We start from the raw sequence: 72,089 nt of genomic DNA, 5'->3' as shown, positions 1-72,089 counted from the left end.
TTGGAATGCCTGGATCTTTGAATGACATCAACATTGTCAACCGGTCATCACTGATGAATAAGATTGCAAATGGTGAACTGCCACCGGTGCAGTTTATAGCAAATGGCCGTACATACAACTATGGCTACTATCTTGCGGATGGCATCTACCCAAAGTGGCAAACATTTGTGAAGCCGTTGAAAAAACCGGAAGGTAAGAAAAATCTTGATTTCCACAATGCGCAGGCGGCGGCTAGAAAATATGTGGAGAGAGCTTTTGAGATTTTGCAAGCCCAATTTGATATTGCGAGAGGACCGGCTAGATTTTGGGATCAAAAGATGCTTTGGTACATCATGCAGGCTTGTGTGATCATGCACAACATGATCATCGAGAATGAGCGTGGCCAAGATGTAGACTACTCTCACTATGAGCTCTTGGGACATCCCGTGCGAGTACGGCGGAGGGCTGAAAGGGTATCCAGTTTTGTTGCCTCCTATCATGCCATTCGACGTACCAAAGCGCATGATGATCTTCAGAAGGATCTCATTAAGGAGTGGTGGGCTTGGAATGGCCGACAAAGAGCATCATGATTTGTGCGTTTGATGTTGTATTGTTGAACTATTTGTTGCATTGAAAGATAAACTATTTGTTTGAGTTGTAATAATAAAATTAAACTATTTATTGTTGATTTATTTTGTTTGTGTTTGATCTTTTTGCTTGTGTTTGGAGCGCATATATTATTTGTGCGAGAGCGTGCGCTGCATTTTAACGCGCCTGCTGGAGCTACGTGTGCGCGCTAAATTTACTGCGGCCGCTGGAGCCAGCGCTCCTCGCCGCGCCAAATCAGACAATCGAAATGCTGCAAACTGATTTTTAACGCGTCACGCGTTGGACGGCTGTTGGAGATGCTCTAAGGAACCCGACCAAAATATTTTGGAGTTCCTAGTGAAGGAACTCCAAAAACCACATGGCGCCAGAGTTAATGGGCCATTTCGTCTACTCAATTAGTCTGTCGAGTTCTCCCTTTTCAAAAATCAGCAAAGCTTTTTGTAATTGTTTTCTGAGTTCCCGTGAAAAACTCGGCATAATTGTATTTGTCGACCCTCAACCAGTCGAGTCATTTTTGCCGAGCATAGAGATCGACAAACACTTTGCCGAGTTCTTTAAGGCCTTTACCTGGTTCCGTAGGAACTCGACAAAATTACCGATTTCAGTAGTGTCGTGTTGAGGAGTTCCAGTAAATATGCCGCATATAATAAACATTCACCATCGTTATGATTTTGCAGTTTGCCTCAAATATAGAAGCATTGTCACCCTGTATGTGCGTACATGGTGCAATGACATGGTTTAAATTTTTTTATGTGTGGTCGGCTATGGCATCAACGATTTGTGATAAAGTCTTTATTAGACCATGCGGGGAAAGCCCGAGGGTGGGGGTGGGGGGGGGTGTCTTGGAGCTCCATGATTATGCCTACAAGGTGACGACGGCCAGCGTTAGTCTACGTCTTTTTTTTTCGAATATGCACGAGTATGTGTATCATATATTAAAGAGAGAAGAGTGTATAAGAGACTTATCCACATGAAGTTAGAAGGAACACATACTCCACCGAGCCTTGTTGAACGCATTACCAAAGCAGACGGAGTTAACTCATTGATGAGCACTCCAATAACACGGCACTCTGGGTCAGGCTGCTTCTCTCCCTTCACCGACTCATGTCCCCGAGATGGTGGAAGACGGTGGGGGATGCGTTCCTAGATTTTCACCGGCTGAAGAATGTGTACGACCAAATTCTCCACCGGAGGAGCACTTCTGTTCCTAAGACCAAGTGGCACTAACTACCCGAGGGTTGTACCCGTCGAGCAGGCCAAGACCCGACCACGCTCCTCCCCAACTATTCTCGGCATCGAAAGGCAGCACACATTTGTTATACTTATTTAATAGTATTTGTACCATACAATATATAGTTGTTTTGTAAAAAAAACACCACACAGTAGTTTTAATGGGTATAATCTATTATGTAGCTACCACGGTTAAACACACTATAATCTTTACCTAGTATTAAAGGACGGAGGTGTTCATAGTTCTTCATAAGTCATCCTTTTATATCCGTTAATTTTATGTTAATCATAGAGATTTGACAGCCAAGATTTAAAAGCAGTTTTAAAAAGAAAAAAAAACGAACACGCAAGGAAAGAAAACCTTCACGCAGGCACCTGGCCGGCCCCTTCACGCTCACGGAACGTACATGTCTGTTTCAAATCGTATACTAGGAAACCGACTGTAGTCATAGTTCTAAAAACGAAAACACTAACGCCCACACGTGTGGGCGTCTGGCAACTCACCCACACATATGGATCCTCGTCCAACCAATTCTGCACGAATCTTAGCGCGATCTAGCAGTTTTTATGTGCCACGTAGGACTAAACTGGTGTGTGGACATTCATCCGGTCGCCCACACGTCCTTTTTCACCACACGGGAGGCTGGTGTGTGGGCGTTTAGTAATTCGCCCACACATCAGTTTTCACGCACGCAGAGGGGGCTGGTGTGTGGGCGTTTATCACTTCGCCCACACGCCTGTCTTCTCGCCCACACCCAAAGCTGGCAGTTGTCATGTGTTTCTGCAGGGCACATGGCAACTGCCCTAGTTTTGCTTTGTAAGCAGATGGCAACTCTCTTTTATCCGAGTTGCCATGTGTTTTTGCATGGTACATGGCAACTGCCCTAGCGTACACGTAAGCAGATGGCAACTCTTTCTTTTACGTGGCAACTGCCCTAGCGTGCTTGTGAGAACATGGCAACTCTCTCTTTTACCCGAACATATTTTTTTGCCATGCCTTTTTGTAGTGCTACATGGCAACTGCCTAGTGTTAGTGGGTGGCAACTCCTAAAGTTTTTAAATCATGGCAACTGCAGTAGACCAGACCATACATGGCAACTGCAGTTGAGCAACCATGGCAACTGTAGTTGCCCGACATGGCAACCGAAATTCAGCGACATGGCAACTGCAACTAAACGAACATGGACGAGGGTCTGGACCATGGCAACCGTGGGACACGTGGTGACTGTACGCGGGGCGTGCGGGACCACGAGGTACGAGGCCTGACGTATGGGGCGTGTGGGCGTTATCTATTTCGCCCACACGCACGCGTGTGAGAGGGATCGGGGAAAAAGAAAGGTGTGTGGGCATTACTTGTTTTGCCCACACATAGGTAGGTGGGATGTTCCTCTTACACACCACACAAAATGTGTGGGCAAACCCCCTAACGCCCACACGTGTGGCACTTATCGACGTCCCAAAAAAAGAAATCAATCGTAGTTCTGAAATTGAGAGAACCAATCGGTTCTTCCACTAAAAAGGAAAGGAATCGGTTCTCAATCATTTTCCACGCAAAAAGAAAAGAAGAAATCAATCCTTCCGTACATCTCCCTCACGATCAGGACAGAGTCCAACCTTTCCTGAAACCTCTCATAAATAAGATGCCGGGTGGGAAGGCGACGAAGCAGAAGATGAGCTGCCGGACGAGCAGGCAAAAACCGAGGTCGATCTCGCGGGTGATTCGGGTTAGTGCGGCCTCGCGAGAGCGTCGAAAAAGCACGACGACGGCTGCCATGGCTTCCAAGCAGGAAGAGCCGCGCCGAGGCCCACGAAAATAAAGCCCACACTGTCACGTGCTCTCCTACCTATGTGAGATCTCGCATGGAGGAAGAATTGCGCCGAGGCGAGGAAACACGCCCTTGGTCTTCCTCTCGATCGACCACAGTGTTACTCGAAGCCGGTTGCGTCGATCTCTCCTGATGGGTATGTCCGCTGCCATGCTCACGTCCTCCTCGACTCGATCAACTCCAGTAACAACAAGAGCTGGATCGTCTCCAGTGATAGATCGTACGTTGCTGCCCTTATTATCCCCTCGATGTGTCATTGTAGTCAAGCCTCGATGCTCTCTCCTCCGGATCTCACATGCTAGATGGAAAAGTTCGGTATCCGTTTGATCTACGAGATTTAGTTATCTTGATGTGTCATCATCCGAAAGTGAACAGGTCACCAATCTTTCTCACGTTTGTGGATTCAGCGAAGGAGGTGACACCTGGTGCCATCCGTTTGAAGCAGATCAGGGCTGTTCCCCTTGTCGAGCAGGTTGCCGGGTGGAGAAACTCACAAGAATATTTCAAGTTCAGCTATCGGGCAGGTTGCCGTGTGGAGAAACTCACAGGAATATTTCGAGTTCAGCTGTCGCTGGAGCAGCACTACACCCTGTAGGTCTAAGGTTTGCTGAACAGCTGAAGCACTACTTACGTTGATTAGTTTTTTTATGACGAGTCATCGCTCCTTGACCCTTCCATCTACACTATCGCCAACAGGAACAGCCCCCGTGTCAATGCATCATCGATGTTTGGTCTATGTACGTGCTAATTAAACCAGCCTAAGAGTTTGATTATTAACCTGCATGTGCTTACGTTATGGCCTTATGGGTAGTGCTTCTCTTAAATTTTATGGTGCATGGCTCCTTGGCAGGCGACTCCCTCCTTTTTTATGGCATGAGTTAATGAATATGTATATGACAATTTGATGCTTGTGTGCATATATGTATACATGGACAGTGTGAAGTAATATATTTTCCTTTAAACTTTTTGCATGGGATCAGTATCCAAATGTCCTTATATTTTTTGCCTAATAAGAGAGCAAATTAATTAACTATTAAAAAGGTCATTAAATTTTGTACTCCCTCTGTAAACTAATATAAGAGCATTTAGATCACTATTTTAGTATTCTAAACACTCTTATATTAGTTTACGGAGGGAGTACTAATACAAAATGAAATAAAAGATAAGCAATATCTATGTATACCCACAAGTATATGTATGCCACATACATCTATATGCTTTGTAGATAGAAAGTAGCTATGAATCGCTATCTAATCTTGCCAAAAATATCTATCTAAAAATACCATCATTTATATAAAGGGGGGGGGGTGAGAAAGCTAAACCATCTATCCTGATAAACACTAATGAAAAAAATGAAAAAAAATAGATAATACCAGAAACAAAATCAATAACTTGTGTTCATGTTGCGTGCCTAAATATCATATAATGTGTCCTGGATATCATATTGTGTGCATGCATTTAGTGTTGCAGCCAACCATATGAACCACCTAAATACATTAATCTCCACCCATATGTGTACTTCATGTAGAAAGTGGTAAATTAATTACATTCACGACTAAATATTGTTGCTATCTTGCAATTCTGTTTTACATTGCTTATGGATCCTAAACACCTGCTATGTTTTATTCGAATAGTAGAACTTACCAAGGCACCTCTCAAAACAAAAAATGGACCAAGATAAGTGTCATTAAGGCAATCATATCAACCAGCTAAGATAAAGCTACGACTTGCGCTAACAATATTTATTTTGTGAAGTTTTCTCAACCTAAGATTATAAAAATATCCTTGAGATTATTACTTACCAGCATGTTTGTTGGTTTTTGTGAAAACATACTGGGCTCTTTTTTAATAATGAAGGACCCAGTATAGTTTATCTGTTTTTGCATGTATATTTATATTATACATGTGATGCCATATTATCTTAGTTGTTTCTTTATGTGTGTATTAAATACCAGGAATTGCATTATACTTGGGAGATGGGACGAACCAATTCTATCAATATAAGGTACATATGTATAAAGGTAAAAAAAAACGTGGTTTTATCCTTGACACCTTTATGGATGTCCAATTCCGAAGCAACATTAGCCTCTCCGCCTCTTGGACTCAACTTCTCCACGGTCACTTTATGCATGCAACCAACCCAAATACATCTCCCTCATGTAATCGCGACAAGCAAGTGCATATGATTATCTTTATCTATGTTGTATTTCACCGCTCCGACATGGCTACACAGGGCGCTCCCTAACCTACCCGCTGGTTTTTGGAACTTGCTTGGAACCTGGTACTGTATGAGAGGGTACGAAGTGTAATGAGACATGGGTGGCTTACTCCATCATTACAAATCCACATAACTGCATGTCGGTGCAGGAGAGATCTTATGAAAGTGATGCTAGAGCGTGGTTACTAAGCTCATGGCCTTGGTATTGATCATGTTCATTGTGAAATAGGTGGACAACAAAACTACCATCGAAGCCGTTGGCGAAGAGTGGATGTGGCAACACGGGTGAGTCACTAGGGGCGTGCTAGCTTTTGTTTCTCCCGTTGCAACGCACAGGCATATTTGCTAGTATTGCTAAATAATAGTCATAGGGTTCTTTATGCACAATTGTAATGTGGGTTGCTGAAAATGTTGCTTTTATAGTTGGTTCCCACTACTTCTAGTTATCTCAACATGCACACTCACAACATGCATGAGAAATACTACATACGCACATCCCACTTCATCAACCCCACTACTTTTATTTATCTTAACATGCACGATAAATACTACTTATATTCTATAAATATACTACAGTTATATAATAGACCAATACAATATGTAGTTGTAGTCTTCATTCTCATATGAAATTCCAGACAACCAAATCTCATCAAAATAGTATATTGCAACCAATTTCCACAACAGTCCATTTGGTATCATCTAGTTACATATGCATATATGTATGTTTGTTCACATATATCTTAGTACCATTAAATATCATGGTTGAGATTTCTAAAGCATACACTGTAATAAATATCTTAATAGGTGTTCCTTGATGAGCGCCTTGCACAGCAATGCGAGCATCGGAGGTCAATGTGGAGCGCCTTGAACAGGGATGCGAAGGAGTATTCCTTCCTGATCCTATGCATCGACACCCCAAGCAGGTGGTAGGGATGAGTAATTGCGATGAATCTTGTCCATGCCCATCTAGAACTGTTGCCTGTAGTGAAGGTTTTTACTCCATTCTTCCCTCATTTCCCCCTAGAATTCTCCACATATTTTGCTCCTCTGTGTGCTTCATCTCTTGCACATCGTATTCCCTTCCACTCCTGCTATATATATATATATAGTGATGCTATTCATAACCCAGGGTGCAGAATAAGTTATTCTTCACCCGAGGTAATCTTATGATCACTTCATAATTAAATTACATTTGGAATTCAAATAGTTACATTCCTATTGATTCACTACGTAAAATTTGGTATAAGAAAATAAAAATATAGGTCATAAGACAAGAAAATTTGGAGTTTATGTATATTTTACACTATGTTTTTATGTTTATAATTTTACATAACATAAAATATTTTATACGATGATTATATATTTTCTTACGGTCTCTTTTTAGTCAGAAATAAGACAAAACTTACGGAACATAAAAATTACAGTGCATTGGTGGTAAAATAGAGGGGGGTGAAGAATAATTATTCCTCACCCAGGGTGACTATACAGCCCGTCTATTCTGCTAATATTAGCAGAATAACTATTCTGATAACACTTCCGCACTGCACGCTCAACGCAAGTGCATGTCATTGTTTGAACCAAGTATGCTGCAGTACTCACACGAGTGAACTTCCCGTCGCAAAAAATTGCATGATGTGTTTTTTGGTACCCTTTTTGCTCTAGTTTTTTAACCGTTAGTCGGAACAAGACGTGTAATATACCGTTGAAAACCTATGGATTAGGCGCTACTTCGACATGTTGAACACTTTTCGAGATTCCACACGGTTTAAGAGCAGTTTTGAAAATGGTGCGGCCCATGACGAGTGGCAGCGAGCGTTTTTTGCGATTTCTTCTAAACCGCTTGTCGGAATGAAGCAAATGATACACCGTTGCAAAAATATCATCGAGGCGCTTCTTTTTCATATCTATTATTTTCTCTAATTCGTTACGGTTTAAGAGCAGTTTCAAATTTAGTAAATCGCGGAATTCTGTTTTTCAATTTTTCTGAAATTTTCGGTACTGTTTTCGCTCCAGTTTTCTAACTGTTTGTCAAAATGAGGCGTATGATATGCCGTTGGAAATCTACGAACGAGGCGCAACTTCCATATGTTGAAATGTTTTTACGATTCCTTAGGGTTTTTAGTTAATTTTGAAAATCGTGCAGCTGACAAGAGAGGCAGCGGCCTTTTTCGCGAAATTTTTACAAACCGCTCGTCGAAATGATATACGTCATTGGAAAGATATCGATGAGGCGCAACTTTTTCATGTAGAACACTCTCTCCGATTCATTACGGTTTAGGAGCAATTTTGATTTTAACGAAATGCAGACACTCTGTTTTTTCGCGACACCAAAATCGTCGTATGTACTGCATCAGACAGAAACCGCATTTCTTTTAGACTAAAAACTGCACTTCATCGGACAAACAAGTGCACTGCATGATTTCTTTTTTGTGAGACGTAAATTTTCCTAAACGACGTGGAGTGCACTTCATACCGAGTGTTAGTGAACCGCAATACTATGAAAAGTGAACCTTGAGACTACCGTAAATGGGCCGTACTGCATCAAACAGAAAACCGCACTTATTTAGACTAAAAACCGCACTTCATTGGACAGACAAGTGCACTGCCTGATTTCTTTTTTGTGCGACTTAAATTTTCCCAAACGAGGTGGAGTGCACTGCTTCAGACTAAAACCCGCACTTCATAGGACAGACAGGTGCACTGCATGATTTCTTATTAGCGGGACGTAAATTTTTCCAAACGAGGTCGAGTGCACTTCATGTCGAGCGTTGGTGAACCGCAACACTATCGAAAAGTGAACCTCGAGACTACCGTAAACGGGCCGCGACACTACCGAAAATGAGCCGCATGAGTTTTTTTCAAACTCACTATTTTTTACACGCGTAGACCGGACGAGTGGACCGCATGGACTGAGCAAGTGAACCACATGTAATGAGAAGTGAGCTGCTTTTCGAGGTGTTTTTGTTTCGGATCACCAAGTGAACCACAAAGGAGTTTTATGGCGAACTTCGTGAGAGAACAAAGTGAGCTTCAAAACATATTTTACACAGCTACACAGCCATCCAGTACATAGCAGAATCAACGACGGAGTACCCAACTGTACAACACGGCAAAGACTTGCTTATGCAAAATTACCATCCATTTTTCTTACTACCAAATGAACTTCAAATGCACTAGGCAGTACCCTTTTTCTCTCCGCGTTTCTCATAAACAACAAAATGGAACTTCAAATGAACTTCAAATAAACAGTGGAGCAACAAACTTGGGTACTATACAGAGCAACAAATGTTGTTAGAAATCTATAGAAAAAAGAGCAAAAGAAGCTCTTCTGAACTGTGCATGGGCGGCTACTATTCTAGGGCGTCGTCGCTGGCGAATTGCATGTCCGCACCGCACGAAACGCTCGCATCGTGCACATGGCTGCTTCCACCCACACATTTGGACGATGGTTGTGCTGCTTACACTCACGCAGTGGGCTGCATGACCAAAATCAACCGCAAAAAAACTAAAAAAATACACACAGAAAATTGTGAGCCCCAAGCCCAGGGACTGCACGGTGACGACGGGTGTGCTGCGTACACTCACGCGGTAGACTGCATGACCAAAATCAACAACAAAAATACTGAAAAATACACACAAAAATTGTGAGCTCCAAGCCCAGTGAGCTGCTGCTCGTCTTTGATCTCATGGCGACAGAGGACGCACGTGCTCAAGGGCGGCGGCCTTGCTGGAAGGCAGCAGTCCAAAAAAAACGATGCGATGGGTCTTCACACTGCACCTACGCGGCAACCGAACCACTTGAAGATCCCGAGCGAACTGCTCTCTCTAGTCGGAGGCATGGCGTGGAGGAGGAGGTCAAGCTGGCGCGAGGTGGAGCTCCTCCACGGACGCCAGATCCATGAATACTGCACGCCATACATACTGCTGGACTCCGGTGGCCAGTGGTGAAACTGGAGGCAGTGGATCTGGAGGGCTGGCGGCGGGCAACCAATTTGCAAAGGACAGGGGGGGCTTGTGCGTGTTGGAGCAGAGGAGGAGGGGCCGGGCTGGTGCCAGCGTGGGAGGAGGAAGCAGAGGTGAGGCCGCGCCAGGGGCCGATGGCGGGCGGATCCGGCGGTTGAGGTCGCGCCGGGGGCCGTTGGCAGCCGGAACGAGCGGTTGAAGCCGCGCCTGTTGGGGAACATAGTAATAATTCAAAATTTTCCTACGTGTCACCAAGATCAATCTAGGAGATTCTAGCAACGAGAGAGAGAGTGCATCTTCATATCCTTGAAGATCGCTAAGCGGAAGCGTTACAAGAACGCGATTGATGGAGTCGTACTCGCGGCGATTCAAATCGCGGAGGATCCGATCTAGCGCCGAACGGACGGCGCCTCCGCATTCAACACACGTACAGCCCGGGGACGTCTCCTCCTTCTTGATCCAGCAAGGGGAGAGGAGAAGTTGAGGGAGAACTCCAGCAGCACGACGGCGTGGTGGCAATGGAGCTCGTGGTTCTCCAGCAGAGCTTCGCTAAGCACTACGGAGGAGGAGGAGGAGGAGGAGGAGAGGGCTGCGCCAAGGGAAGGGTGTGGCCGCCCTCCCACCCCCTCACTATATATAGGTAGGGGGAAGGGGAGAGGGGGTCGGCCCCTCTAGATGGATCTAGAGGAGGAGGCGGCGGCCAGGGGAAACCCTAGATGGGTTTGGGCGCCCCCACCCCCTAGGAAACTTGCCCCCCAAGCCGGGAGGGGCGGCTGCCCTAGGGGTGGCGCCCCCACCTCTCCTGGTTATGTGAGAGGGGTTGGGAGGGGCGCACAGCCCCTTAGTGGGCTGGTTTGCCCCTTCCCCTTGGCCCATAAGGCCCCCAAACGCTTGTCAGGGTCTCCGAAACCCCTTTAGGACATGCTGACCATAGCCTGGTACCCCCGGAACAATTCCGGACTCCAATACCGTTCGTCCAATATACCGATCTTCACCTCCGGACCATTCCGGAGCTCCTCGTCATGTCCGGGATCTTATCGGGGACTCTGAACAACCTTCGGTAACCACATACTATTTCCCATAACAACTCTAGCGTCACTGAACCTTAAGTGTGTAGACCCTACGTTCGGGAATCATGCAGACATGACCGAGACACCTCTCTGGCCAATAACCAATAGCGGGATCTGGATACCCATATTGGCTCCCACATGTTCCACGATGATCTAATCGGATGAACCACGATGTCGGGGATTCAATCAATCTCGTATTCAATTCCCTTTGTCTATCGGTATGTTACTTGCCCGAGATTCGATCGTCGGTATCCCCATACCTCGTTCAATCTTGTTACCGGCAAGTCTCTTTACTCGTTCTGTAACGCAAGATCCCGTGGCTAACTCATTAGTCACATTGAGCTCATTATGATGATGCATTACCGAGTGGGCCCAGAGATACCTCTCCGTCATACGGAGTGACAAATCCCAGTGTCGATTCGTGCCAACCCAACAGACACTTTCGGAGATACCTGTAGTGCACCTTTATAGCCACCCAGTTACGTTGTGACGTTTGGTTCACCCAAAGCATTCCTACGGTATCCGGGAGTTGCACAATCTCATGGTCTAAGGAAATGACACTTGACATTAGAAAAGCTCTTAGCAAACGAACGACACGATCTTGTGCTATGCTTAGGATTGGGTCTTGTCCATCACATCATTCTCCTAATGATGTGATCCCGTTATCAGGAAACCATAACCATCTCTTGATCAACGAGCTAGTCAACTAGAGGCTTACTAGGGACATGTTGTGGTCTATGTATTCACAAATGTATTACAGTTTCCAGTTAATACAATTATAGCATGAACAATAGACAATTATCATGAACAAGGAAATATAATAATAACCATTTTATTATTGCCTCTAGGGCATATTTTCAACAGTCTCCCACTTGCACTAGAGTTAATAATCTAGTTCACATCACCATGTGATTAACACTCAAAGTTCACATCGCCATGTGACTAATACCCAAGAGTTTACTAGAGTCAATAATCTAGTTCACATCACCATGTGATTAACACTCAATGAGTTCTAGGGTTTGATCATGTTATGCTTACGAGAGAGGTTTTAGTCAACGGGTCTAAACGTTTCAGATCCGTGTGTGCTTTACAAATCTCTATGTCATCTTGTAGATGCAGCTACCACACGCTACTTGGAGCTATTCCAAATAACTGCTCTACTATACGAATCCGGTTTACTACTCAGAGTCATCCGGATTAGTGTCAAAGTTTGCATCGACGTAACCCTTTACGACGAACTCTTTTACCACCTCCACAATCGAGAAAATTCCTTAGTCCACTAGATACTAAGGACAAGTTCGACCGCTGTCATGTGATCCATTCCCGGATCACTATTGTACCCCTTGACTAACTCATGGCAAGGCACATTTCAGGTGCGGTACACAGCATAGCATATTGTAGAGCCTACGTCTAAAGCATAGGGGACGACCTTCGTCCTTTCTCTCTCTTCTGTCGTGGTCAGGCCTTGAGTCTTACTCAATACTCACACCTTGTAACACAGCCAAGAACTCCTTCTTTGCTGATCTATTTTGAACTCCTTCAAAATCTTGTCACGGTATGTATTCATTTGAAAGTACTATTAAGCGTTTTGATCTATCCTTATAGATCTTGATGCTCAATGTTCAAGTAGCTTAATCCAGGTTTTTCATTGAAAAACACTTTTCAAATAACCCCGGATGCTTTCCAGAAATTCTACATCATTTCTGATCAACAATATGTTAACAACATATACTCATCAAAAATTCTATAGTGCTCCCACTCACTTCTTTGGAAATACAAGTTTCTCATAAACTTTGTAAAAACCCAAAACTTTGATCATCACATCAAAGCGTACATTCCAACTCCGAGATGCTTACTCCAATCCTTAGAAGGATTGCTGGAGCTTTGCATACTTGTCAGCATCTTTCAGGATTGACAAAACCTTCTGGTTGTATCACATACAACCTTTCCTCAAGAAAATCGTCGAGGAAACAATGTTTTGACATCCTATCTGCAAGATTTCATAAATAATGCAGTAACTGCTAATATAATTCCAACAGACTCTTAGCATCGCTACGAGTGAGAAAGTCTCATCGCAGTCAACTCCTTGAACTTGCCGGAAAACATCTTAATGACAAGTCGAGCTTTCTTAATGGTGATTCTTACCATCATTATATGTCTTCCCTTTTAAAATCCATCTGTACCCAACAGCCTTATGACTATCAAGTAGTTCTTTCAAAGTCTATACTTTGTTTTCATACATGGATCCTCTCGGATTTTATGGCCTCGAGCCATTCGTCAGAATCCGGGCCCACCATCGCTTCTCCACAGCTCGTAGGTTCATTGTTGTCTAGCAACATGACTTCCAAGACAGGATTACGTACCACTCTGAAGTAGTACGCATCCTTATCGACCTACGAGGTTTGGTAGTGACTTGATCCGAAGTTTCATGATCACCATCATAAGCTTCCACTTCAATTGGTATAGGTGCCACAGGAACAACTTCCTGTGCCCTGCTACCCACTAGTTGAAGTGACGGTTCAATAACCTCATCAAGTCTCCACCATCCTCCCACTCAATTCTTTCGAGAGAAACTTTTCCTCGAGAAAGGACATGTTTCTAGAAACAATCACTTTGCTTCCGGATGTGAAATAGGAGGTATACCCAACTGTTTTGGGTATTCTATGAAGATGCATTTATCCGCTTTGGGTTCGAGCTTATCAGCCTGAAACTTTTCCACATAAGCGTCACAGCCCCAAACTTTTAAGAAACGACAGCTTAGGTTTCTTTAAACCATAGTTCATACGGTGTCGTCTCAACGGAATTGCGTGGTGCCCTATTTAAAGTGAATGCGGTTGTCTCTATGCCTAACCCATAAACGATAGTGTAATTCGAAAAGAGACATCATGGTATGCACCATATCCAATAGGGTGCAGTTATGATGTTCGGACACACCATCACACTATGGTGTTCCAGGCGGTATTAGTTGTGAAACAATTTCCACAATGTCTTAATTGTGTGCCAAACTCGTAGCTCAGATATTCATCTCTATGATCATATCATAGACATTTTATCCTCTTGTCACGACGATCTTCAACTTCACTCTGAAATTACTTGAACCTTTCAATAATTCAGACTTGTGTTTCATCAAGTAAATATTCTCAGCATCTACTCAAATCATTTGTGAAGTAAGAACATAACGATATCCACTGCGTGCCTCAGCATTCATTGGACTGCACACATCAAATGTATTACTTCCAACAAGTTGCTCTCTTGTTTCATCTTACTGAAAACGAGGCCTTCCAGTCATCTTGCCCATGTGTTATGATTTGCATGTCTCAAGTGATTCAAAATCAAGTGAGTCCAAACGATCCATCTGTATGGAGTTTCTTCATGCATATCTACCAATAGACATGGTTCGCATGTCTCAATCTTTTCAAAAACGAGTGAGTCCAAAAATCCATCAACATGGAGCTTCTTCATGCGCTTTATACCAATATGACTCAAATGGCAGTGCCACAAGTATGTGGTACTATCATCACTATTTTATATCTTTTGGCATGAACATGTGTATCACTACGATCGAGATTCAATGAACCATTCATTTTAGGTGCAAGACCATTGAAGGTATTACTCAAATAAACATAGTATAGTAACCATTATTCTCCTTAAATGAATAACCATATTGCGATAAACATAATCCAATCATGTCTATGCTCAATGCAAACACCAAATAATAATTATTTAGGTTTAACACCAATCTCGATGGTAGAGGGAGCATGCGATGCTTGATCACATCAACCTTGGAAACACTTCCAACACATATCGTCATCTCACCTTTAGCTAGTCTCCGTTCATTCCGCAGCTTTTATTTCGAGTTACTAACATTTAGCAACCGAACTGGTATCTAATACCCTGGTGCTACTAGGAGTACTAGTAAAGTACCCATTAATATAATGTATATCCAATATACTTCTGTCGACCTTGCCAGCCTTCTCATCTACGAAGTATCTATGGTAGTTCTGCTTCAGTGACCGTTCCCCCCATTACAGAAGCACTTAGTCTCGGGTTTTGGTTCAACCTTGGGTTTCTCCACTGGAGCAGCAACTGATTTGCGTTTCATGAAGTATCCCTTCTGTACCTTGCCCCTATTGAAACTAGTGGTTTTACTAACCATCAACAATTGATGCTCCTTCTTGATTTCTACTTTCGCGGTGTCAAACATCGCGAATTGCTCAAGGATCATCATGTCTATCCCTGATATGTTATAGTTCATCACGAAGCTCTAATAGCTTGGTGGCAGTGACTATGGAGAAACATCAATATCTCATCTGGAAGATTAACTCCCACTCGATTCAAGCGATTGTAGTACTCAGACAATCTGAGCACATGCTCAACGATTGAGCTTTTCTCCCTTAGTTTGCAGGTTAAGAAACTTGTCAGAGGTCTCATACCTCTTGACGTGGGCACTAGTCTGAAATCCCAATTTTAGTCTTTGGAACATCTCACATGTTCTGCGATGTTTCAAAACGTCTTCGGTGCCTCAATTCTATACCGTTTTAACATTACGCATTGAACTATCACGTAGTCATCAAAACGTGTATGTCAGATGTTCGCAACATCCACAAACGACGCTCGAGGTTCAGCACACCGAGCGGTGCATTAAGGACATAAGCCTTCTGTGCAGCAATAAGGACAATTCTCAGTTTACGGACCCAGTCCGCATAATTGCTACTATCAACTTTCAACTAAATTTTCTCTAGGAACATATCTTAAACAGTAGAACTAAAGCGTAAGCTATGACATAATTTGCAAAGACCTTTTGACTATGTTCATGACAATTAAGTTCATCTGATTATTTAATGAACTCCCACTTAGATAGACATCCCTCTAGTCATCTAAGTGATACATGATCCGAATCGACTAGACTGTGTCCGATCATCACGTCAGACGGACTAGTCATCAACGGTGAACATCTCTATGTTGATCGTATCTACTATACGACTCATGTTCGACCTTTCGTTCTCTTGTGTTCCGAGGCCATGTCTGTACATGCTAGGCTAGTCAAGTCAACCTAAGTGTTTCGCATGTGTAAATCTGGCTTACACCCATTGTATGCGAACGTTAGAATCTATCACACCCGATCATCACGTGGTGCTTCGAAACAACGAACCTTCGCAACGGTGCACAGTTAGGGGGAACACATCTCTTGAAATTTTAGTGAGGGATCATCTTATTTATGCTACCGTCGTTCTAAGCAAATAAGATGTAAACATGACAAACATCACATGCAAATCATAAAGTGACATGATATGGCCAATATCATCTTGCGCCTTTTGATCTCCATCTTCGAGGCGCGGCATGATCACCTTCGTCACCGGCATGACACCATGATCTCCATCATCGTGTCTTCATGAAGTTGTCTCGCCAACTATTACTTCTACTACTATGGCTAACGGTTAGCAATAAAGTAAAGTAGTTACATGGCGTTTTTCATTGACACGCAGGTCATACAATAAATTAAGACAACTCCTATGGCTCCTGCCGGTTGTCATACTCATCGACATGCAAGTCGTGATTCCTATTACAAGAACATGATCAATCTCATACATCACATATATCATTTATCACATCCTTTTGGCCATATCACATCACATAGCATACCCTGCAAAAACAAGTTAGACGTCCTTTAATTGTTGTTGCATGTTTTACGTGGCTGCTATGGGTTTCTAGCAAGAACGTTTCTTACCTACGCAAAAGCCACAACGGTGATATGCCAATTGCTATTTACCCTTCATAAGGACCCTTTTCATCGAATCTGATCCAACTAAAGTGGGAGAGACAGACACCCGCTAGCCACCTTATGCATCAAGTGCATATCAGTCGGTGGAACCTGTCTCACGTAAGAGTACGTGTAAGGTCGGTCCGGGCCGCTTCATCCCACAATGCCGCCGAATCAAGATAAGACTAGTAACGGTAAGCAAATTGAACAAATCATCGCCCACAACTACTTTGTGTTCTACTCGTGCATAGAATCTATGCATAGACCTGGCTCATGATGCCACTGTTGGGGAACGTAGCAATAATTCAAAATTTTCTACGCGTCACCAAGATCAATCTATGGAGTCATCTAGAAACGAGAGAGAGGAGTGCATCTACATACCCTTGTAGATCGCGAGCGGAAGCGTTCAAGAGAACGGGGTTGATGGAGTCATACTCGTCGTGATCCAAATCACTGATGATCCTAGCGCCGAACGGACGGCACCTCCGCGTTCAACACACGTACGGAGCAGCGACGTCTCCTCCTTGATCCAGCAAGGGGGGAGAAGAGGTTGATGGAGATCCAGCAGCACGACGGCGTGATGGTGGAAGTAGCGGGATACCAGCAGGGCTTCGCCAAGCGCTGCGGGAGGAGGGAGATGTGTCACGGGAGGGAGAGGGAGGCGCCAGGGCTTGGGTGCGGTTGCCCTCCCTCCCCCCCTCTTTATATAGGGCCCTGTAGGGGGGCGCCGGCCCTAGAGATCCAATCTCAAGGGGGGGCGGCGGCCAAGGGGGGAAACTTGCCCCCCAAGTCAGGTGGGGCGCCCCCCACCCCCAGGGTTTCCAACCCTAGGCGCAGGGGGAGGCCCATGGGGGGCGCACCGGCCCACCAGGGGCTGGTTCCCTTCCCACTTCAGCCCATGGGGCCCTCCGGGATAGGTGGCCCCACCCGGTGGACCCCCGGGACCCTTCCGGTGGTCCCGGTACAATACCGGTGACCCCCGAAACTTTCCCGCTGGCCGAAACTGGACTTCCTATATACAAATCTTTACCTCCGGACCATTCCGGAACTCCTCGTGATGTCCGGGATATCATCCGGGACTCCGAACAACTTTCGGGTTACCGCATACTAATATCTCTATAACCCTAGTGTCACCGAACCTTAAGTGTGTAGACCCTACGGGTTCTGGAGACATGCAGACATGACCGAGACGACTCTCCGGTCAATAACCAACAGCGGGATCTGGATACCCATGTTGGCTCCCACATGTTCCACGATGATCTCATCGGATGAACCACGATGTCGAGGATTCAATCAATCCCGTATACAATTCCCTTTGTCTATCGGTATGTTACTTGCCCGAGATTCGATCGTCGGTATCCCAATACCTCGTTCAATCTCGTTACCGGCAAGTCTCTTTACTCGTTCCGTAACGCATGATCCCGTGGCTAACTCCTTAGTCACATTGAGCTCATTATGATGATGCATTACCGAGTGGGCCCAGAGATACCTCTCCGTCATACGGAGTGACAAATCCCAGTGTCGATTCGTGCCAACCCAACAGACACTTTCGGAGATACCTGTAGTGCACCTTTATAGCCACCCAGTTACGTTGTGACGTTTGGTTCACCCAAAGCATTCCTACGGTATCCGGGAGTTGCACAATCTCATGGTCTAAGGAAATGACACTTGACATTAGAAAAGCTCTTAGCAAACGAACGACACGATCTTGTGCTATGCTTAGGATTGGGTCTTGTCCATCACATCATTCTCCTAATGATGTGATCCCGTTATCAATGACATCCAATGTCCATGGTCAGGAAACCATAACCATCTCTTGATCAACGAGCTAGTCAACTAGAGGCTTACTAGGGACATGTTGTGGTCTATGTATTCACACATGTATTACAGTTTCCAGTTAATACAATTATAGCATGAACAATAGACAATTATCACGAACAAGGAAATATAATAATAACCATTTTATTATTGCCTCTAGGGCATATTTCCAACAGGAGATGCACACGGAGAGGCGACGGTGTGTGGGCGCAGAGGTGGTTTTTCTTTCTGAGATTGGTGGGAGGTAGAAGACGAGTCAACGGGGAAGGAGAGAGCCAGATCGGACGATCGATCGAGGTCAGATCGAACGACTGTGGCTGGACCGGCCCAAAATTAGCGCCGGCGCGCCGGCGCCTAGCATCGCCCTTTTTTTATAAGAACAATGCTAACGCCTACACGTGTGGTAGGAGCCAAACCCGCCCACATGCCTTATAACACACAGACTACGTCACGTCACCGCATGCATGCATATGAGAATCTTTTTGGATTTTCAGTTTTTAAAATGTTTTATCTCTTAAATGAAAAATCCGATTGAAAATTTGTTTTCACCATTAAATCACTCACGACGAGATCTTCGAAACTAGATCTCATATCAATATATTTTGACAATTTTTTTGTTAAAATTTGCCATGTCTATTGCACATGAATTGCCATGATGTTTACACTGAAGTTGCCATGATATGTTTTAGTTATTTTCTTATACATTTAAAAGTAAATTTTGACATATTATAAAATGAGGGATTAAGAAACTAGACTTGCCATAAACCATAAACTAAAATTGCCATGATACATACACTTAAAATTGCCATGGTTCATACAAAAAATAACTTTCATGGTCAAAGTATTGAAATTGTCATCATAAAAAAAACTAAAATTGTCATGCTCTACAAACTAAAATTGCCACGTGGCAACTTTAGTTTAAGCACTATAGCAACTACAGTGTAAACATCATGGCAACTTTTGGGGAAAAAAAATCGTCGAAACATATCAATATGGGATCTAGTTTTGAAGATCTCGTCGAGACGGATTTAATGATGAAAACGAATTTTTAATTTAATTTTTTAATTAAGAGATAAAACATTTTTAAGCCGAAAACTAAAAAGATTCCTGCTGATGTTATCTGTTCATACGTGGCAAAATAAGTGATGATGAAGGCGTATAGGCAATGTGCAAGATGCCACACGTGTGAGCATTAATTTTTTCGTTTTATAAAGTCAGGCATAAGCCTTTTATCTATAAAAAAATACTGTATTGGTATATTTAAGTACCAATCCTGAATTTCCATTGACTGCAATTCTCGACATTATATGTTCTATCTCTACAAAATGCAGTCCACCTGGACACGGCCTTATTGTGCTTCGGGGAAAAACAATGTATAGTTCTGTTCTAATTGCATAAATAGAGTCCTCTCACTGGTTTCCATATAAACTCACGGCGTCCAAAACTTCAAAGCTAAACCATGACCAATTGAACATGCCACGCTGTCTTTAGCGGCCTACTCCCATCTACCGACACAATGTGTGTTTCCTTCCACCTGGAGCTTGCTCATCCTCATCGGATTCGACGTCTCCATACTGCCACAGCCGCAGCCTTTCCTTCTTCGCTTTCTCCTGGAACTGTTCCAGATTCTCAAGAGCCTTCTTCCTCTCCTTGGTGTCCCATCTCTTGCTCCTTTCAAGTCGAGCAAGCCCTTCCTACACATATTAGGGATGAAGATGCAACAACAAATTCTTTTGTCAAAAGCAAGTTAGGGTATGCTATTAGGAATGAAGATAGCTTTTTAAATATAGCCGGTCCCAAGCCCGAGCAAGCCAACATAAAAAACCAGTCATTCTTATGGATATGAAATCCTAATTCATACTCCCTCCGATCCAAAATTAGTGTCATGGTAAACTAATTTGAACTAAAACCACGACACTTATTTTGGATTGGAGGGAGTAGCATTTGGAAGTTACACTTCTCAAAGGAAAAAACACATGGAAGGTCTAGAAAAGTGGACATTTCATTACTATTGTATCATTTTCAAGATCAATATTAAAAAAATGTGAGTCATTACTATTGTTGAAACCTACCCAAACTACTTAAGCAATATTCTGCAGCCTATTTTTCACAACAAAATATTTTCATAAGGAAGCTCCTCATGGAAAGATCAAAGCAAACTTGGAAGAAACTCACCAGCATGTAACATAAGCACAACAGCAATTCAAAATATATAACAATTAATAGCACAAACCTCAAGCATGGCAGCACTGATGCTGGATTCTGTCTCTGGGTCAACAAGAGTCACAATGAGAACAGTTCCAGTGCCTTGTCTCGTTACTTTTCCACCGGAAGTGTCGCGCTCTTCGATCATTGCCCGGTATTGTTTTGAACTGCTTAGCAAACATTCGCTAAGATACTCTGCTGCTTCCTGACCATAATCATCTTCCAGACCAGGCACTTTTATTAAGGCAAGGCTGCACAGCTGAGCAAGAGGAGGAGAGGAGGATACTGATGGGTCCGCAGGTCGTATGCGATTGTAAGGAACCACTTCTTGGTTACCAAAGTCAATGTAGAATACTTCAAACTGGTCATCTACAGAATCTACAGCTCGGGGTCCATTAACAATCTGCATGAGTTATAATAGAAATTCTCCTTTAGGATATTGTGTCATTTCATTATCTGTGAAAATCTAAAACTAGTCACAAGAAGAACAAATATAAGCATGTAACATTGCACTAAAACGAGACATCAACCACGTATGTCCAACAATACTGTCAACTTGGCAAGATACTGCTAATAGTATTATGGTCATCTGCACTGTTAGGTACTCAAGTCTGACACTCTAAACATCTATTACTTCAACTAAATGATTTAAACAAGCACACCAATTCCCAATTTAAGCGTCTAATGATAGGTGTCTATTAAAGAAATGGCCGAAACCAGTCTGAAACTTATAACCAATTGTAGAGTTACTACTTACAAGTAACTGAGAGCACAGATTGACTCACAAAGGGGGTGCTGGTAGACATATTAAACTAATGCCACAGAAAATGGTTTGCAAGGAAAACTTTAGATAATTAGATATAATAAATGATCTTCCAGCAAAGTTATAGGAAAAATAGGTCCCTGGTAAGTGCCACACGTCAGGTACGAACACATGGCAACTCTGAACATTTTTTATGGCAAGTTAAGCTATGTGAGGATGGCAACTTTAGTTGGCAAGCATGGCAACTTTCGTGCTTCAGTTTATTTTTCACAGAAACTTGCCGTGCGTCACTGGAATTTGCCATCTTTGCGTGACTGGAATTGCCATCGTAAAACGTCAGGGTCGGAGTGCCACACACCTGACGTGTGGCACTTATCATTTGGGGAAAAAATAAGCTACTGCGGTTAGTGCAATCTATGACCTTGAGACAGGAATAATTAGTTAGTTTTAACATGAGTGAATTAACTGTAGCCATACCATGGCTCTATTCCAGGAGTTGTCGAGGTTAAACTGAGCAAGAACCATCTCTCCCTTCACAGGATTAAAAGCACCAATGACTGGTGCCTCTTTAAATTTCAACGATGCAAGCTGTTGTTGGATGGAAGATACTCTCTGGTCACCTACTGCCTGGGCATAGAACTTTCCACCACCAAGAACTTCAGTAGCAACAACCTGAACTCAGGTAACAAAGCCATATCAGTACTATCTATTCTATTATATTATACTCCCTCCGTTTCTTTTTAGTCTGCATATAAGATTTGATGAAAGTCAAACTTTGTCAACTTTGACTAAGTTTATAGAAAAGAAATATCAAGATTCACACAATATGAAATCAATATTGTTTGATGCATCATGAAATTAATTTTCATACCATATAGCTTTAGTATTGTAGATGCTGATATTTTTTCCAACAAAGTTGGTCAAACTTTACTAAGTTTGACTTTGACCAAATCTTATATGCAGACTAAAAAGAAACGGAGGGAGTATATACGAAAACCACAATACGGATCAAAATTAGGAAAATAGGCTAGAAAAACCCATGTTAATAAAAAATATAATGACCATTCGTCTGGTGGACCTTCATAAATTAAGTAACTATAGCGGCTCGATCTTCGTAATATAAAAGGCTTAGTGAGCCTATCAGCTTAATGTGTCACGTAGATCTAAACTTATCTTCGTAATCGTAACATGGAAACTATTTTCTCTTGCCTAAACTACAAGCTACGTGGGAGATAAGGACTCCAATGGGCCTCTCAACTTAATATGTCCCACGTAGTTCTAAACTTGAGCTTTGTAATTTAAAAACATATATTTTCCTGCCTAAGCTACAAGTTGCGTGGGAGATAAGGACTCCAGTAGCGAAGACGAACACCACCAGGACGCCCATGTCAAGCGCGAGCAGCAGCACCGGCAAAAGATCCATAAGACACTCCAGCACAGGGGGTGCTCCGCGAGGACGAACACCACCAGGGCTTGTCGAGCGCGAGCGACAGCACCGGCTGAGATCCTTCAGACCTTGCAGTATGATGTCAGGAGGTACCGCTCGAGCGCCGTTGGCTGCATGCTTTGCCGCCTGGAAAGCCACTGCAGGGACGGCAGGTGCCACCACGGGACTAGGACAAGACGGATTGGTATTTCCATATCCTTCTAAATATGAACTTGGTCTACAAGGATCGGTAGTGCTGGCTGCAGCCTGCAGAGCTGCTGAGGTATTTTAGGTGCAGTTTCAGCTCCGTGTATGTTATACAGGTATTGGGTACTAAACAAAATATTTTATTTTGATCTTCAGGATTAGTTCGTTGACGGCATACCTTAAATTTGATGGTTTTATTTAAACTACACAGGTATCACGTTGTTGCATGTACATTATCTCCAGTTTATAAGCAATAAAGCCTTTTGACTTTTCATAAGCTTAATACAATGATTGTGTATTTTTTTTATTTTCTTATTATCTTGCGTAACTGCAAATCTGATATGTACTTCTCTGTCATGGTTTTGATTTTCAAGTTTAAATAAGTATTTTTTTTCTATTGATATCAATTCTCAAAGTTGATAGTGCCATATCAGGTGAGAACCTTTAAATGGTACTCCCTCCGTCCGGAAATACTTGTCGGAGGAATGGATGTATCTATATGTATTTTAGTTTTAGATACATCCATTTATATCCATTTCTGTGACAAGTATTTCCGGACGGAGGGAGTATTTAGATTAAAACAGTTATAATTGCTCCAACTCTCTCCAATGGATTGACTACCAGATGCTTGCCCCAGCTCCGGATGCCAGCATCATCGATTGGTGGACCGACCTGCAAACAGGCTGTGCACCCGAAACTGCGCAAGGGGGTGAACTCTCTGATCCTGTGTGCGCTGCGATGCATCTGGCTAGAAAGGAACCAAAGGATCTTCAGGAATGTTTCTTCTCAGCCGTCGGTAGTGTATGAAAAGATTTCTAGTACCGGTCGTGAATGGGCGAAGGTGGGAAATGGTAGTCTTAAGAGAGTAATCTTTGATTAATGTGTTATGGACTCTGTCTAGGGGCTGCCTGCGAGCGCCACCATGACCAAACCCTGTATATGTTTGTTCCTCTCTGTCTTATATATCGGCACGCAGATCTCCTGTGTCTTCCAGAAAAAAGAAAAGACTGAAACAGTTATATTTGTTTACAAAATACACTAAAGATATATTCCTATATTTCCTGGCTTAATGTTTGACAATCTGATTATTTGTTTTTGGGTTTGTCTAGGGCACATCTTGATGTGCCCTAGTTATTGCACATCTAAGTGATACAATCAAGCATAAAAAGGAAAAGAAAAAGGAAAAAAGAAAATACCCACACGAATCTCCGGATAAGATCAATGACATATGACTTAGATGTGCAATACTTATGTCACATCTAGATGTGCTTTAGCAAAATTGTTTGTTTTTCTCTTTGTGGTACGATATGGTTTGGTTTTGCGGATTGAGCCAAACTAGTCCACTGGCCAAACCCCAATTTATCAACGTGTTGCTGCTACCGCAACTGAAATATAATCAAGCAACTATACATTTCGTTAGCTATTGTCTTCCTTTCATGATTTTATCTTTTGAAATAGTTGCCATTGTATCTTACAAAAATTTGAAATCGAATAGGTTAGTGTTATAAGCAGAGCACATATAGCTATTGATGCCTTTCTTAACTAATTTTGATTTAAACATTCTGACATATATGTTATTCGTATTGTAATATTATCCTTGTAATCATTATTAGTAAGGTATGAAATTATTAATATGGTTTCTTAGTATCTATGGATATAACATACCAACCGCTATTTACTAACAGAGCACACATAGCTATTGATGCCTTCCTTAACTAATTTTGATTTAAACATTCTGACATATACGTTATTTGTATTGTAATATTACCCTTGTAATCATTATTAGTAAGGTATGAAATTATTTATATGCTTTCTTAGTATCTATGGATATAACATACCAACCGCTATTTAACAGGAAGTTGGATCCCTTGTATTGTTGTGTAAAACCTTTTTTTCTTTTTGCTAATATGATAGTGGGAAGTTTGTAGCTTGTCTGAAAATATCCTATGGACATGTTCTTCGTCACAATCTATCCAATTATGGCAAATGCCAGTAATTACTAATTTAGCATAACTCACCCAATGGAAACAGCTTGATTTTCATAATTAAGAAACTTTGTTACATTTTACCTTCAGCAACTTCCAGAAAAGCAACTTTTCAAAATAGCGTAATATTAAAAACCTTAAAATTAGCCTGAATTAGCTGTTGCCCGTGCGGGGCTGCCGGCCACTTTGCTAGTTTTAGTAACGACAAAAATGTAAGTTTCATAAACAAACCTTGAGAATTTCCTGTTCATTGGATTCAGAAGCGGACACGTTCGAAACTTTTTCACCCTCGGCGTAGTTCTCCCATATCTTGATAAATAGGTGTTAGTAACAAAAACAATATACTCCCTCCGTCCAAAAATACTTGTCATCAAAATGGATAAAAAGAGATGTATCTAGAACTAAAATACATCTAGATACATCCCCTTTTATCCATTTTGATGACAAGTATTTCTGGACGGAGAGAGTATGTATTTCCCAAGATGTAGAAGGGTATAACAGGTCACCTTAAGTTTCTGCTGCTTTGCTGACTTTTCAGCTCTTGTGAGGACATGAGCATCTGGAATCCTATCCAAGCTAAATGAACTAAGCTTGGCCAAGCCAGACTCTAAAAGAACAGAACCCACGTTGGTCTTAGACTCCCACAAGGAACCTATGAATGTTCCAGTTCTATCAACTGTTTCAACCTCAATCTGCAAAATGATTTGGTATCCTTCAGATATTGAAGATGAAGATATGGACAAAGCAGAGAGGCAGCAAACGCCATACCTCCACATCACGCTGTAGAATCATCCTCCTCATCAAAGCAATAGCTTCGCTTGAGTAGGGCTCATCTTTACCAGGGCACCTAACACCAGACAATGAAAAAGCGATGCTGCAAGTCTCCTTCGGAATTGTTAGTTTGAAACGATGACCACTGAAAACATATTCAACAACAGCAGTATGCCTTCTATTCCGCTGCAGGAAGGGAAGGAAATCTTTGGCCTTCTTAGAATTAACCTGAGGAGATTTGCATTCATAACAATCTATTAATAAAGGCGCATAGCAAATGTCAAAGGAAACTACTGGAACAAGCAAGAATGCCAACCATTGTAAAATCTGTTATATGCATCACAGGAGGAAGTTTGTCAGAGTGAATTCCTTTCTTTGCTTTCTCAGCACGTGAGTGAGCCGCTAATAGAGCATCAAAATAATGTGATCTTTCCTCGTAGTCACGGTGTTTTGATATCTCAGCAAAGCCCCGTGAGAGCAAAAGCTCAGCAACATTAATTTTAGGCTGGGTGCCTGTGCTTGGAACAGAAGATGTGTCATCTCCGTCCGCTGGTGATGGCGAACCTAGAAAAACTGAACCATAATCCAAAACTCTGGTATCAGCCGAGTTCATTACAGGCACAGCATTCTGTCCATCCATGGTGCTGATCCTTCCAGAATATTCCATTTCCACGGTCACCTGAAATTTTGAAAAAAGGGATATATCAGTCACTTCTCAACTAAGAAATCAACTTCTCATCATTGAAACTTCAGTAAGAATATGAGCAGCCCATACATACCTGTTTGCCAATCAACCGTGTGCGCAAGAATTCCTTAGATTCACGAGCAAATTTGTCGGGCTTGTTGTCCTCTCTGCGAGGATTGCCTAGCTTAGGAGCTCTAATACTTGAAAGATTAACCTGCCATTCTGCTGAAGGACTTCCATAAGGAGCAGCATCATCAGCAACAATAATACAATCTCCACTCACAACTTCTACCACCTACAAAGACATCAATATGAACCAAATTAGTTAGTCACAAGAATCAAGATCAAAAGACTGCTACTGAGAACATGAAACCCACTTTTCCAGTGAATTTCTGATCATGGATTGGCTTTGAATTTGTCACTGGTGGCTTAAATCCAGTCCAAATTCGCAGTTGTTCCTTTTTTGCCTGACGTTCAGCATTCTTCAGCTTTATTTTGACTTCAACATCTAGCATGTTCGCACTCCACTCCACATATTTCGCAAGACCCTGTAATGGGAAGGTTACAGAACAGTTTCAAAATGCAAAATGACTGACAATTGGAAGAAACAATTTAGCAATTCTTGCATCTTAGAATGAATAATATGAACCAGAAATGACTATGGATAAATAGTTAATCATAGAAATGACTATGGATAAATAGTTAATCATACATTTTTAACAAGCTCAAGGGACAGGTCCTTAGCAGTGTCACCATCAGGGTAATACACCGAACCAATTATATTATTAAAACTGTCTGTGCCCTCCACCACAACCCGCACCTATAGAAAATATACAAATCAAAACTGATGAAAATATGATAAATGTTGAGTCCAAATATGGGATGAGAAATTTGAAACAAAAGGTGGCTGACATCTCTGTTCAGAACTTGAGTCTCTGTGAAATGCTTAGCTTCTCTTCCAAACCTATCTGGTGGAACTTCAGTAGAGACTGTCGATGCAGCAAGTCTTTGTGCTGTTGTCAGCGGTGCAGGAGCTTCCCCAGAATCGTCAACATTTGTGGTGTCGTCGGCAGTGCCTTCTGATTTGGCAAGGCGTCTCCCCATGGACGGAGCCTGCGTTTCATTGTTCTCAGTATTTAGTCCCTCCGTTCCTAAATATAAGTCTTTTTAGAGATTCCACTATGGACTGCATACGAAGCAAAATGAGTGAATCTACACTCTAAAATATGTCCATATACAACCGTATGTAGTTTGTAGTGGAATCTCTAAAAAGACTTATATTTAGGAACGGAGGGAGTACTTTCTAAAGGAAAAGATACATGGAATCAAATAAAAGCTATTGAGAAGCACACCTGTGCTCCCGCGACATATATCTGGACAAATTGGAAACTTGGATGCAAGTAAACACGAACAGTACTGCCATCACGAACTTGTTCGACAATGGCTTCCAGACTCTTGCCTTTATTTGCAACTGCAAAACCTTTTGCATCAAAACCACTTAATTCACCAATTGCTGATGGTGGAATATCTCTTATCGATTCTTCAGCAGCACCAGGTTCCTACAAGTTGGCAGAAAATAAGAATACAAAAACTAGTCATCATTCAATATAACATTTGTGGCATGCAATTCAAAAGATAGTTGCAGGACAGCAGGAACCCCAAAAGAAAGCAAACCTTGCTCCAACGACCTAAACCGTGTTGCTTAGCAACTTCCTCCAACCGTTGCAGCTCAGCAACATATGGGAGTTGTTCACCCCCCTTGGGGCCTTGCTCCTTTACCTGATCAAGCAAATAAGATAAAAATTACTGAAACATTTGATGCAGTAAAACAATTGAGGAAAAAAAGTAAATGGTCATCACCTTTGCCCATCCTGTAGCAACTACCAAGTAGGCAACATTCTTGTCGCCAAAGTAGACGGTACCAAATTCCCGTCCAATGTTAGGAGCTGTGTAATCCAATCTGAATGTGACCTCCTGCAATACATTTGAGTTTTTCATTTTCAAGAGAAAATAAAAGTGGTTTTTATGTGAATACACTGAATATAATCCATGCATAGGAGATTTTGGAATAGATGCAAAAAAAATCACATGGTGTACCTTTCCTATGCAGTGTTTCCTCAGAAACTCCCTGCTTTCCCAAGCAAATGGCTCATCCACTCCACCACGACGAGCCTGGAACAGCACAAATATACGGATTCAGTGGACAAGAAAAAACAGAGAAAAGACTAAAATGTATTGCACAACAAATATCAACAACTTTATTATAGTTGTATTCCTAAGTGTTAAACTATAAAAACAGAACATGATCAAAGAGTGGGAATGATAATGCAACGATGGAGAGAAATCTTGTGTCAAATATGAACTTCCATTGGCTCCCAAGCATAGCATATAAATGTAGTTCACTAAAGAGAAGGGCTGAAGCAAACCCTGGGCAATCAAGGCTAGATGAGCTGGCCCAACTTAGTGCGGCCTATATCTAGCTCTGCCCCTGACAATACACTAAAAATTTCATGGAGGAAATGGAAACATGCAATAAGTTAAAATGCCAAACCATATTCCCCTTGTCGATAACTGCAGATTGAATCTTACCAGCCTTGGGGCCATAAGGTGTGACAGAGTGATGGACTTCTCTTGTGGGATCTCTGCTTTCGTGCTCCCCATGATGAGAAGGCAATCCCCAGAAGTCACAGCCTTCACCTTACCCCTTAGCCATCCCGAAGCTTTCGATGCCATGACACCGGCTATATTTGGAATCAAAAGGAAATGGAACTTCATTAGCTGTGAAGCCAAGTTGAGTCCTCCATATAATTCAACAATTATTATTTAATGCATGCATGTTTCATTCATCGCATTTGGGTTTCACAGGCCATATGTGGCTAGTGTAGGACAGAACCTTTCTTATCTGGACACACACACTCACACACAAAGAGCTCTTGTTCTGGGGAACAAATGCCCCTTTTATCACTTAGCAACCAATGCTTATGAGCTTACAGGAGAGGTGGGACAGCAACTAATACCTCCCAAGCTTGGGAGTTTACATATGGGGTGCCACTTATATAGAGGCTTTAGGTTGGTGCTACAGTGACTGCCGTACTACAGCTGCTGCTAGTAAAACCAAACTTGGACTACTGCTGCTAGCTGTCACACAGCAAGTGTATGCCTTATAAGCTAAGTAAAAGCAAACCGACCTGTACTAGTACTACTATTCCCTAGTAAAAACAACACAATGATTGTAGCTAACATTCTTCTCCTCCTTGATGTCAAAAATAAATTCTCCTCCTAATCCTTGTGTGTTTACTTGGCATTGCCTTGCTGCATCAGCATTACACCATGCTTGTCACCTCAAGTCGATGCTGCCTCTCATGATGACCAACTCAAGTACAACACAAACTACTTATCAGCATCAATATGGGCACACCATATTTCGAGCCATATGCAACCACCGATTAATTAGTACACTCCAACTAACACACATGTTAAAATCCACGAACGTCGCATGCATGCTTGCAGTTACTAGACTAGAACTAACTCAAAAGGCCGATCAACATGTAGAACTAACCAAATCATGTGACTAACACATGACTTGACAGTCGGCATACGACTGACTTAAGCAACACCTGAACTTCCACCAACACGTCTAACATACGCGGCCCTGATTACGATTGTGGTTCCGATTCTTTCCAGCCTCAGCTTCAGCTGACTCTTGGGCGTCTGATGCAGCAATCTAACGGCGGCCTGCACGCGCCGTCTTATCGCCTATTGCATAGTCGTTTGCCACCTTCATGAGCTGTGCCATGGTGGTGAGCCTCCCGTCTGCTTGTTTACGACTAAGCTTGTGACATAGGCCTTCATCCTGTGCTCCATTGATGAATGTGTGAATAGCTTGCTCATTCGAGACATTAGTTAGTGAGATGCATTTTTTGAGCCAGCGAGCGATGTAATCGCAGACCAACTCCTTGTCCCACTGCATGCAGTTGTGAAGGTCATACGCACTGTCGGGACACTGGTATGCCCCATCAAAGTTGTTGACGAAAGCTTTCTCGAAGTCCGCCCGGTCGCGGATCATGCTTGGGGGAAGCCCGTCGAGCCATGTTCTGGCCGGATCTTGTAGACGGGCACGTATCAGAGAGTGTTACCTATGTCGCCTCCCGCCATGTCAACAGCTGTGAGGTAATAACTTAACCAGTGGTCCAACTTTATGTCACTGGAATACTTGTCGAAACCATGTACAATGAATGATTTTGGAAAAGGATGTGTGCTTACTTCGTAGGCAAAGCATGGTAGGGCTATACTTGCAGTGAGGGTGTTGGTGTTACTGCTGGTGATTCATAGTTATAGTTGTATTTTTCCTTCTCCTGGGCCCAAATGTCCAAATGTGATTGCGTAGGTGGTCGTGCACGACGGGAGGTCGAAGCGGCGGCAGCGGAGGGCATCTGGTTATGGCCGGGGTGAGCTAGATCCATTCACTACTACAAAAACAGCTATAGCCAATATGGATACTAATGGCGCACTGTACATGTGGTGCGCCATTACTAAATAGTAATGACGCACCATGTGTTGGTGCGCCATTAGGGTGCAAATACTAATGGCGCACCACATTCATGGTGCGCCATTAGTAAAAAAAAAATTTATTTTTTCAAAACTAGTAATGGCGCACCAGGGAATAGTGCGCCATTACTAGTTAAACTAGTAATGGCACACCACTCCCACGGTGCGCCATTAGTAATTATGTTTCAAAAAAAATTCAAATTGTTAGTTGAACTAGTAATGGCGCATCACTCCCACGGTGCGCCATTAGTAATTTGGCCCAAACATTCCCCCGAATGCACACACACACCCCCCCCCCCCCCCCCGGACCGCCTTTTTAGTTTCAAAAAAATAAAAGAAAATGATAGAAATGTCAAAAAAATAAAAGAAAATAAGATTCCCATGTGATATGTGGTCTAGTTGTTAGCAAAATTTACAAACATGAATTTTCGACTTTTTTGCAAAATCTCTCGAGAATTTGTAAAATGGGCATAACTTTTGCATACGAACTCGGATGAAAAAGTTTTTTATATGAAAAATCATCTACTCGAAAAGTTACATCAAAAACCTAACAGAAAAAAGATACGGGGCTTTTAAGATCTGGAGAGGCAAAAAAATTCAAACTTACTAATGGCGCACCTGCCCATGGTGCACCATTACTATCTTCCCGCCTTCAAAATTCAAAATAAATCAAAAAAAAAAAAGTTAGTAATGGCGCACCTGCCCACGGTGCGCCATTACTATGCCGTATATATGGCTGGGCGTGGTCCTCTCCTCCTTACCTCTTCATTCTTCTCCTCCACTCCACCTCTCCTCCACTCCATCTCCCCTTCTCTCCTCCTCTCCGGCGACCTCCTCCTCCTCCTCTCCGGCGACCTCCTCCTCCTCCTCTCCGGCGACCTCCTGCTCCTCCTCTCCGGCGACCTCCTCCTCCCCTCCCCTCACGGTTTCTCCTCCCTCCTCTCCGGTGATCTCCTCCTCCCTCCTCTCCGGTGAGCTCCTCCTCCCTCCTCTCCTCCCCTCCCCTCACGGTTTCTCCTTCCTCCTCTCCGGTGCTCCGGTGAACTCCTCTCCGGCGACCTCCTCCTCCTCTCCGGCGATGTAGGCGAGCGCCTCTCCGGTGACCTCCTCCTCCTCTCCGGTGACCTCGGCCCTCCTCTCCGGCGAACTCCTCTCCGGCAAAAGAACACGGCAAAAGAACGTACAAGATACAAAAACGAGAACAAAATTTGAAAAAATATCGTGCAAAAAAACGAGCAAAAAAATCGCGATCCAGATCCAAATTCAAAATTCAAAAATAGCAATGGCGCACGGTGGGGGTTAGACAGTGCGCCACTACTATTTTCCTGCCTTCTAAATTCAAATATACTAATGGCGCACCGTGGCCTATACTAATGGCGCACTGCCTGGTGCGCCATTAGTATACCAGATACTAATGGCGCACCAGTGGTGCGCCATTAGTAAAAAATACTAGTGGCGTGGTACTAGTGGCGCACCAGTAGTGCGCCATTAGTAGGCAAAACTGGTGCGCCACTAGTAGGCCTTTTCCTAGTAGTGGTTGGTGTAGATTGCTATGTTTATCGTCATCTGGAACCTTCGCTCCGGGCTGTGAGCCGGAACGGTTGTGTTGTCGTGGTTGCCCTGACATGGAAAGCACATCATCAGTGTTGCCGAGGTGAAGTCCTGACTCACTTATGTTTTCCAGGAGCTCGGCGGCATTGCGCGGCAAGGTCTGAAGGGGGATGATGATGTCAGCACTCGGCTAGCCTGGAGTGGCTTGAAGTCTGTCTGCGGGGGCGGCCACCGCCTTGAGGTTGCAAGCCGGAGTTTGCATGAACACGGCCTCATCAGCATTGTCGATATCGTTACGAGCCTCATGTCCAAGAGTCGCCAGGGAAACCATTGTTACGCGAGGTTGGCGCCGTAGTCGACGGTGTTGCTCATTCGCCATCATCTCCATCGAACGTGTTTGGCGTGTAGTTGCTTCCTCATGTACTGTCTACAGCCGCAGGTGAGCGGACATGGTGGCCTACTGTAAGGCCTCCATGGCCATGGAAGTGTCATCTTCGCCCAGGAGTGGTGTGCTAAGGAGGTGGGGAGAAGCCTCCGTAAGTGGTGGTGGCTCCGGGGCCATTGGACCGTAGCCCGGAGGAGTAGAGCCCGGGGGACGAAAACAAGAGTGGTGGAAGGCAAGGTAGCCATACCTAGAGGGACAGTGCCATGTGGGATACCTCCGGCGGTGGTCGAGGCGTTGGGGTCCATGATACGGGCCGTATGTTCTATGGTGCGAACTGTATTTAGAGTTTCTGCTAGAGCCGTCATGGGGAATCTTCCAATTGCGACGCTAAGGGGCAGCTCCCCGAGCTGTCGTCGGCATCAGAGGTCTCGTCATCTCATATATAGTTGTTGGCGTCATGGTCCTCCAGTAATGGGCAGTTTGTGCACACCATCGCGACTAAGCACGGAGTCGAGGTAGGCTAGTGGGTTGTCGTTGTTTCCGCACAGTGCCTCATTGGTGAGGCCGGGCAATAGCGCGGGCTTCAAGAGCGGGGGTCAACCTCGGCAGGCTCCAACTACGAAACTGTGACGAGGGCCATAGACGCGGGCTCCAGAATGCGTTCGGGAGCCGCATCCAATGCTCGAAGGAGTGGCGGGAAGCGTAGGCGGATGTCGCCATAGCGGTTGATGATGAACTCGAGGGTTCCGAAAAAGAGGGTTCAGATGGGGGTGGGTGGCGCGCTCGTGTAGAGCCGACCCATCTCATCTGCAACAAAGGTGAGACAGCCAAAGACAAAGCTCTGGCCGGGCGCAAAGTCATCGGCTTGAAGTTGAGATCCAAGATCTCTGGTCGGGGCATCACGTGCCTAGCGCGCCAACGGACGGTACCAAAAACCATCCGTAGTCTCGGTAGGATGGAGCGTGTGACCAGAAATTCCAGAGGATCGCACACAAGGGGTTTACCCGGGTTCAGGCGCTCATGGTTGAGGTAATACCCTGCTCCTGTTTTGCTTTGATTGATTGTGGTAAAACACCTCGCGTGAGGGAGTTACAATATGTGTGGATATGAACTACCGACACGATGGCTAGGGGGCTGTTTGGTCTGTGCCCCAACTAGCCCAACCAAAATTTTGGCATGAGCAATGTAAGGGCGTGACCAATATTTTGGCAAGTTGTTATTGTTTGGATTGTAGCCATTGTGCTTACCAAAATATTGGCGAAGTAGGATAGATCTCGGTTTGGTTTGCAACTAACTTAGTTGGATTTTTACCCGCAAAAAAATAGAGAAATTTTTTGTTGGATTTGGCTATTTGGATTGGACAGTGATTATGGTCCGGTTCAAGTCCATTTTCCAACGCAAGCCAGTAGGAAACGAGGATTAATGTGGGAAAAAATTAATTAACGAGGAGTAATTTGTTTAGGGCCACAAGGTCTGATATTTGATGTTTATGCTAGCCTCAGATGTTTAAACACATCATCTACAATCGGGAAGATATGTTAATTAAAACAGAAGAGATGCAGAATTAGAAATTTAACCCCATAAGAATCACACGCGGGCGCAGGCCTACAGCTACAAGTCGCTATCTTGGTGCATGCATGTGTTGGTCGATCTAGCCAAAATAGAAGGACCTAGAGATGAGGAAATTGTAGAGATTTTTTCATCAAATCCCTAAATCTCTATGCAGGATTCTCATAAGAAAGAGTCTACGCAATATAGAAACAAAAAGTACGCAATATAGGAAAAAAAGTAAGTGGGTGCACTAATTACGCAGGACCCACGAAGGAACAGTGGGCACGGATGTAGCCAATAATTTGGCGAAGCTTTTCTGCGCCTGCAACTCGCTGTGGCGTTCGCGAGAATAACATTGGCAAGCCCTAGGCGAGCCAAGATTTTGGCCTCCTTCCAAATGCTAGCCAATTTTCATGGGCTTACCAATTTTTTTTGTATGGTTGCTTTTGGTTGTAATCCAAACACACCCTAGATTTCAGATGATCTCGAACTACCCCTAGCCTTGCCTTATAAAGGGGGACAAGGCCTAAGGTTACAAGTCTTATTAACTGACCTAGAGCCCCGATCTGATGAGGGGTCCTTGGCTTACACGCCAAAAATGAGAATTTTTCTATGAGGTCTTCTCATAGGGCGAAGGGCCCCGGCCGTGCCCTGAAGGACTGGAATATCACCAAGAACTATCCATGGACAGGTGTGCGTGAAAGTTAGTTATCCATATTGCAGGATCATGACTAGGTTTTGAAATCTTATGGGTTTCAACTATAGCCTATTCCAACTTGTTGGGACTGAAAGGCTTTGTCGCCGTTGTTGTTGTTGAATATAGTAATCAAAACTATCAAATCATATATATTTCCAGTTCTAGTACTTTTAATCCAAATAGTCATGTTCCATATAGAACCAAATTCCATGGGAATAAATTGTAACCAATTACGCACTGGGTATCATCTGGTTAGTTAAGAATAGAGCAACGCCCCATTCATTTTATCTTCATTACTACTTTTAATTTATGGTTGTATGCTTGGTCCCCATTATTAGCAATGCAATACCCGAAGTCTCTAAGCATGAAGATTTGAAAGACTGTCACTATTGGCAACTCCACTTCTAGAATGTCTTTATGGTGCATGGTGCGATTGTCACCGAAACATGATTCACAAAATCAAGGACAATACTATTTTATTTAGCATTAACCGGTATGATTCTCATTTTCAATGTACTTTCACCATTCAAGTCATTTGAGTAGATACAAATATATTTGCCTTTCAGTTTCAATATTTGGTGACTCCAAATAATATTTAGTTTTTTTATAAATTTCCTCAAACCATGGCAGGATCTAAAGCCGAGTGAAAATTTCAGTCATTTGACACCATTAGAAATTTTAATAACCAGAATTTCAAGAACTTTTTAGTGACCTTAGTGTAGCCAAAATATTGGAACCTCAATTTGAAACGATCTCACCTTGAAAAATGCCCCAAATCTGGGGCTTAAATATTGGAACTAGGGTTCATACCCACTTTGTCTTATGGAGTTATGGTTCGGTGCCTCCCAATGGGAATTCCCCGTATAGGGAGAACAAATGCTTGCATGCAGGAATATTCTACGTCATGCTAACAGCATTGCACTAATTGTGAAATTCGTTGTTTACATGATTTATCTCACATACTACTTCCGTCCTGGTTTATTAGTCCCCATTGTATTTCATGCCAATTTTGACCTTAAATTTAACTAACAAAATGTTAATGCATGTCATAAAAATAATATAATTGGAAACTATGTTCGAATACGAATCCAACGAAAATCTTTTGGGTTTCATCTCCATAAGAGTGGCTGAATTTTTACGTTGGCTCGCCAAGCCTATCACAACCCTCCTCCTTTACCTGGGCTTGGGACCGGCTATGTTGAGACAACATAGGCGGAGTTGTTCGAATACGAATCCAATTATATAAATTTTGGCAACATGCATTGATATTTTGTAAGTTAAATCTCTAGTCAAAATTTGACACAAAATACAAAGAGGACTTATAAACCAGGACGGAGGTAGTATTAACCTAGTTAGTGATGTGTCTTCACCAGTAAGTTCGTCTCAGGTGGGCCTCAAAGCAAGATCCCATGTTGTCACATTTTGATGAATCGTCGCCACCAGTTGTCAGATTATAGTATGTGATTGCCATATTAGCAACAAACAGTTGGCACAATAATAGTGTATGGTTACAAGGCAATAATTTACATCTGTTTTAAGTATTCCAAAGTTATGTAGAACTAGAAATTCTGTAAGACACTGTGCCCCCTCCCCCCCCCCCACCACCACCAGCACATAGGCCAGTCCTTTTTAGTCTATTTGATACTTGTGATGATAATAATAATTAAACGTCTTTGAAAAATCGATAGGCTTTTCTAGGAGAAAATAAATTTCAGAGTGGAACTAGAAATGTATAGGAATACCTGACTTCATTTGATCGGAGATAATTGATTCAGGGGGCGGAAAATGAGAAATCCTGAGAGCAAGAAAACTTAGGTTCAGTTAAAACAGTACAACACTTGAAAAGAAAAGTAAATACATTATCTGATATGCGCCATTACATCAGCGTAATTTATTTTGATGTGTGCCTAAATGGTCATAAAGAAACTCATCCTTGTTTATTCTGAAATAAAACAGTACAATAGTTCTTACATGCGAGCGAATACATGGAATGGGTAGTTTACATACCAGCTATCGGCACATTGCTTTGTTTCCCCCCCACTTTCTTTCAGTAAGATTCTAGGCTGTTCATGTAACGAGTCTCCCTCTTTTCTTCCATGTTGTTTTTGCAGTGTTTCATGTTTTTCGCTTGGCGAGTCTTTCGCTTGGGTCCTAAGCTGGTATTCTTCATGAACCCAATCTACCCTTTTTACGTTGTCATAACTAGGAAACCTTGGATGCTTGCGAATGGCATCTCTTAAAGCAGACTCTGCAACCCTCATGTCATGTTCTTCAGCACCTGTGGCTGCCCCAATCGTTCCAGCAGTTTCCTTGAGGTTTAATAGGTAGTCAATGCCTGAAAGCAAATTATAATACTGTTCACCTTTATGAGCATTGAAACTTAGCTCAAGCCTCTGAAGATTGGGAAATGCTTCCTCCTGAAAGGCGAGGGACAGTACACCACATGTATACTTGAAACACTTTAGACCTAGGAATGCCCCTTTTTTGAAGATGATACTTTCTGCCGTGGGTTGCAGGACATACAGTGAGAAAATAGTTAGGGCAGGCAATCCTGTCAGTATATCCATATCTTCCATCAGCAGCTCGCTAACAACAACTGTCAGAATACAGAGTTTGCGGAGTTGCCCAATGCACCGTGGAAGCCTGGAGAAGATGCAAATGGGGGGGAGCAACTCAAGTCTCTGAAGAAAGGAGGGAAGAGAGGACATGCTGCTACACACATCATGGTAGATTACCGTTCGTGAAACACCAGGAGCCAGAGAGACAGATTTGAGGTTCACAAGTTTCCCAAGAGAAGAGGCTAGAGCTGTCAGGTTTCTCTTCAGATGTTCATCTGACTCCTCTGTACAGTAAGTGAGGTTAAGATCCTGCAGGTTCATCAAGTCACCAAGGCTCAATACATTGTCTTCAGAGTTACTGCTAAGGTCGAAGCAATGTAGTGTACGCAGAGATCTGATGTGGCCAATCTCATCAGGTAGATCTGTCTTATCTCCAAGAGAAAGATGCAACAACCCCGGGACATGAATAATATCTGATGGAACTGCAGACACTGCTGCATCAATTATCACTGTTTCCAAGTATCGCAGCATATGCATCTGGGTTGGTAATTCTACTTCTACACTGGCATCGCAGGAGATCTTCAAATATCTCAGCTGAAACAATCTGCAAATTCCTGTGAGGTCAAAACAATTGATCCCCTGTTGATCACCCCAAAACTCCAGGATTAGAACTTGGAGATGCTTAAGTCCCACAATTGTAGGCAGACACTTGAGGATTCCAAAAAAGCCAATTGATCGGACTTTTGACAGTGTTAGACCAGTTGGTTTCTTTGCATATCTGGGATTGCTGAAGTGGAACGATAGCCGACGAGCCTTGCTATAATGTCCTCTGATGGTCTGTGAGTAATCTAATGCAGTGATAAATCTCTCTTCAGTGGACTCGAGTGTAATAAGATCATGAACAACGTGGTGTAGTGTGCAGGATAACACCTCACCATTGTAGTTGATATCCACGGGTTGGATCATTCCCCTGTTGACAAGCTCTTCAAAATAGCTATCTGCGACCTCTTCCCATGTGTCTGTTCCTTCTATTGCACAGATGAAACCTTCGGCTGTCCATTGCTTAACCAAATCAAACTTCTGCATTGTGTAACCCTCTGGATACATACTAAGGTACATCAAGCATGTCTTCAAATAGTGAGGAAGACTATTGTAACTAAGCTTTAGTATTTCCTGCAGTCTCTCTTCCAAAGTAGAATCAGTACTCAAATTGGAACATAAAAATTCCTGCACATGCTGCCATAGCTTAGGGTTGTCCGGTTGGGTTGTTAAAAGACCGGATACACAAATGGTTGCTAGTGGCAAACCAGCACATTTTTTTATGATTATGTCAAAAGCCCCCTTTAACTGTTCAGGGCACAGACATTCAGGACCGAAAACCAGGTTGAGTAACAGTTTCCCAGAGTCCTCCCTGCCAAGAGGTTTCATCTTCAGAATATTATCAGATTGATAATCACAGCATTCCAGAGCTACTCCCTCAATTTCTGTGGTGGTTATTATTCTACTGCAGTTATTACCTTCCGGAAAAGCACTGGCAACAATATCCCATGATATTGTTTCCCACAAATCATCAATTACAATAACATACCTGGAAAAGAGACTATCCATAGTTATAATTATATCGTGTCTAGAAACAATCATTCTAGAAGCACTAAGGTAATTACAAATGAATTGTACAAACAATAAAGTAAAATGCAGTACCTCTTATTCTGGAGATGTTTGATGAGATTGTCAATAAGGTTTTGCACTGTGTAGGAATTAGAGGGGCATCGATGCTGCTGAACTTGAGAGAGGATGCCCTCAAGCAGTCTTCTCATGTCAGGTTTCCGAGATGCCCGCACGAAAGCACGACACTCGAATTGCTGCCCAACTTCACGGTACAGCTGTTTTGCAAGTGTGGTCTTGCCAACCCCTGCATGTCCAGTTATGACCACCATTTTCAGCTGCTGTTCATTCTCATCGGTGAGCCACTTGATAAGCTTTATCTTCACGTCATTGACACCAACAAGGTAGTTTGTAGTCTCTGCTGGATGCTGCTCCTCGTCGGTAATCCACTTGATAAGCTTTGTCTTGGTGTCATCGACGCCAACAAGGTAGTTTGCAGCCTCTGCATACATCAATGGAATATGGCCGTACACAGTGAACAGAGATCTAGAACTCGAGGTGCAACCATCAAGATACCTTCCATGTCGCTCAATCGCCTCCCGCACCAGGGCCCTGAGTTCTGCGATCCTGGCGGCCCTCGTGCACGGCCTCACCGTCTTGGGAAGCCAAGGGATCTTGACACGGCCAACCTTGAAGCTCTGCACCGACCTCATCTTGGCATCGGCGTGCGTCAACATCATGTCGTCGATGAAATCCTCGATGTCATAGCAAAGTTCACGCACCTCATTCATCCAGTATTTTGCCATTTCATTGGGGAAATCTACCATTGACTGCTCCACAAGGGCGACGCTGATTTCTTCCAGATCTACTTTGAGGAGCGCGACTCTGTCCTTGAGTGGCCCTCGCAGCCGGTAATCCAGAGGCAGCAGCGAATCTATCTTCTTGAGAAGAGGGCCCATGACCCCAAGGGAAGAACTCACTGGAGCATTCATGGCGCCCATCTCGGCCACCGAAGAACTCACCGGAGCATCCATGGCGGCGCCCGTGACTGCCAGCGAAGAACTCATCTCCGCCTGCACAAAGAAATCAAAGCATAGAGAAGATGAATTATTCGATCCATCATCTTGAAATCAACAAACACAGCGGAGGAAGAATAAAGGACACCGTAGGAGGGGGAAGACCAACCATGGAGGCAAGGATGCGGCGATAATCGGAGATCCGAGCTCGGGAAAACTAGTCAACGGGTTCTCTAGCGGTAAGACTACCCACAAGGCACACATATTAGACAAAATAGATGGTATGACAAGCAATAAATGAAGAAAAAGAGGCATGTGGTAGTAGTTTGTTACTCTACTACTCCATTCGTTCTATAAAATAGTCACAATGAGTAGTAACATAGAGTAGTAAGAGCATCTCCAATAGCTTGTCTATATGATTGTCTATACTACTTGTTCATAATGTGAGCCCAAAATGAAGGTCCAACAGCTTGTGTAAATGGATGTCCAAACATGCACATCTTCTAAATCCACCTCCACAATGTCCAGGCCTGGACGATGTGAAGGCATCGTCCATAGCTCAACCGCAGCCACTTTTTGTCCCTCCTGCCAACTCCGTCGCCCTCTCTCCCGCCAAGTCGCTTGCTCTGGAGACGAAGAGGACGCCGTCGCGAGGTCGTCGTCACGCCACACCACAGCATCCCGAGGCGAGGTATGCTCAATTTCTCCTCCCGGCGAGAGAGGGATGAGAGGATAGGATCCAACCTTTGTGGATCTGGCCGTCGCCGCCGCCGCATATGGGACGCCGCCGCGGCATATGGGTCGCCACCGCTGTCGTGTCTGGGTCGAGGGAGGGGGCGCCGCTCGGGGGTTGGGGTGGAGGGGTGGGTAGGGGCGCTGCTCGGGGATTGGGGTGGAGGGAGGGGGCGCTGCGGTGGGGGGTTTGGGTCGAGGGCGGGGTCGTCGTCGCCGCCGCGTCTGGGTCGAGGGCGGGGTCGCCGTCGCCGCCGCGTTTGGGTCAAGGGGGCTGCTACTGCTGCTGCTAAATATGTGTGCATGCTGAATTTAGCTGCTAAACATGTGTGCACACTGAAAATTGATATTGTTGATGCTAGTTTGGTGATGTATTGTCATATGAAACTGTATGCTGCTACTGAAGACCAAGAGTGAATTTTGCTGCCCCTGTATCCTGCTACTGCTGATGTATTGTCATATGAAATTTCTGCCATTTTTTTGCAGATGGAAGGAGACGAGCGTTTTCTCGACATGTTGAACTTCGGTGTATCACCACAAGTGCCAGATAGTCCAGTTGGGGAGCAAGAGATGCCACCAACTCAAGAAGTGTCTGCATCTGCCAAAGCAAAATCCACTAAAGGAAAGAATTGGTCTAGTCAAGAGGATGAATTGTTGGTGGCAGCATGGTTGCACACCAGTTTGGATGCTGTGATAGGGACAGATCAATCATCAAATTCTTATTGGGGTAGGATTTATGATTACTACAGCACGCGCAAGAAAGTGGCATGGCCGGTGCGTGTTCAAAATGCAATCACTTGTCGTTGGAGCACTATTAATGAACAAGTCAGTAAGTTTTGTGAATACTGTCGTGGAATTGTCACGGCAGATGTCCTTAGTGTCAGGACTTAGTCGCGAGGCCAACGCATTTATGTGGTAGCTTGAGAGGGTTTGGGTGGAATCGAGAGACGCGACACAAGACAAGGATTTAGACAGTTTCGGGCCCTGGGAAACATCATCCGGTAATAGCCCTACATGCTGTTTGTGGCTAGGTCTCATTATGCTCATGAGAGAGTCGCCGGTAAGCCGGCTCTTTGTGTCTAGCCCTAGAGATTGTTTCTTGTTGCCTGTCCCTCTTTGGGGTGCCCTGCCCCTCCTTATATAAGTTAGAGGGGCAGGTTACATGTGGAGTCCTAGTAGGACTAGGATTGCCCTATTACAAGTGGAGTCCTAGTCTTGCTTCCTTTGTAGGAGAATATTCCTTATGCCTTCCCTCTTAAACTGGCCCATCATAACGTGAACCGGTCTTCTGGGCTTTGGGCCTTATTGTCCATCGAACCCGCCCGCCGGGTTACTAATGAATCACCAAGCTCCGGGCGGGTTACAAGTTAGTCGCCATGCTCCAGCCGGGTCATACATCCGGCGGGTTACACCGCGGGGTATATCCCCGACATTAGCCCCCAGTTTAGTTTGGATTTATCCATGTTAAACTGATCCTGCAAAATAACTCAAGAACAAATTTGACAGGTTGTGCTCCGGGTTAAAAATTATTTGTAAGCCGGAACTTGATCATCCTTAAGTCCTTGACATCTCCTTCTTGATATATACAGATATATTTCAACTTTGTCAATGCAAAAAATCCAGATACTTCTTTTGGAAAATCCGGGTCAACAGGCCAGCTTCAGAATCAATTTGCTGACATTGGTCTCTTGTAGAGAAATATTGTAAGAAATAATCCACTTGAGTCGGCTTCCAAAATGCCGGTTTAAAAAATATTGGTCTTTAAAATACTCATCTGATATTCAGCCGGTTTGAAGATATAGAACTTGCCGGTTTATTATTGCCAAAATTGCTGGGTTATAAAAACTGATGATTCCGGGTTATGACTGTTATACACACCGGGTCATGATTATTGCCAACGCCGGGTAACTCAAGTAATCTTCCTGATTTGCTCAAAACTGAGAATTTGAAGATGTTCCTCCTTTATATGCATATTACCTGTAGCCCCCAAGTCTTAAGAGGAGAACATAGTGATAGCTTAAGACTTGTTTCAATATAAATGTTGCAACCTTGAAGAAATCCAGATTGTTCATCTCAGTCACTAGTCAAAACTGACTATTCCACATATGTAGCCCCCAAGTGCCGGGTTGTCATGCTTGCAGCAACCTGGGACTTGTAATTGCCTTATGCTCACAAAAATTTCAAGCAGTGTAGCCCCCAAGGGTCGGGTCATTATGCAATAATGAGCAGGGACTTTGTAGATATGATCATGTTGTTGGGGAACGTAGCAGAAATTCAAAATTTTCTACGCATCACCAAGATCAATCTATGGAGTAATCTAGCAACGAGGGGAAGGGGAGTGAATCTACATACCCTTGTAGATCGCGATGCGGAAGCGTTGCAAGAACGCAGATGAGGGAGTCGTACTCGTAGCGATTCAGATCGCGGTTGATTCCGATCTAAGCACCGAAAGAACGGTGCCTCCGCGTTCAACACACGTGCAGCCCGGTGACGTCTCCCACGCCTTGATCCAGCAAGGAGAGAGGGAGAGGTTGGGGAAGACTCCATCCAGCAGCAGCACGACGGCGTGGTGGTGGTGGAGGAGCGTGGCAATCCCGCAGGGCTTCACCAAGCACCGCGGGAGAGGAGGAGGAGGGAGAGGGGAAGGGCTGCGCCAAAAGGAGACGTTCTCGTGTCTATGGCAGCCCCAAAACCTCAATATATATAGGGGAGGGGGAGGGCTGCGCCCCCATCTAGGGTTTCCCCCCTCAAGGGGTGCGGCCAGCCCTAGATGGGGCTTGGGGGGCGGCCAAAGGGGGGAGGAGTGCCTCCCAAGTCAAGTGGAGGCCCTCCCCCTTAGGGTTTCCCCTCTCCCATGCGCATGGGCCTTGGGGGGGCTGGTGCCCTTGGCCCATTAAGGCTAGGGCGCCCCCTTACAGCCCATGCTGCTGTATTGGACGTGGTGGAACATTTTCCGGACATCCGGACCCCTCCGGAATCCTCCGGAACCTTCTGGAAGCTTCCCGGTACAATACCGAAAAAAACCCGAACTTTCCCGGAACCCGAACAACAACTTTCCATATATAAATCTTTACCTCCGGACCATTCCGGAACTCCTCGTGACGTCCGGGATCTCATCCGGGACTCCGAACAACATTCGGTAACCACGTACATACTTTCCCTATAACCCTAGCGTCATCGAACCTTAAGCGTGTAGACCCTACGGGTTCGGGAACCATGCAGACATGACCGAGACGTTCTCCGGTCAATAACCAACAGCGGGATCTGGATACCCATGTTGGCTCCCACATGTTCCACGATGATCTCATCGGATGAACCACGATGTCGGGGATTCAATCAATCCCGTATGCAATTCCCTTTGTCCATCGGTATGTTACTTGCCCGAGATTCGATCGTCGGTATCCCTATACCTTGTTCAATCTCGTTACCGGCAAGTCTCTTTACTCGTTCCGTAACTCACATCATCCCGTGATCAACTCCTTGGTCACACTGTGCACATTATGATGATGTCCTACCGAGTGGGCCCAGAGATACCTCTCCGTTTACACGGAGTGACAAATCCCAGTCTCGATTCGTGCCAACCCAACAGACACTTTCGGAGATACCCGTAGTGCACCTTTATAGCCACCCAGTTACGTTGTGACGTTTGGCACACCCAAAGCATTCCTACGGTATCCGGGAGTTGCACAATCTCATGGTCTAAGGAAGTGATACTTGACATTAGAAAAGCTCTGAGCAAACGAACTACACGATCTTGTGCTAGGCTTAGGATTGGGTCTTGTCCATCACATCATTCTCCTAATGATGTGATCCCGTTATCAACGACATCCAATGTCCATGGTCAGGAAACCGTAACCATCTATTGATCAACGAGCTAGTCAACTAGAGGCTTACTAGGGACATGGTGTTGTCTATGTATCCACACATGTATCTGAGTTTCCTATCAATACAATTCTAGCATGGATAATAAACGATTATCATGAACAAGGAAATATAATAATAACCTATTTATTATTGCCTCTAGGGCATATTTCCAACAGTCTCCCACTTGCACTAGAGTCAATAATCTAGTTCACATCACCATGTGATTAACACTGACAGGTCACATCACCATGTGACCAACACCCAAGAGTTTACTAGAGTCAACAATCTAGCTCACATCTCTATGTGATTAATACTCAATGAGTTCTGGTTTGATCATGTTATGCTTGTGAGAGAGGTTATTAGTCAACGGGTCTGAACCTTTCAGATTCGTGTGTGCTTTACGAATATCTATGTCATCTTGTGGATGCTACCACGCGCTATTTGGAGCCATTTCAAATAATTGCTCTACTAGACGAATCCGGTTTACTACTCAGAGTCATCCGGATTAGTGTCAAAGTTCGCATCGACGTAACCCTTTACGACGAACTCCTTTTCACTTCCATAATCGAGAAAATTCCTTAGTCCACTAGATACTAAGGATAAGTTCGACCGCTGTCATGTGATCCATTCCCGGATCACCATTGTACCCTCTTGACCAACTCATGGCAAGGCACACTACATGTGCGGTACACAGCATAGCATACTATAGAGCCTACTCTTTCAAAATCATGTCAAGGTGTGCTGTCTTTTGAAAGTATCATCAGGCGTCTTGATCTATCTCTATGGATCTTGATGCCCAATATGTAAGTAGCTTTATCCAGGTCTTCCTTTGAAAAAACTCCTTTCAAACAACCCATTATGCTTTCCAGAAATCATTTCGGATCAACAATATGTCATTCACATATACTTATCAGAAATGTTGTAGCGCTCCCACTCACTTTATTGTAAATACAAGTTTCTAACAAACTTTGTATAAACCCAAAAACTTTGATCACCCCATCAAAGCGTATATTCTGACTCCGAGATGCTTGCTCTAATCCATGGAAGGATCGCTGGAGCTGGCATACCTTTTAGCATCCTTAGGATCGACAAAACCTTTCTGATTGTATCACATACAACCTTTCCTTACGAAAACTGGTAAGGAAACTTGTTTTGACATCCATCTGCCAGATTTCATAAATGTAGCTAATGCTAACATGATTCCGACAGACTTAAGCATCGCTACGGATGAGAAAATCTCATAGTAGTCAACTCCTTGAACTTGTGAAATACTCTTTGCCACAAGTCGAGCTTCATAGACGGTAACATTACCCTCCACGTCCGTCTTCTTCTCAAAGTTCCATTTATCTCGGATTTCATGGCTTCTAACCATTTGTCGGAATATGGGCCCACCATCGCTTCTCCATAGCTCATAGGTTCATCGTTGTCCAACAACATGACTTCCAAGACAGGATCACGTACTACTCTGAAGTATTACGCATCCTCGTCGTTCTACGAGGTTTGGTAGTGACTTGATCCGAAGTTTCATGATCACTATCATAAGCTTCCACTTCAATTGGTGTAGGTGCCACAGGAACAACTTCCTGTGCCCTGCTACACACTAGTTGAAGCGACGGTTCAATAACCTTATCAAGTCTCCACCATCCTCCCACTCAATTCTTTCGAGAGAAACTTTTCCTCAAGAAAGGACTCATTTCTAGAAGCAATTACCTTTGCTTCCAGATCTGAAATAGGAGGTACACCCAACTGTTTTGGGTTTTCTATGAAGATGTATTTATCCGCTTTGGGTTCGAGCTTATTAGCTTGAAACTTTTCACATAAGCTGCGCAGCCCCAAACTTTTAAGAAACGACAACTTAGGTTTCTCTAAACGGTGTCGTCTCAACGGAATTGCGTGGTGCCCCCTTTTAAAGTGAATGCGGTTGTCTCTAATGCCTAACCCATAAACGATAGTGGTAATTTGATAAGGAACATCATGGCATGCACCATATCCAATAGGGTGCAGTTATGATGTTCGGACACACCATCACACTATGGTGTTCCAGGCGGTATTAATTGTGAAACACTTTCCACAATGTCTCAATTGTGTGCCAAACTCGTATCTCAGATACTCATCTCTATGATCACATCACAGACATTTTATCCTCTTGTTACGACGATCTTCAACTTCACTCTGAAATTACTTGAACCTTTCAATAATTCAGACTAGTGTTTCATCAAGTAAATACACTCAGCATCTACTCAAATTATCTGTGAAGTAAGAACATAACGATATCCACTGCATGCCTCAGCACTCATTGGACTGCGTACATCAAAATGTATTACTTCCAATAAGTTGCTCTCTTGTTCCATCTTACTGAAAACGAGGACTTTCAGTCATCTTGCCCATGTGGTATGATTTGCATGTCTCAAGTGATTCATAATCAAGTGAGTCTAAACGATCCATCTGCATGGAGTTTCTTCATGCATATATACCAATAGACATGGTTCGCATGTCTCAATCTTTTCAAAAACGAGCGAGTCCAAAGATCCATCTACATGGAGCTTCTTCATGCGTTTTATACCAATATGACTCAAGTTGCAGTGCCACAAGTATGTGGTACTATCATTACTATTTTATACCTTTTTGGCACGAACATGTGTATCACTACGATCGAGATTCATTTTAGGTGCAAGACCATTGAAGGTATTATTCAAATAAACGGAGTAACCATTATTCTCCTTGAATGAATAACCGTATTGCGATAAACATAATCCAATTATGCTCAACGCAAACACCAAATCTCAATGGTAGAGGGAGTATGCGATGCTTGATCACATCAACCTTGGAGACACTTCCAACACACATCGTCATCTCACCTTCAGCTAGTCTCCATTTATTCCGCAGCTTTTATTTCGAGTTACTAACACTTAGCAACCGAACCGGTATCTAATACCCTGGTGCTGCTAGGAGTACTAGTAAAGTACACATTCATATAACGTATATCCAATATACTTCTGTCGACCTTGCCTGCCTTCTCATCTACCAAGTATCTAGGGTAGTACTGCTTCAGTGACCGTTCCCCTCATTACAGAAGCACTTAGTCTCGGGTTTGGGTTCAACCTTGGGATTCTTCACTAGAGCAGCAAACGACTTGCTGTTTCATGAAGTATCCCTTTTGCCCTTGCCCTTCTTAAACTAGTGGTTTTACTAACCATCAACAATTGATGCTCCTTCTTGATTTCTACTCTCGCGGTGTCAAACATCGCGAATAGCTCAAGGATCATCATAACTATCCCTGATATGTTATAGTTCATCACGAAGCTCTACTAGCTTGGTGGCAGTGACTATGGAGAACTATCACTATCTCATATGGGAGATTAACTCCCACTCGATTCAAGCGATTGTGGCACTCAGACAATCTGAGCACATGCTCAACGATTGAGCTTTTCTCCCTTAGTTTGCAGGCTTAAGAAACTTGTCAGAGGTCTCATACCTCTTGACGTGGGCACTAGTCTGAAATCTCAATTTCAGTCTTCGGAACATCTCAGGTGTTCTGCGATGTTTCAAAAACGTCTCTTGTGCCACAATTCTAAACCGTTAGCATTACGCATTGAACTATCACGTAGTCATCAAAAACGTGTATGCCAGATGTTTCGTAACATCTACAGACGACGCTGAGGTTCAGCACACCGAGCGGTGCATTAAGGACATAAGCCTTCTGTGCAGTAATGAGGACAATCCTCAGTTTACGGACCCAGTCCGCATAATTGCTACTACCAACTTTCAACTAAATTTTTCTCTAGGAACATATCTTAACCAGTAGAACTAAAGCGCAAGCTATGACATAATTTGCAAATACCTATTTGACTATGTTCATGATAATGAAGTTCATCTGATTATGAACTCCCACTCAGATAGACATCCCTCTAGTCATCTAAGTGAAACATGATCCGAGTTCAACTAGGCCGTGTCCGATCATCACGTGAGACGGACTAGTCAAGATCGGTGAACATCTCCATGTTGATCGTATCTTCTATACGACTCATGCTCGACCTTTCGGTCCTCCGTGTTCCGAGGCCATGTCTGTACATGCTAGGCTCGTCAAGTCAACCTAAGTGTATTGCGTGTGTGCCGAGGCCATGTCTGTACATGCTAGGCTCGTCAACACCCGTTGTATTCGAACGTAAGAATCTATCACACCCGATCATCACGTGGTGCTTCGAAACGACGAACCTTCGCAACGGTGCACAGTTAGGGTGAACACTTCCTTGAAATTATTATAAGGGATCATCCTACTTGCTACCGTCGTTCTAAGCAAATAAGATGCAAAAACATGATAAACATCACATGCAATCAAATAGTGACATGATATGGCCAATATCATCATGCTCCTTTGATCTCCATCTTCGGGGCACCATGATCATCTTTGTCACCGGCATGACACCATGATCTCCATCATCATGATCTCCATCATTGTGTCTTCATGAAGTCGTCACGCCAACGATTACTTCTACTTCTATGGCTAACGTGCTTAGCAATAAAGTAAAGTAATTTACATGGCGTTATTCAATGACACGCAGGTCATACAAAAAATAAAGACAACTCCTATGGCTCCTGCCGGTTGTCATACTCATCGACATGCAAGTCGTGATCCCTATTACAAGAATATGATCAATCTCATACATCACATATATCATTCATCATATCTTCTGGCCATATCACATCACATAGCACTTGCTGCAAAAACAAGTTAGACGTCCTCTAATTGTTGTTGCAAGTTTTTACGTGGTTTGTATAGGTTTCTAGCAAGAACGTTTCTTACCTACGTAAGACCACAACGTGATATGCCAATTTCTATTTACCCTTCATAAGGACCCTTTTCATCGAATCCGTTCCGACTAAAGTGGGAGAGACAGACACCCGCTAGCCACCTTATGCAACTAGTGCATGTCAGTCGGTGGAACCTGTCTCACGTAAGCGTACGTGTAAGGTCGGTCCGGGCCGCTTCATCCCACAATGCCGCCGAAACAAGATAAGACTAGTAGCGGCAAGAAGAATTGACAACATCGACGCCCACAACTACTTTGTGTTCTACTCGTGCATAGAAACTACGCATAGACCTAGCTCATGATGCCACTGTTGGGGAACGTAGCAGAAATTCAAAATTTTCTACGCATCACCAAGATCAATCTATGGAGTAATCTAGCAACGAGGGGAAGGGGAGTGAATCTACATACCCTTGTAGATCGCGATGCGGAAGCGTTGCAAGAACGCAGATGAGGGAGTCGTACTCGTAGCGATTCAGATCGCGGTTGATTCCGATCTAAGCACCGAAAGAACGGTGCCTCCGCGTTCAACACACGTGCAGCCCGGTGACGTCTCCCACGCCTTGATCCAGCAAGGAGAGAGGGAGAGGTTGGGGAAGACTCCATCCAGCAGCAGCACGACGGCGTGGTGGTGGTGGAGGAGCGTGGCAATCCCGCAGGGCTTCACCAAGCACCGCGGGAGAGGAGGAGGAGGGAGAGGGGAAGGGCTGCGCCAAAAGGAGACGTTCTCGTGTCTATGGCAGCCCCAAAACCTCAATATATATAGGGGAGGGGGAGGGCTGCGCCCCCATCTAGGGTTTCCCCCCTCAAGGGGTGCGGCCAGCCCTAGATGGGGCTTGGGGGGCGGCCAAAGGGGGGAGGAGTGCCTCCCAAGTCAAGTGGAGGCCCTCCCCCTTAGGGTTTCCCCTCTCCCATGCGCATGGGCCTTGGGGGGGCTGGTGCCCTTGGCCCATTAAGGCTAGGGCGCCCCCTTACAGCCCATGCTGCTGTATTGGACGTGGTGGAACATTTTCCGGACATCCGGACCCCTCCGGAATCCTCCGGAACCTTCTGGAAGCTTCCCGGTACAATACCGAAAAAAACCCGAACTTTCCCGGAACCCGAACAACAACTTTCCATATATAAATCTTTACCTCCGGACCATTCCGGAACTCCTCGTGACGTCCGGGATCTCATCCGGGACTCCGAACAACATTCGGTAACCACGTACATACTTTCCCTATAACCCTAGCGTCATCGAACCTTAAGCGTGTAGACCCTACGGGTTCGGGAACCATGCAGACATGACCGAGACGTTCTCCGGTCAATAACCAACAGCGGGATCTGGATACCCATGTTGGCTCCCACATGTTCCACGATGATCTCATCGGATGAACCACGATGTCGGGGATTCAATCAATCCCGTATGCAATTCCCTTTGTCCATCGGTATGTTACTTGCCCGAGATTCGATCGTCGGTATCCCTATACCTTGTTCAATCTCGTTACCGGCAAGTCTCTTTACTCGTTCCGTAACTCACATCATCCCGTGATCAACTCCTTGGTCACACTGTGCACATTATGATGATGTCCTACCGAGTGGGCCCAGAGATACCTCTCCGTTTACACGGAGTGACAAATCCCAGTCTCGATTCGTGCCAACCCAACAGACACTTTCGGAGATACCCGTAGTGCACCTTTATAGCCACCCAGTTACGTTGTGACGTTTGGCACACCCAAAGCATTCCTACGGTATCCGGGAGTTGCACAATCTCATGGTCTAAGGAAGTGATACTTGACATTAGAAAAGCTCTGAGCAAACGAACTACACGATCTTGTGCTAGGCTTAGGATTGGGTCTTGTCCATCACATCATTCTCCTAATGATGTGATCCCGTTATCAACGACATCCAATGTCCATGGTCAGGAAACCGTAACCATCTATTGATCAACGAGCTAGTCAACTAGAGGCTTACTAGGGACATGGTGTTGTCTATGTATCCACACATGTATCTGAGTTTCCTATCAATACAATTCTAGCATGGATAATAAACGATTATCATGAACAAGGAAATATAATAATAACCTATTTATTATTGCCTCTAGGGCATATTTCCAACACATGTAGATTCAAGCATCAACGTGTAGCCTCCAAGGGCCGGCTTAGTAAGATAATACTGAGCTGGGACTTTATATATACTTCATTGAAAATAACATCATATGATGTAACCCCACCATGGGCCTTGAACCCACGTCCACAAGTTTAAGAGTCTTGTCCTCTACCAACTGATCAATGAACCCTTCAATATAATGGATTAAGGCTTGTGTACCTTGAACTTTTGACAGGAGCAATTGGTAGTCCCCAAGGGCCGGCTCATTTAGAATGTGATGAGTCGGGTCTTCAATAAGTTGAGCAAAAAATGACTTTGCATTAGCCCCCAAGTGCCATGGTGCATGCTGGCAGTGACATGGGACTTGCATATTTGATGTAATCTCAATTTAAATAATGTAGCCCCCCAAGTGTCGGGTCGTAAGCCTGCAGTGACTCGGGACTATTCCTTCCATTGTAGAGTAAATCATATCCATTGATAAAACAATAGCCATTGCGCCAAAGCGACTTTGAATACCTCATATGTTGATAAGTATATAAATCCGGAGTTTAAATCCGGAATTTCTATAACCCGGCGGCTTATAGCCTTTGAGAAAATCAAGAATTGATAACCCTTTTGAGACACCAATTTCAATCTATGATGATGGGCTTGAATTTAATCATTTATGTAAGTCATAGCTCTGTAAATCCTGCAGAGTTTAAACAACATATCCCTGCGACTTAACGTCAAAAACCAGGGCGGGTAACCACCCAAATGTAGTCTTATCCTGCACATAATTAGATCACAAGATCCCTTGGCGGTTTACCGTAGGGCGGGTCATAATATCTCACATATAACCATTGATGTGTAACAAGGAGTCACAGATAAGCCTGTTATGAATCATAACTTTGAAACATAACTATAATAATAATATTATACCTGTGATATTGAATTTTCACTTCCAGTTTATGTGACCTGTGCAGTAAGGGTGATAACCCAATCTTTAGAAATCAAGACTTCCAAATGTTTATGACTGTCATATGATGACGACTTATCATCCAAAGTCAAACCGGGTTAAATAGCAACCACTCATATACACTTTAGATATGATCAAAAGAGCTTCAAATAAAATCCAAAAATTGTTTGCAAAAAGAGACTTCAAAAATTTTGAGGCTTCTGATTCGAATACGATCAGAAAACCGTTCCAAAGGGGTTAAGCTAAGATTCGAATACGATCATATAGCCTCCAGTGGCTTTGGCGTTGCCGATCAAGAGGGTACCGACAGCTATGTTCTTTTTGGTTCGAATACGACCTATGTTTGAACAGGAAGCCCCCAAATGACCTTGAGAGTTGTTTAACGACTCTGATTGATCCACGTCGGTTCCCAAAAGGGGTTGAGCTATGATTCGAATACGATCAAGAAGCCCCCTAGTGAGCTCGGCAGTGTGCCGATCAAGAGGGTACCGACAGCTATGTTCTCTTTGGTTTGAATACGACCTTTGAACAGGAAGCCTCCAAGTGACCATAAATTTGATAAGCCAATAAGGCAGGATAACCCATGTTTGAACCGCGCATTATGGCAGAAAATTCTCCTTGGCAACCTTTACTTTTTCTGAGAACTCGAACTTGCGAGAGATGAATTCTTTTTGAACCGGAATTTCAAACCGGATATTGAGAGCTTTAAATCTTTGTGAGAGACAGAGTTACCTTGAGCCGGATTTTAAACCGGGATCTTTATTTTGAGCCGGAAATTTTCTGACGGCCTTTAAATTTTCATCAATATAGCAGTAGCCTCCGGGACCGGGTTATCTTTCCCTCCATCGTCCTGGGGTTCTTAAATTTGCTGAAACTGGCAAGATTTGCTGAGTCATGTCATTGTAGCCCCCGAGTCTTAAGACGACTCGAGGAGTTGTCTTAAGATTCTCCATATCTGACCGTGATATAAACCGGTGTGAGTCATTCAACAGCTCAATGATATAATAGTCCCTTTTTTGCAGTAGACAACTTGTCCTGCATTGGAGAAATTTGCAAGCCAGAATAATTGCTCTTTAAAGAAAGCAATATGTGATATAAAAATATACTGAATGGATTTCACCTCATATGTTAAGCCAGAAAATTATTCACCGCGGAGTTGATGATCACCACGATGGAGCTGAAATCAATCACGGTCGTTTCAGCCGCGGAAACAGACAGATGAGCCGGCCGCGACATTGTAAGCCGGCGCGAACGGGGAGAGTCGGCACCGGCGTTGTAAACCGGCACGGACGAAAGAGTCGGCCGCGGCGTTGGAAACGGCAAGGATGCGGACGAATCGGCCGCGGGCGCAGACGACGAGTCCGCTGCGTGTGTTAATGTAGCGGGGGCGGCGACTTGCGCACGTATCCGTCCAGAACACGGCAAGAACGTGCTAGCGCAAAAATAATATTGGCGCACGCTCGTTTGTGACACCTTTGTAATAAATAATGGTCCTGCGAAAAAATACCACAGACCAGTGTAATTGTTCTCAAACAATTTAATATGTGCTGATAAAATATATAAAAAAGATAGCACCTCGTGATTTGTCAGATGAGCACAGAAGTAGATAATGCATAATGCTTGCTTCTGGTCTTGGGATTTAACCCAGCACCTTGACTGCCATCGATCCGGTGTAAACTTTAATAGCAGTGCTTGCCCCCTGGAACTTGTACTCCATTATTGTCGGTAGACTAGTCCTCGAACCAACACATATATGCATGCGTGTACTGCTCCATTATCCTCCGGCTGAACCCCCAATTCTATTTTGCTTTGTGCTAGCAAGACAAGATCACACCAGCAGGGGGTGCCTTGGCAAAGCGGAGGCGAGTCACGGCGGAAGAGACGGCCGGGGCGGCTGTACGGGGCACACCGGAGCTAACCGGAGGGCGACTCAGCCCGAGCGCGCGGACAGCGGGTCGATGCAGGCGCCTCAGTGGCGTGTGGAGGCAAAGAAACCAGCAGCCGGCCGGCGAACTACAGAGCAGCCAGCGCAGGTTGATTCGAATAGACAAAGCGCGATGGCGGTTGGAAGAAGGCAAGGCCACGGAGAAGCGGCGGCAGCGCGATGAGACCCGGGCGACGGCGACTTGAGGCGCAAGTGACGACGGTAGAAAATGTAACCGCGGCTCGGCCAAAGCACAGACCCATCAACGGTGGGGCCACTAGCATCGGTCGCGTGGCCGGCAGTTTAGAAACGGCCGGAGCAGCTGTACGCAGAGGTGACTCGGACAGAAGGCGAGGCTTGACGGTAACTCGGACAGAAGGTGACTCCCGACTCGTGGCGACAAATTAGGCAGACGGACGGCGGCTCGGCAGTGTGGCCGGCTCAACGCGGGGAGGCCCTCCGGTGACAGTGCAAGGCTGGTGAGAAGCAGAATCCATGGGTGACGACTGACGACTCGTGCGGAGGTTGACGTGACCGGCGAGCCGGTGAGCATCTTGAGCGCGGAAGCGGCGGTCAGCCGGCGCAGGCGGCTCAAGGCAGTGGAGATAGAGCCCTGCGGCTCGAGCACGAGACCAGGCGGTTTAGCGCGGAAGCAAGGGTCGCAGCACAGACCGGAGCGAGGCCGGAGAAACGGAGGATTGGCAACTCAACAGCTTTGAGGGCTTGAGGCCGAGACGGAGAAGGCGTTCAGGAAGAGGCCCGGCGGCTTTGGGCTGAAAACAAGGCCGATCCGATGCCCGTAGGGTGAGGTGATGTTGGCGACTCTGGTCAAACCTGCTGCAGCTCGGTGTCGGCGAATCCGGGTTGTGGTCGTTGATTTCTAAGCATGGTGAAGGTGAGACGGCACGAGGTCTGCACCGAGTCCCACTTGTCATCCTCTTTCATATTTCTTTGAATAATCTCTTCAATCCGTGGGGTTATCTCCCACTCAGTAACAAGTTTTGTTTGGTACAGTCGCTAGGTGAACCAAGCACTCGGATGAGAGAATAAATCTGATCCATTATTCAATCCTACTAGCTTTTCGTCCCGTGCTAGTGGAGTAACTTCAAAGCTGACTTGTCCTTCACACCAAAAGTAGCCACCGGACGGCAGGAGCGTAAATTAATTCTCTCAGGACTTGCAGCCAAGGAGTAGTAGTATGCAACAACAGCTTGACGGATTGGACCACCGCTTGTGAACGTAATAGTAGCAATCAGATCCAAACGCTGTCTCTACAGCAGAAATCGCCGACAGTCTCGGTAGACTGACGCAGTACGCTAGCTTTGGCCAAAAAATATCTTCTCCAAAGGAACCAGCGATTAATAAACGCTCCTCACGTGCACCGGCTCTCGCGGTAAAAGACGACAGTTAAACAATGGAATACTTTGAAACGGTCTTGATCTCATCAAATTGCTCCGGCTGTTCCGACAGAAATCGACCCCACTACGGGCGGATCAACAGGCCAAGCGTGGCGACACGCACGGAACCCTAGTTTTTTTTTATCCCAAAACTTTCCCGACTGCGAGGGCCGTGCGGCCAGCTCATTATGGAAATTCCAACGAGGCTTGTTGTGTTGCCCGATACTTCACAAGCAGTCGTAACTCAGTCAACAACTGCTGCCTTTTTAGTCTTGATCGACGAACTTGGAGTTGATGTAAATTCTGACCGGCTCTTCTTCACGGGAAAATTACGAACTTCTTGATCCCTGAAAAAAATCCCTCCAAGAACTCAACACCACCGTGCGCGAGCCCCACGATGGGCGCCAACTGTCGTGGAATTGTCACGGTAGATGTCCTTAGTGTCAGGACTTAGTCGCGAGGCCAACACATCTATGTGGTAGCTTGAGAGGGGTTGGGTGGAATCAAGAGACGCAACACAAGACAAGGATTTAGACAGCTTCGGGCCCCGGGAAACATCATCCGGTAATAGCCCTACATGATGTTTGTGGCTAGGTCTCATTATGCTCATGAGAGAGTCGCCGGTAAGCCGGCTCTTTGTGTCTAGCCCTAGAGATTGTTTCTTGTTGCATGTCCCTCTTTGGGGTGCCCTGCCCCTCCTTATATAAGTTAGATGGGCGGGTTACATGCGGAGTCCTAGTAGGACTAGGATTGCTCTATTACAAGTGGAGTCCTAGTCTTGCTTCCTTTGTAGGAGAATATTCCTTATGCCTTCCCTCTTAAACTGGCCCATCATAACGTGAACCGATCTTCTGGGCTTTGGGCCTTATTGTCCATCGGACCCGCCCGCCGGGTTACTAATGAATCACCAAGCTCCGGGCGGGTTACCAATTAGTCGCCATGCTCCAGCCGGGTCATACATCCGGCGGGTTACACCGTGGGGTATATCCCCGACAGATACTATCAGCAAATTCTTAATAGAAACCAAAGTGGGGTGACTATCGCTCAGCAGGTACGCATCCATCTTTTTAGTTTGGTTCTAAACTTTCAGATGTTTTGTGAGAGTTTAATAGCCTTTTTATTTGTGCAGCAAGCCCAGGCACTTGTTTTATACAAGTCCAAAGATCCAAAAAACAGGCCATTTGCATTAATGCATTGCTGGTTAGAGTTGCAAAAGCATCCGAAGTGGGAGAATCGTGTGGTTTCGAAGGGGCCTCCGAAAAAGCAAAAGAAGACCTCGGATGCAAGTCCAGGTACAACTTCTAATGATGAAGACTTCGGATCCACTTATGCTCTTGATACAGAGATAAGGCCTGATGGTAATAAGCGAGATAAAGAACGTTTACGGAAAGTTAAAGCTTCTGCTTCCGATGCTCTTGCTCCCAAGTTATCATTAGAAACTGTGTGGGCACAAAAGCTAGAGAAGGCCGAGGCGAAAGAGGCCGCGAAGAATGCTCGTTATGAGCGAGCATTTGAATTGCAGGAGAAGCAAATTGCATTGCAGGAGAGGCAGATGGCAAACCAGGAGAGGGAGAGACAGATGGCAAACCAAGAGAGGGAGAGGCAAATGACAATCAAGGAGAGGGAGATGGCACAGAAACAATTTGAGTTAGAAGAGAAGATCATGTCCATGGACACTACTACTATGAGTGGGGCACAACAACGATTCTACATCAACAAGCAGAATGAGATTGCCGCTCGCCGATAGAACACATCAGGTTTGTCATGTCAACTATTTGCCGTGTGAACTTCTTATTGTCTAAACTAGTTGTGAAAGCATTGCAGTATATTGGAAACATTGCATTATGCCATAACTGAAATAGTACATGATAAGATTCAACTACATTATTACAACTGCGTACATAATCATTCATCTCCAAACTTCTGCCAGATGTGCTCAACTAGATCATCTTGAAGCAGAGAGTGAAATGCTCTGTTTGTGATCCGTTGATTCATTTGAATAAACACACTCAGTTGTTCCGCATGAGAACGAGATGGGACCACCTTTACTCCCATAGTCGTAGTTGTAGTCTCGTGGACCGCTATCTCACTCGTCGTCAACTATCATATTGTGCATTATGATGCAAGCTTTCATTAGATCACCAATTTCTTTGCGTTTCCAACCTTTGGCAGGTCCTCGAACAATAGCAAAGCGGGATTGCAGAAATCCAAAGGCTCTCTCCACATCCTTTCTGGCTCCCTCTTGTCTTTTAGCGAAATGTTTCTTTTTTCTGCCTTCTGGAGATGGTATGGTCTTCACAAATGTTGCCCATATACCATCTGCAAGGTAATACCCCATTGTGTACGGATGACCATTGATGGTATAATTCACTTCTGGAGCTTGACCTTCGGATAGCTTTGCAAACAGAGGTGAACGTTGAAGAACATTTATGTCATTGAGAGACCCTGGTAAACCAAAGAATGCATGCCAAATCCAAAGATCCTTCGATGCAACTGCCTCCAGAATCATTGTGGGCTTATTCACATGACCTTTAAACATGCCATGCCATTTTTTAGGATAATTTTTCCAAGTCCAATGCATGCAATCTATACACCCTAACATACCAGGAAAACCTCTTTGCTCCCCTATGTCAAGTAATCTAGCAGTATCTTCTCCATTTGGAGATCTCAGATACTGGTCCCCAAAGACTTCACAAATAGCTATCACAAACTTTTTGCAAGATGCTAGATTAGTAGATTCTCCAGACCGACAATACTCATCCGCGGCATCAGCGGCATATCCATACGTTAGCAGTCATCTTTTGCAGAGGATGCAATCCAAGAGCTCCAGCATAATTTCTTTTTTGCTTAAAATAACTATCATGCTCAAGTACTGCTTCAGCTATGCGATTAAATAAATTACGAGACATTCTATACCTGTGCGAATAAACACATATGAGATAGGGAGATGAAAAATAGGCAGATACAGAATATTGTAGTAATACTAACCTTCGATGAAAATAACTTTCGGGAAAGGTGGGATTTTCTCTGAAGTAGTCGTCCCACAGTAGAACAAATCCCGCATCTCTTCCGCGATACAAATACTGCCGTCCCAGCGTGGAACCACCATGACGTCGAGCATTTGCCTCCTCTTCCTCATCGCGCTCCGCAGATGCTGCAAGAATTAGTTCATCGTCGTCCGATGAAGACGACGACGACGAATTCATGAGCATATCCAAAACAAACACGGTTTCACTCATTGTGTTTTAGGAGAGGAGACACACGGACTCGGAAGAGAGATGAGACAAGCACAAGATGGAATGATTTGAGAGAGGTGAGAAGGGGTGGTATATATAGGCCTGGAATATAGTCGTTGGAATAGAGCTGTTGGAATAGAGCCGTTGGAAATAGAGCCGTTTGAAAAGTGTCTGTTGAAAATATAGCCGTTTGAAAAGTAGCCGTTAACATTGTAATAAGTAAATTGTTGAATTACTGTTAAAATGGAATTGGTAGTTACAAAATAATACTAAAATATTAGAGAGAGAATATAGATGTTCTGTATATAGACGTTGTGTTGCAAAACTGGATGTCTATATGAGGGAATCTTTTTAGACCATTGTCTATAAGAATATATAGACATCCAAATATACACAAGCTATTGGAGATGCTCTAACATGCTCATGTTACTACTCTATGTTACTACCTCTATAGTGGGGAGTAACATATGTGTGGTAACATGCAACACTTCATTTATTAGACCATAGACTCATCTTGCCTTGATATGTGTGATGTTACTCATACTAGTAGTAATTAGCTATGTTACCACATGCCTCTCATTCTTCATTTATTGCTTGCCACATCATCCATTTTATCTAGATATGTGTGATGTTACTATTTATGTTACTCCCATTGTGGGTAGTCTAATGTAAGACGTATTTTGACACTACACTAGTGTCAAAAAACGTCCTATATTATGGGACTGAGGGAGTAGTAGTATGAGTAACGTCACACATATTAAAGTAAGATAAGTCTATAACCTAATAAATGAAGTCTAAGTTACTTCCCATTGTGGCTAGTCTAAGGGCAGCTCCAATGGACCCACTCAAACGGAAGCTAAGGACGCATTTGGTTGCCCGCATTTGGGCCAACCAGGTCCGCACCGGATTAAATTGGTTTGTTTAGTTGGCATGTATCCTGCACGGCATAAACTTTAAAGCACTCACAGCCAGGCCCGTGACCTACGCCCACATCGGTAGTTTCTCCAAAGCCAGGCTCGTGTGAGGAAGAGGAGGGGAACGCGGTGCGCAGCTCGTGCGAGCAGGGAGATGGCACGAGCTAGCTCACACACGTCTTCAAAAAATCGGCGAAAGGATTTCGGCTCGCCTCTCGTCGATTCGGTCGCCCTATTTAGCCCCCATCCTCTCACCGTCGAAAGCCCCGACACCCTTCTGCCCCCTTTCGATCTTTCCCGCCGACACGCACCAGCGCCGACAACCAGGTAAGCGGAGCGCTCCTTCACCGGCCGGCGGTCGAGCGGCGGCGACTCCTGTCCTCAACTTTTCCGACCCTTCCTGCATGCCGCCCCCCCCCCCCCCCCCCTGCCCGAGCTGCAGCCATGGCCTCTGTGAGTTCAATGACCTCTTTCTCTGTGTTCGTTCAAGCTAGATCTGAGAGGATGTGGTCATAGGGTTAAATGTGCAAGCATGTGGTAGGGTTGATTCGTGCATTGATCTTTGAGCAGATGCTAGATTTTGATATAGTGGTATCTATTTGTGCTCGATCTGTGTAGATTGAGTAGTATGATAATGATGAACACTATGGATTCATAGCTAGTTGTGTAAGATTTGTAGCATGCTAGAGTAGCTATTTCTGATGAACACAATAGATTCATGGCTAGTTCTGATGTTGTCGTAGCTATTGCTGATGGATTCATATCTAGTTGGCATGTATGCTCCTACTTTCATAAATCGCCCGGTTGCTATGTTGTGGTACTATGTGTGTTATGCTTACTATGTATGCGTGATACGATTGTAGGACATGACGACGCAGACGCAAGATCTTAGTCAGGCCCTTGTCCTGTCGGACAGCCAGTTTGCTGCCTCCTATGTCGAGGACTCGCAGCCCCTCCTCGATCAGAACATACCTGTTGATTCAGAGGTGTTCGAGGTTTCACCTAGTGCTTCTTGCTTTGTGTCAGTTGTGCTCTTAGAGCCAACTGCGCCAACTGCCAATTCAGTCGCCGCTGCACTGAAGGCCAAGAAGGATGGTAGGAGGAACAACATGAAGTGGCAGCCGTTCATGTCCACGTTCGTGCTGAACAAAATGTGCGAGCTCATCTCTAATGGGGTTAGGACTGACAAGGCCTGCATGGAGGTGCACTTGAACTCTTGGGAAACATTGCATGGAAAACAAAAAAATTCTACGCACACGCAAGATCTATCAAGGAGATGCATAGCAACGAGAGGGGAGAGTGTGTCTATGTACCCTCGTAGACCGTAAGTGGAAGCGTTTAGTAACGCGGTTGATGTAGTCGAACTTCTTCGCAATCCAACCATCGAGTACCGAACGTACGACACCTCCGCGTTCAACACACGTTCAGCTCAGTGACGTCCTTGCCTTCTTGATCCAGCAAGATGGCGAAGTAGTGGATGAGTTCCGGCAACACGACGGTGTGGTGACGATGATGGTGAAGCTATCTCCGCGGAGCTTCGCCTAAGCACTACGAAAATATGACCGAGGGACAAAACTGTGAAGGAGGGCACCGCACGAGGCTAAGAGGTTGTCGTCGCTTTGTGTGGCGCCCCCTCCCACACACACACACACACACACATATATATAGGTGAGGGGAGGGAGGAGCAGCCAAGGAGGCGCCCCCAAGTGGGGCCGAATCCTACTTGGGGTCTTGTCCCTTGCCACGCGCCCCCTTGCCTTTCTAGGCGAGCGGCGAAAGGCAGGGGAGGGTGGCGCCCCCCCTTCCTTTCTCCCATGTGGAGGGGGAGGCAGGAGAGGCTAGCCCTCCCCCCTTTCCTTTCCTAGGGTCGGCGGCCAGGGAGAGGGGCGCGCCAACCCCCTTGTGGGCTGGTATGTCTCTCCCCTTGGCCCATTAGGCCCATAGACCTCCCGGGGGTGTTCGGAACCCCTTCCGGTGCCTCGTTGACTACCAGGTGCACTCCGAAACTCTTCAGGTGTCCGAATATCATTGTCCTATATATTAATCTTTACCTCCGGACCACTCTGGAGCTCCTCGTCATGTCTGTGATCTCATCCGAGACTCCGAACAATATTCGGTCACCAAATTATATAACTCATATAACATTATATCGTCAACGAACGTTAAGCGTGTGGACCCTACGGGTTCGAGAACTATGTAGACATGACCGATACACCTCTCCGGTCAATAACCAATAGCGGAACCTGGATGCCCATATTGGCTCCTACATATTCTACGAAGATCTTTATCGGTCGAACCTTAGGACAACATACGTAATTCCCTTTGTCCATCGGTATGTTACTTGCCCGAGATTCGATTGTAGTACCTAGTTCAATCTCGTTACCAGCAAGTCTCTCTACTCGTTCCGTAATACATCATCTCATAACTAACTCATTAGTCATTTGCTTGCAAGGCTTATTATGATGTGTATTACCGAGAGGCCCCAGAGATACCTCTCCGATACTTGGAGTGACAAATCCTAATCTCGATCTATGCCAACTCAACAAACACCTTCGGAGATACCTGTAGAGCATCTTTATGATCACCCACTTACGTTGTGACGCTTGATAGCACACAAGGTATTTCTTCGCAGCCGCAGCACAGGCGCCATCCTAGCGGCGCCGCCGCCGGCAAACACCTGCGATGGCCGGTTCTTCTCACCGGACCAGCGCCACCGCCGTCGATCGCCCCTGTTTTGCCAGAGAGAAGTGGGGAAGAGGAAAGGACTACGACTGCGAAGAAATTAGGGTTGGGGGTTCTTTTGCAAAAACAAAACACACGACTGGTCGTTATCCCGCCTGGGCCCTCGGTCGACGTGGCGGTGGTCAAAGCGCCACGCGAGCTGGTCAGCGGCGGTCAGACGAAAAAAGAACCTCACATGAACAATTTAGAAAAATTTAAGACCTAAATGTGCATTTTGAAAAAATTAGGACCGAATCACTTTTGGAAATAATTAGGACCGCGCTTGCATTTTACTCCCAGCCCTAGCCAGCACAGTACGGAAGTGGATCCTCTAACATGAAGAAGAGAAGTCACCTAAGCTACAATTCCCTAACTTTCCTCCTTCATATCCATACGATTAAGGCTAAAATGACTTGAATTAATTTGCAAATTACAAATCTATTGTATACATTTACAAAAATTACATACAAACAAAATTATGATGCAATAAAATCAATTTTAAATTTATTTACATGAACAGTAACCACGCACATAACCTGCTACAGTAGGTAAATACAGTATTCGCTACAGTGGCCCCGACTTTCCTTCTTTGTTTTGCACTAGATTGAACCGTAGCTTAGGTGACTTCCCTCCTTAATGTTTGTGGATCCACTTCCGCACAGTACTACCATCTTCTTCCTCGGTCAACCACGGGCCACGGCCGATACAAGAGCAGTGAGGCAGTCTGAGGAGCTAAGATTCGATCGACCGATCAGCCGAGCGTGTAGCTAGGACACGGAGATGGAGGCCGCTATTTTGAGCGGCACCATAAAAGTTGTGCTGCCGAAGCTCTTGTCGCTGGTTGAGAAGAGTTGGAATCTGAACAAGGACATCATGAGGGACGCCAAATTCCTCGAGGACGAGCTCGGCGTGATTGTCCGTTCCATGGATGCTCAACTGCACTTGTCGATCGAAGATCTGCGCGAACTGGCTCAGGGGATAAAGGACTGCATCGACAGCGTCGTGTATCGCGCGACTTGGAAGAAGCAGGCTTCCCTGCTCCGCCGGAGCGTTCGGTCCCCCAAGGCGCTCCTCAACGACCGGTTGTTTGCCCAGAAGCTGCAGAGGATGAAGCAGATGGTGGTGGAGGCGCACGACCGGAGGCAGAGGTACCCCGTCCCCGCCCAGACCTCCGGTGCTGTCCCGTCGCCCTCCTCCTCTGCTTCGGATCCGCGCCTCGCGGACGCGGATCTCGTCGGCGTCGATGAGCACCGGGCGAAGCTCCTGGAGCAGCTGGCGGAAGCGGCCGAGGGGCAGCCGACGCAGCTCAAGGTGGTCTCTATCGTAGGGTGCTGGGGGTTGGGGAAGACCGCTCTTGCCGCCGATGTGTACAAAACCGAAGCCGGCAGCGAGAGGTTCGACAAGCGCGCGTGGGTCTGTGCCGCGCTCAAGAGCCCAGGGGGGGTGCTGGCCGACATGCTCCGGGAATTTGGATCTGATTGTCAGGAAAGTGTGCTGCTGGACACCTCCAATGTCTCGCAGCTCTGCGTACAAGTCAGAAATCAGTTGGCCAACAAGAGGTATTTAGAACTCTCTGCTTTACTTCTCGGATTCATTTCACATTTGACTTATTGATTCAGAGAGTTCTAGTTAAGCACTGATGTATCAATTTGGTATCACCTTGCTAGTACTAAGAGTGCTGAGTCAAAACTCAAGAGTCAACAGTAATATCTCAGTTTCCTTAATTACTCTGTGCTGTTGTAAGCAAGCCCTGAAAAATAAGCAGACTATGTGTTCTTCTCTTATCATGATTAAAATGAGTGACTCTCTAATGTTTCTCTTTTTCTACTATGAGTTTTCATCTCTTAAAAATGAAAGATGTACTTGAACCTGATAACTTCTCTGCATTTTATATAGCTAGTGTGAGAAATTGTGGCCCTGCGACCACGGGTGTAATTGGTAGCAAAGTCATTATGTATAGCTGGCTTCAGAAAGGATGCAGATTAAATCATTTTTTCTTCTTGATTTGTTTTTTCAGATATTTCATTGTAATCGATGACATTCAAACGCAAGCGCAGTGGAAAAGAATCAAATCAGCTTTCCCAGATGACAATGATGGTAGCAGCAGAGTAGTGGTGACGACAACTATTCAGTCAGTTGCTACTGCCTGCAGCTCTGAGAACGGCTATGTGCACAGAATGAGTAGACTCGATGAAAAATGCTCGAAGCGATTATTCTCCGAGAAAGCTTGCCCGAAGAAATATTTGCATTACGACCAGCCTGATACAACAGCAATTCTGAACAAATGCTATGGCCAGCCCCTTGCCCTGATTACCATGGGTGAATTCTTGAAATCAATTGGTTGGCCGATTGGACGTACCTGTGAAGATGCATGCAACAACATTCGTTATCATATGGAGAACGGAGAGACCTTTGGTGATATGCGACGCGCTCTGATGCGTAGCTACGCCAGTCTGGGCGGCCATGCTCTCAAAGCCTGCTTGTTATATTTTGCCATGTTCCCGAGTGATCATCCCATGAGAAAGAAAAGCTTGTTGAGGCGATGGTCAGCTGAGGGGATTGTAGAAACCCAAGCTTCATGTGATGCCATGAAACTTGCAGCTGAAAATTTTGACGAGCTTATGGACCGGAACCTCATCGAACCCATCGGTGTAAGCAACAATGGTAACGTTAAGACTTGCCAAACTTATGGCATGATGCGTGAGTTCATTTTGCAGTTGTCAGTCTCCCAGAACTTTGTAACTTTGTTTTGTGATGACAAGAAAGAGGCTGGCAAATATGCCCGTCGGCTTTCTCTCCATCATAGAAATGCTAAAGATGATGACAGATTCAAGAATATTGATTTATCACTTGTCCGATCCCTGACAATCTTCGGGGAGGCATGTAAAACTGTACTCAACTTCAGCAAGTATGAACTGCTGCGGGTCCTTGATCTTGAAAAATGTGATGACTTGAAGGATGATCATATCAAAGGCATATGCAACCTGCTGCTGCTAAAGTATCTGAGCCTTGGGAGTAGTGTTACCGAACTTCCAGAGGATATTGCAAAACTGGAGCATTTGGAGGCACTTGATGTGAGGAGAACAAAGGTAAATATACTACCAGTGGAAGTTTTCTTGTTGCCCTGCTTAATGCACATATTGGGAGAGTTTAGGATTTCAGGCAAAGTCTATAAAAAGAGTGTTTTCCTCAAAAAGAAGACAGGGAGTGAAGTACAGAAGTTTCTTTTGGAAGGAAAAAGTAACATCGAAACTCTAGCAGGATTTATCACCGATGGAAGTGAAGGGTTTCTTCATCTCATGGGTCATATGAATAGATTGAGGAAGGTGAAGATTTGGTGTAAGCCATCTGCAACTGCAAGTAGCACTGACTGGTCCGATCTTATCAGGGCCATTCAACAGTTCATTCTGGACAAAAAGGACGAAAATAGTGATACTACACGTTCTTTATCTCTTCATTTCGATGAATGCTCTGGAGATTTCCTGGATTCCATACAAGGACCCTGCTACCTGAGCTCTCTGAAATTACATGGCAACTTAACTATCTTGCCTCAGTTTGTTGTATCACTTCGGGGTCTCAAGGAGCTTTGCCTTTCGACTACTAAACTTACAACTAGTGTTCTTGAAGCTTTGAGTAGTTTGAGCCACCTGCAGTATTTAAAACTGATTGCTCGCGAAATTGAGGACTTCAGTATAGAAGTTCATGCACTGCCCAGGCTTCTACGCCTTTGTTTTGAGCTGCAACGTCCGACATTCCCCACAATCAAACAAGGAGCTATGCGGTTTCTCGTCACACTCCAGCTTCTTTGCAAAGATATAAATGCTCTTTCTGTCATCAATATTGAATGTTTCGAACATCTTGAGGAAGTCATCCTTCATCCTAGAGTCAGTCAAGAGACCCAGAAACAATGGGAGAAGGCCGCTGAGGAACACCCAAATGGGCCAAAAGTTTTGTTGTTCAAATCTGGTGATGAAGCAGAGAATTCAAATGATCAACTGAATCCAGCATTCAGTCGTATGGGGATTTCTGAAGTTTGTCCTCCTTTAAATGAGTCGGCGAGCAGCATTGTGGTGTCTTAAGAAGGATCTCGATCCTTGATTCAGCATGCTGGTCAGTTTTTTCGATTACTTCTCTGTAGTTTTACTTAATTTATGTATCGCCTTAGTTTCGAACCTTCCTCTGGAGTGTAGACGACCTATTATTGGCGTTAAGTCAATGGAGTGGAACGTCCTTTGTGCTGATTTAACTAGCGTGCAGCTTAATAATGAAAGGGATTCCTTTATATGTGATATTCATTGATCTAGGAAATTTTCAGTTAGCTCGATGTATAAGGCGCTTGTTGGTGCAGGCGGTATCGAAGTAGGCATATATCTACTTACGCGCTCCTCTCAAAGTCAAACTATGGTACTCCCTCTGTAAAGAAATATAAGAGTGTTCTTATATTTCTTTACAGAGGGAGTAGTTGTTTTGAGGAGTTGTAGCTAAGTAGAACTGGAATAGCAGTATGCTTTGTGCTTTTCGTAATCAGGAGGAGACCATTCATTGTCATTCCTTAACTGACGTCATTAGGATCACTTACTACTTTGTTGGTGTTAGTGCTTTGCATTCCTCCATATGGCTTTCCACAATGATGCTGTGTTTGACCAAAAAAACATTATGTGTAATCATCTACAGGCTATGTACATCTATCAACTGGCTACAGTCGTGGCCAATGTTGTCGCGAACGGATCAGCAGGAGGCCATGATGGAGGGTTCATGTCTAAAACCGGGTCATGGTTCAACAATACCTGACTTCTTTATTTTTGTTTTATGACTGGTAGAACTACGAGTTTGTAAAAAACTGCTTGTGTGCACCCTTGGGTGCTGAGATCTGAAGAGTTATTCTGACATTTTTCTGAATAAATAAAAAACAGTGGTATCTGCTTATTTTTGTTGTGCAGCATATGGTATGGGTATAGTGTAATCCACTTACTGGATAGGCTGAGCTATCTGCCCGGTGTGATCGACATATACATTTCCTGGCTTATAGTTTTGGTTGGTTGTTGATGCATCTTACATCTGGGTGTCGTTTGTGTTAATTACTGTTGTTGGGTGCTCGTTTTTGCAGCAAGAACAAAGGCAGCAAAACAAAACTGATTCTTTCAGGACAGTCAGTCCTTGCATAAATCACCAAATCTTGTCCAAATACCATTTCTGACTGCACATTCGCCATCGGAATTCTTAAAGCTTTGTCTTGAACATTCTGACTCAATTACACTAACTCATCACAAGGCAGAGAGTTTTAAGAGTTTGCAAACAAGAATGCCGGGACACTCCTTCCATACAATGTAGAACGAACAAAGATAAAAAAAAAATTAAAGTTACGGGAGATTAACTTGGTGGATAAAAGCAATCTTCCCCGTTGAGGTGTACATAGATGACGAGTTTCAGCCGAGCCTTGCTTCCCGTTGTATAACCTGAAAATGGACAATTTGTTCAAACAATGTTACTCGATGCTAAACATTGGCCCCAGGGTCTTGCTACCTTTCATCATACTATTTTACCTCTCCAGCAAATTTAATCAAGATTGTTGTCCTGGGCCTCTGCTGGCCTTCAATTGGCACAAAATGTGCTGTCACCACCGCGGGAAAGCCAGCATTATCCAGTACGCCCTATAAGAAATTCAAAAGGTGTTCAGGCATTCATTCTTCATCCAAACGACATGTTACACTTAGATATTTGAGCTGGAGCTCCCACCCTTACAATCCCTGCAACAAAAGCTCCACAGTTGAATGCCCCCATGTCTTTCGGCACGGAAATGAACCTGATCAAACAAAAAGGGACCCACGTTTTAGACTTGTAGCGCAAGGGAGACATTCTGTAGAAGAAAAAAAAAGTTCATCAAACCGGTTAACAAGAAGCTCCTTCTCACTAATCATGTATTCATCCTCATGTTCTGTTCCTTTCTCAAGCGAGTCAGCCACCTGCAAACAATAAGAAAGCATCTATCAGGATAAGCAATCAAATAAGTGCACCCACTCCAGTTATGAGTATATAGCCACAGGCTCTCATTAATACCAACACATATTATAAATGGACATATTATAAATGGATTCCACAAACAACATGAAATTGTATAAAATATTAGAATTATAAATCTTCTGTGTAGGAGTTTTAGGACCAGCCTTCGTCCGCAGACAGTATGTATGACTCTGAAGAGCAAGGGTAAGCCGGTCATGTCGCCTAGGATACAGGGCATAGAAGGAAGGGAGTGGGGGTTATATCTTTCTAGTTTATTCTTCTCATAGGTTAGGCTAGATGATCAATATGAGGTATATGCTAATGCTATCGAAATGAGTGCATCATTTAAAACCACAGAATATTAGGCCATACTACTACAAAGAGTGGAAATTAGGAGAACACTACTCGAAAGATTCTTCTTTGTGTGAATAATAACATTACAAACAGCACAAAAATGTGAAAATATCATTCATGTTAAGTTTTCCATCCAAGCTCTTCTTTAGTGCTCACGCTTGTGAGAGAAATTACTGAAAATGGAAATATTATCTTTTTGACCTCCATCCTATTTCAACATCCTGACTTATTTCATTTTCCAAATCACAAGTCAGAATTAGAAAGACAGAAACCAAATAACATTTTCCAGATGTTCTTAGTTAGGTAGTCTGGCAGAAATATCAAACACCATGGCAGCTAGGTATAAGCCTTTTTATCAGGCGTAATACTCAGGCGGGTCAGACCACTAACAGACAAGCTCAGCCAGCAATCTTTTGACAGGACATGAGGACAACAAAGAATGTGCACAGTGAAAGGAAAAACTAAGAAGTTAAGTGCACCCTTTACAAGAAACAGAGTAGGAATAAAAGAAGATTGATATGCAGAATAGATTACCTTTCCAAACAGTACTTTCCATACTGTGCTGTGAATGAATGATAAAATGCCCAGCAGTCGAGTCTCTCGTCTATTCCCCTGGATTGATTATTACAAACATTAACATGACTATCTCAACAGGATAAAAAATTATAGAAAGCATTAAGTATGTATAGAATAAGACAATAAAGGAGGTCAATGATGTAAATTTGGAGAATGCACGGAACCCTTAGAGAAATGATAGCCTATGAATATTCATATTTATGGAGTCCACACAAAATTGTGAGGTCACACTAAATTGTTATTATTCAATCAGTTCAAAAATTAATTTAACATTATGTTGTCTAAATTACAATTCAAACTGACAACTCTATCCAGATATTGTGCTATGATTTCCTCTTCAAAGAAAGACGTGATACAAGCAGCAAGTTCGTTATCCAAAATAAGTTACGCAAGTAAAAGGCCATGACTATGGCATGCCACTCACAAGTCATAACAAAGAGCGAGGAAGTATATGAAGCAATAGACAAGTATCTACTACAGAGCCATATTCTGGACCAAGAAAATCATGGAATAAGAGAATAATTATGCATCAAACCTTCTCCCTGTGACAGAGCAGTTCAAGAACTCTTGCACCAACAGCATAACCAGCATCCTCCAGCCTGTATAAATCATAAAAGAAGAGAAACAAATGTTACACTAAGCATCAAAGAATATTAACCATGAAAATGGAGCAATGCATTTCTAGTGAGAAACATTGTCGAACGTCCTTGCATGATTTAGCACAATAACATCACTGTCTCCATTCTCCAATGAGAAGTAACGAGATAGTGTCTTATATGGTGAAGTAACAAAGTAGAGAAATAGATACGCTGAAACATTAGAGCTGCAGGGAATGGACCAACCAAATGTTCTAGTCGCATCATATGGCATATCAGAGAAACATCTCAACATATGAAAAAGTAATTGTGAACCTTTACATTATCTGAAATTTCGGATGATTTAAGAAACTAACATACAGTAAGTGGCAAACACATAGCACCTGAAACTTTATGTGACTTGGATATCAACATATGAAAAAGTAATTGTGAACCTTTACATTATCTGAAATTCCAGATGATTTAAGACACTAGCATACAGTAAGTGGCAAACAACATAGCACCTTAAACTTTATGTGACCTGGATATCAAAGAGTAGCATGTACTGACTAAAAATGGTTGTACCACTAGTCACCAGGTACCAACCAAGTATTTTCTACCATGAACAGACATGCAAATAAGAAATAGAGACTACCTCCGCTCCAGCTCAGCAATGTTGTCAACTTGTGTCTGGTTGTATTGAACTAACTCCGAGAACAAGAATGCAAACGCACTCAAACTGACCTATGAAATACACAGAACATTTATTAAGCATGTACGATAACAAAACAAGGAAACAAATAGAATATTTTGCCACAAGTTACAAGCTACAAACGGAAGAATGAATGTGCCACTACCTCTTACATTCAAATCCTTTCACATTTAGGAAGCAAAACATTCTCATACTGCAACCAGGGCAGAGGAGAAGAAATAATTTAGCTCTAAAAATATATCCAAGTATCACTAAGGTGCATAGTAACTTTCACTTCAATATATTTATGCTATTTATTTAACCCGTCATTTAATGCAAGAGTCGTTGTTTGTTATTGTATTTAGCCCTTTTCAAGAAACTGGTCCTCCTTAGTGCTTAGAGGGAAGTGACTACAGTTTAGGTTCACGTTCGCTTGAATGTACTTCAGAGAAAATTGAGAAACCATTTGGAGTATTTATCATGTAGTACTAATGTGATAACTTACTATAAGAAACGTGTCTGCATGATACAAAAATATATTGGCACAAATACAAGTAGCCGCTATCAAAAGCTTCAATTTAACTTCAGAAAGGAAAATACCAATGAAAATAATGAATGCCACTCCAGTATACATTCAAATCCTCTCCAGTATACATTCAAATTCTTTCACATTTAGGAAGTAAGTACACATTTGCATATTGCAATCAAGGTAGAATAAAAGCAAGATTTGAGCTCTAAAAAAATTATCCAATTGAAAGCATCACGGAGGTGCACAGTAACTTTCACTTCAATACAGTTTGTTGATATGCACAATATTAACGAATTTC

General features: G+C 44.1%; 3 protein-coding genes across 4 annotated transcripts in view; 1 reads left to right on the top strand and 2 right to left on the bottom strand.

Moving 5' to 3' along the window:
* Positions 1 to 19,733: 19,733 nt before the first annotated feature.
* Positions 19,734 to 40,689, bottom strand: LOC109745746 (ribonuclease TUDOR 1). 2 transcript variants are annotated; one of them, XM_020304860.3, is made up of 20 exons: positions 40,597 to 40,689; positions 39,508 to 40,484; positions 37,256 to 39,394; positions 36,991 to 37,043; positions 29,106 to 29,257; positions 28,614 to 28,688; positions 28,377 to 28,490; positions 28,191 to 28,295; positions 27,869 to 28,075; positions 27,429 to 27,629; positions 27,229 to 27,336; positions 26,894 to 27,064; positions 26,611 to 26,811; positions 26,148 to 26,510; positions 25,829 to 26,059; positions 25,567 to 25,752; positions 25,292 to 25,369; positions 21,920 to 22,114; positions 20,708 to 21,082; positions 19,734 to 20,168 (listed from the first exon to the last, which is right to left on the bottom strand). In XM_020304860.3, the coding sequence occupies exons 1-20, from the start codon at positions 40,597 to 40,599 to the stop codon at positions 19,980 to 19,982; spliced, it is 6,123 nt and encodes a 2,040-aa protein (XP_020160449.1). In that variant the 5' UTR covers positions 40,600 to 40,689; the 3' UTR covers positions 19,734 to 19,979. The 2 variants fall into 2 exon arrangements, with proteins under 2 accessions (XP_020160449.1, XP_045085280.1); XM_045229345.2 differs by lacking the exons at positions 39,508 to 40,484; positions 40,597 to 40,689 and having other exon boundaries at positions 36,597 to 37,043; positions 37,256 to 38,911.
* A 22,988-nt stretch (positions 40,690 to 63,677) lies between these two features.
* LOC109745748 (disease resistance protein RGA4) lies at positions 63,678 to 67,992 on the top strand. The gene is made up of 3 exons (XM_020304862.4): positions 63,678 to 64,625; positions 65,084 to 67,176; positions 67,741 to 67,992. Exons 1-2 carry the CDS (start codon positions 63,847 to 63,849, stop codon positions 67,143 to 67,145), a joined length of 2,841 nt encoding a protein of 946 aa, XP_020160451.1. The 5' UTR covers positions 63,678 to 63,846; the 3' UTR covers positions 67,146 to 67,176; positions 67,741 to 67,992.
* A 210-nt stretch (positions 67,993 to 68,202) lies between these two features.
* The window catches only part of LOC109745747 (uncharacterized), a 5,516-nt gene continuing 1,629 nt past the window's right edge, over positions 68,203 to 72,089 (bottom strand). Inside the window, exons 3-9 of the mRNA XM_020304861.3 lie at positions 71,227 to 71,315; positions 70,532 to 70,595; positions 69,955 to 70,032; positions 68,953 to 69,029; positions 68,803 to 68,869; positions 68,610 to 68,717; positions 68,203 to 68,522 (exon numbers count right to left, since the gene is read on the bottom strand). Of these exons, the coding sequence (XP_020160450.1) occupies positions 68,493 to 68,522; positions 68,610 to 68,717; positions 68,803 to 68,869; positions 68,953 to 69,029; positions 69,955 to 70,032; positions 70,532 to 70,595; positions 71,227 to 71,315 (513 nt within the window). The 3' untranslated portion in view covers positions 68,203 to 68,492. The remainder of the gene's footprint in view (positions 68,523 to 68,609; positions 68,718 to 68,802; positions 68,870 to 68,952; positions 69,030 to 69,954; positions 70,033 to 70,531; positions 70,596 to 71,226; positions 71,316 to 72,089) is intronic.

This window comes from Aegilops tauschii, chromosome 5, assembly GCF_002575655.3.
Source record: "Aegilops tauschii subsp. strangulata cultivar AL8/78 chromosome 5, Aet v6.0, whole genome shotgun sequence".
Lineage (NCBI taxonomy): Eukaryota > Viridiplantae > Streptophyta > Magnoliopsida > Poales > Poaceae > Aegilops > Aegilops tauschii.
Note: the sequence above shows the minus strand (reverse complement) of the source record. Positions and strands in the feature narration are given on the sequence as shown.

Coding starts and splice junctions, on each gene's coding strand:
- LOC109745748 (XM_020304862.4), top strand. CDS start 63,847: ATGGAGGCCGCTATTTTGAGCGGCACCATAAAAGTTGTGCTGCCGAAG. Junction 64,626..65,083: donor AATCAGTTGGCCAACAAGAG/GTATTTAGAACT, acceptor TTGTTTTTTCAG/ATATTTCATTGTAATCGATG.
- LOC109745746 (XM_020304860.3), bottom strand. Junction 28,491..28,613: donor GGAAACACTGCATAGGAAAG/GTACACCATGTG, acceptor AATGTATTGCAG/GAGGTCACATTCAGATTGGA. Junction 20,169..20,707: donor TCAGTGCTGCCATGCTTGAG/GTTTGTGCTATT, acceptor TAATATGTGTAG/GAAGGGCTTGCTCGACTTGA.